The sequence below is a fragment of the Quercus robur genome, chromosome 5, assembly GCF_932294415.1.
Source record: "Quercus robur chromosome 5, dhQueRobu3.1, whole genome shotgun sequence".
NCBI lineage: Eukaryota > Viridiplantae > Streptophyta > Magnoliopsida > Fagales > Fagaceae > Quercus > Quercus robur.
Genome location: NC_065538.1, coordinates 3,768,856 through 3,840,944, shown reverse-complemented (window position 1 = coordinate 3,840,944; position 72,089 = coordinate 3,768,856). Strand labels below are relative to the sequence as shown.

Sequence of the window (72,089 nt, the reverse complement as noted above, 5' to 3'; positions counted from 1 at the left end):
TTGTCACTCGTGACCAAAAGGGAGAATAGTTTTGGATATAAGAGTAGTCTTTCTTAGGGGGAGAGTTAGTATAGGACATCTTTGTTAGGGGGAGTGTTGATATTTTTGAGGGATGTAATGAGGATTACATGTATCTTTTTATTTTCTCTATTTTAGATACATTTATTCTTGTAGATGGGTCTTGTGACCATTATTGACATACATTGTACTTATTTTCTTTATATATGTTGATGTATGTTTCTTTCACCTACCCTTGCATGTGTTGTTTCTCTTCTTTCTTTATACACATGGTTCTTACTACTTGTATGCAATCTATTATTTCTGTTTCACACAAAGATGCCTTGATGAGTTTTGTTTAAAATGTTTAAGAAATACAGTTTGTCAAAGTCTACTTGTCATAAACTCTCTTCTTGCAAAGTTTTTCAAGAGTTTGTGTTAAGATAGATTTTATTGTATTCAACAAATGAATATGAGTTGAGTGATTTATGACTTCTCTCATATCTCATTTGTTTGTTGTGGTTTTGTCACAGATTGCTAAAGGAGGAGATTGTTAGGATATATGTGATTCACTTGTTAGGAACATATGTCACTATTTTATGTAATTGGCTAATCCTTTGACAAAATGTACTTTACTTTTAATTGGGTAGATCTAGGATGTGTTTAATACTTCAAGAAACTGTGTTTCAAGATCAAGTGTTAAAACCATGCAAGTCTGTCCAAGAAACAAGCTAAAGAAGTGCTGTTCATTAAAGCTTGATAGTTAGCTATCTATCGAGACCTGTAGAGCTATTGAAACCCGTGGCTCGACAGTAGCTCAACAGATAGGGTATCTGTTGAGGTTTATGAAAAACAAAAATTCAATTCTGTTTTAACTCCAATCTGTGATTATGTGTTTGAGTTTTCTTTTCTCATAATCCTAGACATATAAAATGATTATTTTAAGGGTTGTCAAGTGTTCACAAGTTACACAAGTGTTACGCAAAGTTTGTTCAAGCAAATTGTGACCGGAGACAGAATTTGCCCTAATTCATCATTCTTGTGAAGAAATTGCTGTGTTTGTGTACTGTAGGGTTTTGTGACCAAACATCATCTTGATCTTCATCGTTGGGAAGAACTGAAAAACTTTGCAGCCAACAACTTTCTCTAGTTGGTGATTGAAGTCGCGTACTAGGATCCATACAACTGGTTAGTCATGATAGGCCAAAAATGAATTAACCCCTTATAATAAATTAACCAATTAATTTAGTCAAGTGAATTAATTAAGTTAATTAACATGCAAACACGTGGTAGCATAAACAAATCACCAATAAATTAAGTATGCAGTGGAAAATAAATTTAACACAGTGAATTGTTTACGAATGGGGAAAACCAACACGGCAAAAACCCCACCGGGTGATTTTAAGGTTACCACTCTCGAAATTTCACTATTATCACAACAAGTGGTAACAAGTAAAGGAATTCCAGTACCTTATACCAACCTACAGTTGAACCCTTACCCCAATACTCAATTGGACTTGTTCTGTAGTGACAATTTCTCCTTTTGATGCATGGCTCTCAGTACGTGACTAACCAATTGCGCGGATCTCAATACGCGACTTCAATCACCAACTAGAAAAAGTTGTTGGCTGCAAAGTTCTTCAGTTCATCCCAATGATGAAGATCAAGAAGATGCTTGATCACAAAACCTTACGGTGCACAAACACAGCAACTTCTTCACAAGAATGATGAACTAGGGCAAATTCTGTCTCCGGTCACAATTTCCTTGAACAAACTTTGCTTAATACTTGTGCAACTTGTGAACACTTGACGGCCCTTAAAATAATCCTTTTATATGTCTAGGATTGTGAGAAAAGAAAGCCTAAACACATAATCACAGATTGGAGTTAAAACAAAACTGAATTTTTGTTTTTCATAAACCTCATCTGTCGAGCTGCTGTCGAGCCACGGGCTTCAACAGCTCTACAAGTCTCGATAGATAGCTAGCTGTCGAGTTTTAATGAACAACACTTCTTTAACTTATTTCTTGGACAGACTTGCATAGTTTTAACATTTGATCTTGAAACACAATTTCTTGAAGTATTAAACACATCCTAGATCTACCCAATTAAAAGTAAAGTGCGTTTTGTTAAAGGATTAGCTAATTACATGAAATAGTGACATATGTTCCTTACAAGTGAATCACATATGTCCTAACATTAGGCACAATTGTATTTTTGTCAACTTTCAACAAATAAGAAAATAAACTTATCAAGAAAAAAAAAAAAAAAAAACTAATCCAAACGCACAGTAAATATCATTCATTTTTTAATATATGTTTTTAATCCAACATGGGCTCGACCAAAACCGTCCAATCCAAACTACTTGTTTGAAAATGATTGGTTTTGTGAGGACATTTGGTTAGCAATAGGTTATTAGGTATCAAAACTATAAACATCTATCTCATTATTTGATTGGTTATTCAAATTTCCTCACCTCCTAGTTGTTCTGTCTCCATCGTCTTTATACTATCTAGAAATCTATATATGTTCTCTCTCTATCTCTCTCTCTTGTGGAATAGGAAGGATCATGAGTAACTCATATTCTCTTTATGGTGAGGAAAACCTGTGTGAGGTGAGAGTAGGGCAAGTCAATGACGGGGCATGTAAGGAGTATTTTGCCATCCTATTTAGGTTTTCTTATACATTGATGAGATAAAAATAAGATGAAAAGAAAGGACGAAATCAGGGGCAGAGCCAAAGATTTTTGTTTGGGGGGGGGGGGGGCGATTTGTATTACTAATTTATTAGTTTATACAAACTTCCATACACATACACAGAAATTAGTATATTTCATATTAAAATCCTTAAAATTAAATGTTTCATAGAATTAAATTAATCTTTTACCATATTCCATAGTGAAATCCTTACAATTTTCATTTTTAATATAAGTTACGAAATTGTCTACCATAATGAATAAAAAAATTTCAATTGAATTAACGATGTGTTCAAAGACATAAATAATCCAAAACTTTAAGAGATATGAGAACAAATTTTACAATAAAAAATGAAACTGAGAAACAATACATTCTCTATAACTACTAGACCAATTGGACAATTTTTTTAAAGAACATTATTGGACCAACTCAAATATTTTGGGGGGAGGGGGGGGGGGGTCCCATTTTTGGGGGCTAATTATTAAAAAAATTAAATATTTCAATATAGTAAAAAGAAATTTTCAAAAATTTTGCCCACTCTAACATGTAGTTTCGCCCTTGTACAAAAGTGAAAGTTATGAGAGAGAGTGTTTTGGGGGATAGTAATAGAATATGTATAAAAAAAATGAATTATAAAAAAGATATTATAATACATATAAAAAATGTGAGTGTGTCTATGTTTGGGGGGGGGGGGGGGACGAGGCAAGAGGGGGCATTTTTGCCATCTCTCTCTCTCTCTCTCTCTAACATTTACATAAATATTTATTTACTTATCTATAGCTTTTTAATTTGTTTGTTAGCTACAATTGTATTTTGATCAACTTTCAACAAATAAGAAAATAAACTTATAAAAAAATAAAAAAATAAAAAACTAATCCAAATGCACAATAAATATCATTCATTTTTTAATATATGTTTTTAATCCAACTTGGCCTTGACCAAAACCGTCCAATCCAAACTACTTGTTTGAAAATGATTGGTTTTGTGAGGATATTTGATTAGCAATGGGTTGAAATTAAAGAAATAAAATCAAATAAAATCAAGTGTAAAGTCTGTAAGGTTGAATTTATCAACCATCTTGTTGGCTTTATTCCGTGCCAAATTTGCTTGTATTTTAGCAATTAGTAACCCTATATTTAGGTGGGAATTATGTAACGGTAGTGTGTGAGAGAGTGTGAAGAAATGCTCAAGATTGTGCAAAGAAGCAGGAGCTCGCGACTGGATCTCGCGGGTGGCTCGCGGTTTGCAAGCCGCCAGAAAGTTGCACACGTGCCAAGCATGCTAGAAGCTGAAGAGTCGCGCCAGCTGTTGCACTACAGGACAAAAGTCTCAAGCTGGCCAGGCCGTTAGCTCGCGACTTGAACTCGCGACTCAACCCAGTCGCGAGGTCAAGTCACCAGAACACCCTGTTTGGGAAAAACTGACTTTTCACATTCCTTTTCACCCTACTATATATATACCCTTATACCCACGATATTGTGAGAGCTTCTAGAGAGAATTTTGAGGGAGAAACTCTAGAGAAAAAAAAGATTGATTCATCCACAATCTTTACATAGAGACTCTTTAAATTTTTCTACCCACTTCCTCTCCATTGTCAAATTCTTGAGAGGTTCATTACCCAAATCCTTTTCTCACCATACCCATGTTTGTGAGAAGGCTATTTGGTGCTTCGGAAGCAGTTAGGAAGGGACCAACGGTTATTGGTTGATGCTATGGGTTATAGCGGAATCTGGTAAGTTAGAAAAGAAAAAAGTTCGGTGCAACTTCGTTAGAGCAAGAAGCTTGGAGGGCTTAGGTACATTGGGTAGATTAGGCTTGGAGGGTCTATTGCTGTTCATGTATCCCAATTACATTTTCTAGTGGATTATTGACCGCTTGAAGGGCGGCGGAGAGGTTTTACGCTAAGGGCTTCGATTTCCTCTTCGATAACACATCGTGTGTTGTCCTTGTGTTTGCATCTCTCTTCCCTTAATCTTTTCCATTTAATTTCTGTTGTGGATGTGATTTTATTTGATTTAGATTGTTTATCAATTCTATTTTAAGCTTAAGTTCATATTCCGCACATTAATTATTTGACATTAAGCTTGAATTGTTTGACAATGTGACACGCTCAAATATATTTATTAGGTATCAAAACTATAAACGTCTATCTCATTATTTGATTGGTTATTCAAATTTCCTCACCTCCTAGTTGTCCTGCCTCCATCTTTTCTATCTAGAAATCTGTATATATTCTATCTCCTAGTTGTCATCTCATTATTAGAAATGACAACAAGGTGGAATAGGAAGGATCATGACTAACTCATATCCTCTTTATGGCGAGGAAAACTTGTGTAGCTTCCTTCGTGATCATCATGCAAACATGAGCGCTAGCTCTGTCAAAGCTTGAATTGAAGTGTAAATGAAAGTATATCAAGATGAGATATCAGAATAGGCAGAGAGGCAGAGCATTGGGGCAGAGTATTCTTGTGTTTTGTCATTAAACGACAATTGCCTCAGCTACAAATACGACCTGTAGCTTTCTGCATCAGTTTACATGTAGCTTTTCTGTTGTAGTGCAGTTAGTCTATTTTGTATTAACACGTGTAAGGTGATGATCAATGGTTTGTTGTAATGATCAGATGGCGTGAAGCTGATCCGTGTAATTAGGAAGTGGTTTAGAGGTGGTTAGATTATTTTCTTAATTCTTTAGGCTATATATATAGTCTTTCTGTTACTGTTTTGTAAACAATTCAATTCTTCAGAAATATTCAGAGCTTCTAAACTTGATTCTCTTCCTTTCTCTCTCTCTCTATTTCTCTCTAGCTTCACTGTGTTTGTTACGTTCTGTTTTCTGTTATGGTATCAGAGCTCTTTTGCTTCCATTAATGGCGAATCAAGATCAAGCTCCTTCTTCCAATGCTTCTCAACCTAATGCTCATCATGAGCTTTCTCCGATGGAGGATCCGAGAAGTCCTTTCTTTTTGCACCATGGAGAGTCACCAGGTGCTATTCTTGTTACTCAGCTCTTGACTGAGGACAATTATCCTAATTGGGCTAGGGCTATGCTTATGGCACTAGATGCGAAAAGCAAGCTGTGTTTTATTGATGGCTCTAGCATGATTTCTATGGCTGTCACACCTCTGGAGAAAATTGCTTGGTCGAAGAACAATTCCATGATTTCCTCATGGATTCTGAATTCCGTTTCACCTCACATCACTGCAAGTGTGATCTACAGAACCACTGCAATGGAGGTTTGGAATTCACTCAGAAACCCTTTTTCACAAGCAAATGGTCCACGGATTTCACAGCTTCAGAAGATGATCTCAACAATTATGCAAGGAGATTCAACCGTGACTACCTACTTCACTAATCTTCAAGCATCATGGGATCAGTTACTCAATCTCAGGCCTTCACCATCTTGTTCATGTGGCCGATGCATTTGTGGAGTGAATGATAAAATCATGCTCTTCAATCATCAAGATGCATTGATGCAATTCCTCAATGGCTTGAATGAAGCTTTCTCACAAGTCAGAACTTAGATTCTGATGATGGAGCCAAGTCCTTCAATTGACAAGGCCTTCTCTTTGGTGATACAAGAAGAGAGACAGATGGCTTTAGGCTTCAATGGAGGTGGTGTGTTAGTTGATTCAACAGCTTTGGTAGTCAAGGCTCAAGGGTTCAATCAAGGAGGAAAGAATAAAGGCAAGGGCAGACCTGTATGCAGTCATTGTGGAAAACTTGGCCATTTCATGGAAAAATGCTACAAACTAGTAGGATTTCCACCAGAATACAAGCAAAAAGGCAAAAATTTTGTGGCAAATCAAGTGATTTTTGATGGTGAAAATGGTCAATCCGAGGCTGCTTCAAGCTCATTTCCATTCACACCTGAGCAATGCCAGCAATTACTATCAATGCTGAGCTCTCATGCTTCTTCCTCTACCAGTCAAGATGTTGTTCATGCAGCCAATTCTGCTCTTTCAGGTATTTCTTGTGCCTCTTTCCAGGATTCTATTTGCCTTAATTTGAAGAATTCAATTTTTTCTCAAAATCCTTCAAATAAAATAGCTCATAATGCTGAAACTTGGGTTCTAGACATAGGAGCCACTGATCACATCATTCATTCTACATCCCTTTTCACCAGCATAACTAGTTCCTTGTCATCCTTTGTACATTTGCCTAATGGTGAAAGGGTTCTTGTCACACACATAGGCACAGTCCAACTTACCCCAACATTGATTCTTGAAAATGTGATTTGTGTCCCAGCTTTTTCATTTAATCTAATATCAGTGAGCAAATTAACCAAATCATTATCATGCTGTTTGGTTTTTCTTTCAAACTACTGTTTTATACAGGACCTTACTTGTTGGAGAGTGATTGGATTGGGTAAGCTTCACAACAATCTTTATCTGCTGCAAACCTCAGAAAATTGCAAGACTGCTTCAGAAGCAACTACTGTCCTAGAGTCAGTTTTCAACTCTTTTGTTCATTCTGTTTCTAATGATTCTACTGTCAATAAGTCATACTTATGGCATCTTAGATTAGGACATGTGTCAGATGACAAACTTCCTTACTGTGTATCAGATGTACATTCTTTTCATTCAAATAAAGAATGTGTTGTTTGTCCCATTGCCAAATTTAAAAGATTACCCTTTCCTAATTCTAATCATATATCTGAGCATGCCTTTGATTTAATACATTGTGATGTATGGGGACCTTTTGCTAAAGCCACTCATGATGGTTTTAGATACTTTCTTACAATTGTGGATGATGCTACAAGATCCACTTGGGTGTATCTAATGAAATCCAAAACAGAAACTAGGCCATTATTAATCTCCTTCTACAACATGATCTTTACTCAATTTCAATCTCATATCAAAGTAATTAGGACTGACAATGCTCAAGAATTTTTTCTCAAAGATTTTTATGCTCAACATGGGATTGTACATCAACACTCCTGTGTTGCTACTCCACAACAAAATTCAGTTGTGGAGAGAAAGCATCAACACATTTTAAACATTGCTAGAGCATTGAAATTTCAATCAAATATACCACTTTGCTATTGGGGGGATTGTGTTTTGACAGCTGTTCACATTATTAACAGGCTGCCTAGTACTGTTTTGGATCATAAAACTCCATTTGAGAAACTTTATTGCAAAACTCCTTCTTATAATCACTTAAAAGTATTTGGATGTCTATGTTTTGCATCTACCTTAACTCACAATAGATCAAAATTTGCTCCTAGATCTATTCCTTGTGTATTTCTTGGATACCCTTTTGGTGTCAAGGGTTACAAATTGTTGAATTTGATAACCAAACAAATTTTCATTTCAAGGGATGTATCTTTTCATGAACATATTTTTCCTTTCATCTCTTCTATCACTTCACCACAAGCCTCTATATCTTTTCCTCATATCTGTCCTAATGTGGCAACCCCAGTTGATGCCATATTTCTTGATCCTATCCTTCCACCTACCCAAGTTTCACATCAAGCGGTAGATTCTATCCATAATGTCATTCCTAATTCTGTTGTACCCGAACCTGCCATATCAGATTCTGGTCATTCCGCTTCTGCAGAATCTGTCACTATCCCTTTAGTTGCTCAAAATCCTATAACTGATCCACCTGCATCTATTCCCCCCTTAAGAAGATCTTCTAGACCTTCTAAGGCTCCTACATACTTGAAGGATTACAAATGCAGCACTATTACTTCAAATGAACTTACACAGTCCACTCATCTCAGCAACAACAAGTCAGGTTCTATTCACCCATCAGGTACTAAATATCCTCTCTCTAATTACATTGATTCTTCCCAACTCTCTCCTTCCTATGCCCATTTTTGTTCCCTTATTACCTCCATCCCTGAACCAAGATTCTATCATGAGGCTATTAAGGATCCTAAGTGGAAAGATGCCATGAATGCTGAGATTGCAGCTTTGGTTTCTAACAATACTTGGACACTTACTCCCTTGCCTTCCAACAAAAGGGCAATTGGATGCAAGTGGGTCTATAGGGTTAAATACAAGGCAGATGGATCTGTGGAGAGGTATAAAGCAAGACTAGTTGCTAAGGGATTTACTCAACAAGAGGGATTAGATTTTACTGACACCTTTTCCCCTGTTGCCAAGTTAACTACTGTTAAAACTCTTCTTGCTATATCTGCTGTGAAAGGGTGGCACTTGGTATAGTTAGATGTCAACAATGCGTTTTTGAATGGGGATTTACATGAGGAGGTGTATATGCAACTCCCTCAAGGCTTTCACAGCAAAGAGGAGAATGTTGTTTGCAAGTTAAATAAGTCTTTATATGGACTCAAGCAGGCCTCAAGGCAATGGAATGCAAAATTTTGTTATGTTGTCAAACAGCTTGGTTTTAAGCAATCCAAGGCTGATTACTCACTCTTTACAAAGAGGCTTGGTGGTTCTTTCATAGCATTGGTGGTTTATGTTGATGACATTCTCATAGCTAGCAACAATGTTCAAGAGGTTGAAGCACTCAAAGTTTCCTTAGATCAACACTTCAAGCTTAAAGACCTTGGAGGTTTGAAGTACTTTCTTGGTCTTGAAATAGCCAGATCAGCCAAAGGGATCAGCTTATGCCAAAGAAAATATGCTTTGGAGATTCTAAAGGATGCTGGTATGTCAGCTTGTAGGCCGAGTAAAGTACCAATGGAGCAGAATTTAAGGTTGAGCAAGCTGCAAGGTACTTTGTTACCTGATCCTGGAGTCTATAGAAGGTTAGTTGGTAGATTGATATACCTAACAATCACCAGACCAGATATAGCCTACCCGGTTCACAAGTTGAGTCAATTCATGTCCAAACCAAGGAAGCCTTACTTAGATACAGCTTACAAGATTTTACAGTACATAAAGGGATGTCCAGGTCAAGGAATTTTCTTGTCTGCATCTTCAGATTTTCATTTGAAGGCTTACACAGATGCTGATTGGGCAACTTGTATAGACACCAGAAGATCAACCATAGGCTATTGTATATTTTTAGGTGATTCCTTAATTTCTTGGAAGTTTAAGAAACAATCTATAGTGTCTAGATCTTCTACTGAGGCAGAATACAGAGCTATGGCTGTCACTGTGTATGAGCTGACTTGGCTGCTGTCATTGTTGAAGGATTTAGAGATTTGGCATCCCCAACCTGCTCTTCTGTTTTGTGACAATCAAGCGGCCATTTATATTGGAGAAAACCCTGTGTTTCATGAGAGAACCAAGCACATAGAGGTTGATTGTCATGTTGTTAGAGACAAGGTACAAGACAATGTAATTAGGCTGTTTTTCACTCCCACACACACTCAGTTGGCAGATTTACTCACTAAGGCCCTTAACAGCTCACAGTTGCGACATTTGTTAAGTAAAATGAATGTTATGAACATTCATGTTTCAGCTTCTCTTCCTAAGGGGGAATGTACACTCTTAGATGATGATAGATTAATTACAAAGAAGACAGCTGCAGATGCAAGCAACAGACCCGATTCTCATCTTGAGGGGGAATGTCAAAGCTTGAATTGAAGTGTAAATGAAAGTATATCAAGATGAGATATCAGAATAGGCAGAGAGGCAGAGCATTGGGGCAGAATATTCTTGTGTTTTGTCATTAAACGACAATTGCCTCAGCTACAAATACGACCTATAGCTTTCTGCATCAGTTTACATGTAGCTTTTCTGTTGTAGTGCAGTTAGTCTATTTTGTATTAACACGTGTAAGGTGATGATCAATGGTTTGTTGTAATGATCAGATGGTGTGAAGCTGATCTGTGTAATTAGGAAGTGGTTTAGAGGTGGTTAGATTATTTTCTTAATTCTTTAGGCTATATATATAATCTTTCTGTTACTGTTTTGTAAACAATTCAATTCTTCAGAAATATTCAAAGCTTCTAAACTTGATTCTCTTCCTTTCTCTCTCTCTCTATTTCTCTCTAGCTTCACTGTGTTTGTTACGTTCTGTTTTCTGTTAAGCTCTTTAGCTGTTTTTTACCCCTATATGTAATTGCCTCCTTTCATAAAATGTTTTTTTTTTCCCCTTTTTGTCTTTAGTCTTAAATACACAGATAGTTCCATTTGTTGGCTAGGCACTAATTAACCAATGTCACCAACTTCCAAATCTCATCAGAATAGAATTTATATTTTGAGACAATTCCCAAAGCTAGGAACTACTAGCCTACTAGGCACTATATGTTCTTCTTCTTCTATTTTATAGAAACTTTTTTTTTGAGAAAAATTATTGAAACTATAAGTTCGGCTTCTTTGCTTTAGGAATATTGCACAATGTTACTGCCAAATTTAAAGTCTGCCTAAGGCTAACATCACTCAGATTATGTGCAAAAGTTCATAAGCACTACTTACCTACTTCCACAAATTATTGTTCTTTTACAACGCGTCAGTGGTTCTCTCTGTACTTTTTTTTTCGTACACTTGGACATTGTTTACCTCTCTACTCCATGATAGAACCCCAGCATAGAAACAATCATGAAAGTTAGACTCAATTGAATTGCATTTTTGGGAGTTGCAATATTCAATATTTAAGTATCAAATAATCAATATGTTTCCAATTTTCTATTTCAAATATCAAATTATTAGCTTTGAGAAATTTTCAATAAAGCCAAATAATTTGATGGAGAGAAATCTTGAAATTCCCAACTTTAGTTTTTTCTTTGCCATTTTTTGGTAGGGAAAAAAGAAGAAGAATTTACCAAGCATAATAATGTGATGCTTTTTCTTCTCATATTTATGGTAAGATTTAATTAGTAGGATCTACCATAAATGTAAGAAGAAGAAGTATCACATCATCATGCTTCGAGAAAGCAACTAATAAATTCAAGAAATATTATATTAGTATTGACATAACAAATTTCAAATTAACAAATTGTGTCGTTTCAATTTTATCTGATGTCTACAAAGTGAATTGATTGTAGCATGTGATTCATGTTAAAGCAAATCATATACATCTTGTACCCCGCATCATCTTATTTTGTAGCCAAAAGTTTTGTGGTGCTTCTAACAACAAAGTGAATGGCTAATTTTGAGAATTTTGGTGTGATGTTATAATTTATAGGGTAAATTACAATAAACTACACTGAGTTTGAGGAAATAACAAGCACATCAACAACTTGTTAAAAATGAGAAATTTAATCCTTTAACACAAACGGTGTTCAACTGCAGTTAATAACAAAGTTATCTAACTCTCTCTCCCCTCTCTCTCTCTCTTCTCTTCTTTTTCCTAATTATCTCACCATATTCTCTCTTTCTCTCTTAATTTTATTTTTTCTAAATCTCTCTCTCTCTCTCTCAATTTTCTTTGCCTTTGGTTGTCTGAATTTTGCCAATGATGGATTTGCTTTCTCTCTCATCTCTCTATTTCAATGTGGAGATGGTGGGACTGGATTTGGGTTTGGCTGACACAGGTATTAGGAGTTTGATGCTTGCTTGGTGGTAATTTTGTGGTGGAGTTAGGACTTTGGCTAGTGTTTTTTGTTGATTTTAAGAAGAAAAAGGGAGGAAATTTCAGAGAATGAATCTTTTAGTCCATAAACAGACTATTCAAAATTTAAAGATTTGGATAAGCAAAGAAAAAGAAAGTTGAGAGAGAGGGAGACAGTGAGATTAGGAAAAAGAAAAGAAGAGAGAGAGAGAGAGAATTAGATTTGAGTTTCAATTTTTTTTTTTTTTTTTAAAGAAAACTTCGTTATTAATGGCAAACATTAACACCGTTTGTGTTGAAGGATAAAATTGACTATTTTTAACAAGTTGTGGTTGTGCTTGATATTTTCTCAAACCTCAGGGTAATTTACTATAAGTTACCCTAATTTATAAATGCATGTGTGCAAAGCAAAATTTAGAAGTACAGTGAGCAATCCCTTTCATTGCATAAAAACAACAATTTCGATGATAATATTGGCCCACATAGCTTTACATGCTGAATTTGCTCCATCATTCGAATAAAGATCTGCTATTCTCTCGGAGCAAGAAGCATAGCTTGCTTTAATTTTGATTAAGTGCTATTTCTCAGATATCCAGCTATTATAGTTGTTTTATGACTGTTATCCTCTAATGTAATGGTCACTTCCTTTTCTCATTCATTTTTATTTTCCTTTTAACTTTTATATTTTTTTAGCAAAAAAAAAAAAACACACACACACACACAGTTTCATTTGATGGCTAGGGACAAACTAAATGAATGCTATCAACATTCTAAAATACTTAGAATATATTGATTTGATACTATTTGTATTAGGGGTGTGCATCTAACCCACCAACTTACTTATACTTAATATATGTTTAAAATATATATTATATGTTTTTTTTTTGGGTTAATTACTCTTTTATCCCACTCCTGGTATAAAATAGAAACTCTAACCTAGTTTCTTATTTCAGCTCTCAGTCTTTCACTTGTTTCTCTCCTTATATAGAATTTTTGTATGGTGGTGCTACTACTTAAAACTTTCAAAAGATGGTAGGGGGCAGCAAACAGTTGTAATACTGCTGCTATTCTATTTTTGTTTCTAAATTGGGTTGGGATAAAACTATTTGGTATCTTACTATCTAAATGTCATTTTGTTTTACTTTTGTGTTGATTTGATCATTTGTGTATGGTGTTGTACTTAGAATTTTTTGGAAGATGGCAGGGGCACTTGTAATACTGCTAGCTGTTGTTGTTTTAATGTCCAAATTTTTTTTTTAAATGTCTAACCCATGGGTTCGACCAAACCCATGTGGGTCAGGTTGGATTGGACCCTTGTGATGAATTGGATTAAGTTTTTTTAATCCAACCATGATGGGTTGGACTAAAAAAACCATTCAACCCGACTCATGCACATCTCTAATTTGTACATACAAAAAGAAAATCTTAATGTCTGTTGTATCTTAAAATAATAGTTACGTTATAATTGGAATTCATCATAATCTCTTAAATAGCCTAAATCAATCTAGTATATATTTAATGTGAGATTTAATATATGTTCATTCAACACACTCATCTAATTCAATCCATTAATATCCAATGATATCACATTCAACACACTCATCTCTCTCTCTCTCTCTCACAGACACAATAGTCTTAACAAAGGGTATGGTGCAGGGGTGGAAACAAGATTTTTAGTTTTGGGGGGCCGAGACTAAACTATCACATTGATTCACAATTCAAAAAAAAAAAAAACTCAAAGTACCACACCGTACATGCCACACAACTACACACATATAAGTCTTAGATTTTTAAAGGGAGAAACAGTGGATGAACTGGTGCACTTCCAAAGGAAGCCAATGCTAAAAGAGTAAAATTCAAAGCCAAAAAAAAAAATGAATAGTGTGATTTGGTAAAGGAGGAAAGAGACCAAACATATGTAGCACGGGCCAATTATTTTCTTGTGGCTGTGGGGGCCAAGTCTTCATAAAATCCCATGGGAGATGCCCCACCTGCACTTGATGCACTCATTCATGCCACATGCTAACAGAGCTAACCCATACATTATAACTGGGAATACACAAATTAAACTATTACAACATAGTTTTTATACATACCCCATTTTTGAACTAACATCTTGACTTGAAGTTACGATTTTGAATTTAAAAATTGAGATTTTACGTCATGAATTCAGTTCAAAATAAGTCGGGTATAAAACTATACGTAACAACTTGTGTTCAACAATAATTACCTTAACTTAAAAATCACTAAATCAGTCAATTTATGTGCAATCATTCAAGTACTGTACAATAGTGTTCTAGATCTGTACAATGTCTTTATGAATTTGTTTTCTTTTATAATTATTGTACATTGTGTACCTCTCTACAGTCTACATCAAGAAAAGAAAGTTTGATTTTGGTACATTGAAATTTCATTTGCAAGTTCCAATAATCAATGGCTGAAATTTTAGGTATAAAATAATGGGCATGTCTCTATTTCCATTATGGAATGATTATCTTTGAGTAATTTTCAATACAGCAACAACGAATGTTAAAATCAGATTTCATCATGGTTAGAAATCATGAAATTCCCCAATTTGTTTATTTCTTAATTTTATTTAATTTTTTGGTGAGAACTAATACTATATCCAAAATTTCCAAATTAACATATTGAAGTCATGATTCATGTTAAAGCTAAATCTTTTACATATATTCTTTTTTGGATGTTATTAGTTCTTTTAACATTTTAGCCTATTCTTTAGTTGCTTGGGTTCCCTTTTGTAATTGTCTTGGTGCCATCTCCATCTTCACTCTTCCTGCCATTATTTTATAGACGGAGAAGGCCGATGAGTTACGTCCTAGTTTTCCTCTTAATAAATTAGTATTATTCAGCCAAAAAAAAAAAAAAGAAATCATGTACCCCATATGCTTTAAAAAATGGACAAATTACATAGACCCCTAGCAACTTTCACTTTTTAAGTTGCTTCAAAATAAATCTCAACATTTAAAAAATATCAATTAAAATCTTGGACGTTTTTAAATTATTTCAATTCACTCATCATAGACTTTTTTTTTTTTTTTTTTGCTAAATTAAATTTACAAAAAAATTATGTCATTTTAAAACACTTAAATGGCACATTATAACAAAAGGGGATGGAAGAACTACATTGAAGTAAGGAATAAATAAAATTAAAAGTAACATGATTGAATTGAATATTGGGCAGAATTAGGAATATAAATTGTAATTTAACAATTTTTTTTTTTTTTTTGGGTGGTAGGTAGACAATGGGGAGTAGGGATTGTGTGGTTCGAACTACAGACATGTGACACCATAAATAATGTCATTACTATTAAACTATCACTTGAACCCCATAGAGTTATAGTTAAAGGAAACTACATAGGATAGTTATTTGGGCACTTAATATAAACATTATGTAATATTTTATTGCAAAATTAAATTATAAAAAATAACTCATAGATTAATCACATATTTAATAAACTTTGTTTATTTGTTAGGAATTTTTTAAGTTATCATGTAAACTTTTTTGGTGTCAAAAATATACATGTGATTCACATAGAAACATTTTTGGATTTTAGATGAGTTATAATTAGTAATTACAATTTGTATGAATTTCTTTTATATTTTGTTAATAACAACTCACTGAGGGAAGAAATTGAACTGCTTTAAGAAGTTAATAATTTTAATTTATTTTAAAATCTAGAATTTTTAAGTTAAAATTATCCTTAAACTATAAGGGAAATCATGTAATATATATAAATATATATATATATATATATTATTGTGGTGGTGCTTCTCCCAACAAAGTGAATAATTAATGGTCAGCCTTGAGACTTTGGGTGTGGTATTATAAACGGCTTTTGCATCATATTCCAACAATGGTTGTTGAATCTGAGTAACCCTTTCATTGCCATAATTTCTCAGATAAAGACATTAATTTTGAATATAATATTAGCACCCATAGATTTAATCCAACTTATGCTGAATTTGCTACATCATGTGGATTAAGAAGTGTTATTCTGTGAGAGCAAGAAGGAGCTGCAACTATCATTTGGAATAATATTAGTATGACTTGCATTCATTGGGCTATTCCCAATTGGAAACAGAAAGTCACTGTTTTTGTTTCTTTTGATTGGAAACAGAAAATCATAGAGAAGTAAAAAAAGCATTGGACCCTACATGTCATGTTTTTAAATGACTGAATAGGAAATATGACCTACAATGATCATTATACTTTTGACGGCATCAGTTGAAGAATTTTGGGCGACTATTATGTAATCAAACACTATGTGTGTGTTTTTATGATGTTTTCAACCATTAATAATACACTATGTATATAATGTTGTCCACATTTGTAAAAAAGTATAAATTAAGAATTTGTTTACTCTACAATGTAAGATTTACATAGCTAATTCAATATAAACTAAGAATTTTCCATAAAATTTATCTTTTAGATTTGCTATAAACAAACTCACAGCTTATTTCAGGTATAACTGTAATCTTGTCTGACTTATTTTTTAAACAATAAATTAATAAAAATAAGTTATACCAACAAATATTTGTCTAGACGTACCAACCAATATATTAATATCTTGCTGCTCAAATTTATTGAATTCTAAAAGTATGTGTTAAAAATATCAAAATGTGCCAATTGAGTTAAGAGTTTAGACTCTAGCCAATTGGCTCCACTTGAGACAACGTAAACAGGATGACGAGATCTTAGATTGTGGTGGTGAGATCAACTTATCCAATTCTAACACGTGACACACGTTACCATATAATCAAATAAAGATTGAAAATTTTGTCAGTCTTTGTTTATGTAGGTTCAAGTCACCAAGGATTTATTTAATTGAAGCATGATGCATGCTTGGACCAACTGGGGGTGGGGGGCAAGCTCATCTATTTTCACATTAAGAAATAGATTAGAGTATACAAAGGCCAAGTGGGAAAGCCCATCTATTCACATTGAAATTTGACATCAAAGCTACCTAATCCTCAACTTGAAATTGGACTAAACTATTTTCAAAATAGCTCATCAAGACTATTCACATTGAAAAAAGTTCTTGATGAACCTTTACTATGTAGCTTTTCACTGATAATTGTACACAGAGAAGAGAGCACTGAACATTTGCATGTGGTTGCTGAAGAATAATAGAGCCCAAATTATGAAAGGCTGAGGCAGAAGGTGAGACCCATTCCTGATAAATAAGGCTGACCATGGACAGTGAGTCATTTCATCGAACACTTCCCGCGCAAAAAAACAAGAAGAATACATAAATAAATAAATAAATAAATATATATATATATATTTATATATATTTACAGAATCTTTTCATGGGCCAAAATAACAATCAATCAACACCTTTTAGATGTGAAGTTGCAGCAGAGAGCCCAAACAATATTTGGCAGCACTTCACGTGAAAGATGTCACTATGATTGTTAGACAGACTGTTGTTTCATTAATAAAAAAAATTTGAATTGAATAAGAGACTTTACTTTTATACCAAAAATCAATTGCTAAACTGATATAATAATAAAAAAATAATTATCATATAATGAATGATATAAATTTAAATATATAAATTTAATTAGCTTGTACTCTCTCATATATATGCATGAGATACATTTACAAATAATTATAATTAAATGCATATTAAAATTTTACTAAGTTTATGTAGGGACACGATTTTTAACGACCTAAGGTTGATGTTGGGCTCGTGTGTAAAGGGTCCGAACAATATGATTTGTAGAGAGTGGGTTTGGAAAGGCTTGCCTTTGGACGCTGGGTTTCGATCTGGTCCCGGTTTCATGAGCGGTCATACAAAGATGAGTTTGGACTGCATAGCTGAGCCTTGCATCAATGTAGTTTGGAAAGTTTGACTCCTCGGAATTGGTCCGAGGAGCATCACATTCTCACCATTCCTCCTCCTTCTTTCTTCTTTTTCCGGGGCCTCTTCCCCCCCCCCCCTCTCCTTTTTCCTCCTTTTTTCCCTTTTATACTAATATTCGATTTCCCTTCTTCATCTACGTGTCAGTTTCTCCTTGTTTGGGGCAGTTACTCGTCCTATCAATCTTCACGTCAAAATGGTTGGGAAAAGCTGGATAGCATGGTATGGGGTATGGGCTTGTCAGGTGCTGGGCTCCACGTTATGGTGTTGGCAGCTTTCTAGCTTGTACTGAGTTTGTCCTTTTCTTCAGGCGTTTTTATGAGGTGTTGAGCGTGAGATTGTCCTCAACCACATCCTTCAGCCTTCAAGGAGCTTTCATCACGCGTCCTCGGCAGTAGAGCTCCTCGGCCTGGGCTTTGGGCCCTTAATACAAAGTGGGCTGAGACCTCAGACTTCGGGCCCCACAATAGCCCCTCAAAATCCTGCTGCCCGACTTTTTAGTTGGGAAGTAGGGTTTTGGTGACGTTGGGCCCACATCATGGCTCGTTCAAATTTATGTACTCCACTAATACTTATGTTTTTACATTTACATGGGAGACGTGCCCAGTCAGGAGTCTTTCCTTCATTTTTCCACTCACGTGGAGTCCTCTGACGTTTCAACAATCGAAGCGCGCCTTCTCGAGGATCTTCAGATCCTACGGTTGCAGATGGCGTGGGAAATTGAGCCCAGACCTGCCTTGTCCGTAGCGCTCTTTGGAAAGCTGCACGAATTAAATGCCACCTCCCTATCCTTTATATAAGTAGGATAGGAGGTTATTCTCCTTGCATACAAACCCTTTGGCTTTCTTCAGAGTCACAAACCCTTTATCCATAGCTAGTTCCCATCTCCAGTGTCGTCTCCTCTCAGTGCAACATGTCTGAGGCTGGGGTGGAGGTGGAGGAACTTCACCCACCGCAGAGGCACCGGACCCTTCCAAGACTTAAGGTGATGTGGTCTAGGCAGGGGAGGCACAGGTTTAAGGTGTCCTCCCGCTTGGATATGGTGGGAAAGGTACCCTCCCCTCTTTCAGTCAAAATCCGAAACAGGTTCTGGTCACACCAGATTTTTGGTGTGTCAGAAGAAAGAATTTCCGCCATCAGCGCCATCTGCCTTGTCGCAGGAAAATTTTTGTGTAGGCTCCTCAACTTCCAGTTCCCGGCACCTTTTCTTCAACGGTGCGGGCCTCAAGTTGGGTTCTCTACACCTTTTCTTCAGCTGCGCTAGCCCGAAGACGGGCTCTCTGCACCTCTTCTTCAATGGTGCAGGCCCCACGTTGGGTTCTTTGGCTGCCTAAGTTATAGACATGTAAAAGTGTTGAGGAATGATTTTCCTTGAACAACGTCTTGAAACAGCAGCCAACCTCTCCTCTGTACTACTTCCTCGGCTTTATCTTTACTCTCTTGTATCTTTCTTTTCGCTTATGTAGTTAGCTTTAATATAAGCTTATTCCAGTTTTTCATTGTACGCTGTACTATTTCTTTGTCTTAATAAAAGAGGAATTTATTTACTTGTTTTGAATATTTTTCTTTTTTGCAACAACTACTTTGTGAATGTGTGTGCTCCATGTGTGTTTTTCTTCAATGATACTTAGAGCAGGGAACCTTGAAACATAATCCGACTAACTCTAATTTACCGACATTACCAGGCATAATAACGATAATTCACAGTAAATTAAACTTAGGAAACTAACCAAGATAACAGCTGAATATTCCGTAACACGTGCAAGGAGACCGTCCGAGAACAATAAACTCCAAATAATTCATCCGAGAGGGTAACCGAACAGTAAGGGACTCTGATTGTGTTTTTGGTAACATATTGCTCTATATTGCATCAATCCCTTTGGTACCGAGGATCCGAGCGCAGACTTGTGAATCCCTGCAGTTTAGGGATTAACCCAATCGTTAATGGAGAGTTCTCTTCTGATAGTTCTCTTCGGATAGAGTTTCCCCATAGGCTTGAGTTCGAGGACCATGCAAGGTCTTGGTTCTGTCTAAAACTTATGACTTTTCTTTTGAGTACTTGGTTTCCCCATAGGCTTGAGTCCGAGGACCATACAAGGCCTTGGTTCTGTCCAAAACTTATAATTTTTATTTTGAATACTTGGTTTCCCCATAGGCTTGAGTCCGAGGACCATGCAAGGCCTTGGTTCTGTCCAAAACTTATGATTTTTCTTTTGAGTACTTGGTTTCCCCATAGGCTTGAGTCCGAGGACCATGCAAGGCCTTGGTTCTGTCCAAAACTTATGATTTTTCTTTGTATTTATTTGTTTTTCGAAGGTTAGCCCCTAGAGCTGCCCGTGCTGTTGGCACTGCAGGGCGTAGCCCCTAGCAGAAGTTTATGTCGGAGCAACAACTGCATGTCACTGGAGATGGAGGAAACCCCGCGAACCTCTGCTTGCTAGAGAGTTGACTCAACCGCCACTTGCGCCAACACGCAAGCCTTCCCACAGACGGCGCCAATTGTAGGGACACGATTTTTAACGACCCAATGTTAACGTTGGGCTCGTGTGTAAAGGCCCCGAACAATATAATTTGTAGAGAGTGGGTTTGGAAAGGCCTGCCTTTGGGCGTTGGGTTTCGATCTAGTCCTGGTTTCATGAGCGGTCATACAAAGATGAGTTTGGACTGCATAGCTGAGCCTTGCATCAATGTAGTTTGGAAGGTTTGACTCTTCAGAATTAGTCCGAGGAGCATCACATTCTCACCATTCCTCCTCCTTCTTTCTTCTTTTTCCGGGGCCTCTTCCCCCCCCCCCCCTCTCCTTTTTCCTCCTTTTTTCCCTTTTATACTAATATTCGATTTCCCTTCTTCATCTACGTGTCAGTTTCTCCTTGTTTGGGGCAGTTACTCGTCCTATCAATCTTCACGTCAGAATGGTTGGGAAAAGCTGGATAGCATGGTATGGGGTATGGGCTTGTCAGGTGTTGGGCTCCACGTTATGGTGTTGGCAACTTTCTAGCTTGTACTGCTCTTGTACTGAGTTTGTCCTTTTCTTCAGGCGTTTTTATGAGGTGTTGAGCGTGAGATTGTCCTCAGCCACATCCTTCGGCCTTCAAGGAGCTTTCATCGCGCATCCTCGGCAATAGAGCTCCTCGGCCTGGGCTTTGGGCCCTTAATACAAAGTGGGCTGGGACCTCAGACTTCGGGCCCCATAGGTTATATATAATATTTGTATATTTGAAAATATAAAATAGCTACTAATAAAATAAATATAAGTTATTTGAAAAAAAATCATTTTAAATTGATATCTATGAAATTCTCAGTTTTAGTTTATCCAACCACTATTTGTATAATAATAGTAATAATAATAAATAATGAATCAATGATAGTCTTTTTTTAAGCTTTATTAATTTTGATTTATAATTTTCTTACTTAATAACTCATGTATAACAAAAAAATTAAGAAAATTAGAGTCATTGATTTTTGTAGTATAGTAAATACTAAATAGTTGCACCAAAATTAAGAAAATTGGATTGGATCGGATACATGTGACATATAATTAATCTCCAAGTTGAGATCTAATTTATATATATATATATATATATATATATATATAAAAGGAAAGGCACCTATACAGGGATTTCCTCAGAAAATGCATGAAGGTGCTTCTTCTAGAATAGAATCCAGAAAAGCAACATCCCTTCAAAACTCTATAACATTCTCCAGTGGTTATATGGCTATCACTTTACAAGGAGTTTTATCCAAGGCTTTACAATTTAACAATGGAGTGTACACAAACCTCCCACCCTCCATTAAATTCATCCTTGATAACCTTCAGAGAGCCTTTATCAAAAATAACTACAATCTTTTCCAAAGAACCCTCAGAGCACTAGAACTACACCTAGTTAACCTTGAGGCAGGAAATCAAGTTAATGAGAATCTCATTAGTCAACTCCTTGGCCAGGAGGATATCCATTCAATGGATAAAATGACAATCATGGGTACCGATTATGCTAGGTTGAGTCTTAAGACTCAAAACCAACTAAGAAGTGCTGTTGCCAACTTGCCTACCGACATACAAGTTCGTATCTTGGGAAGCAAGGCTATGTTTGAATCACATGATCGATGGTTCGAGCATTTCAAAATATTGGTCACCACCCATTTCCCAGTTTATGGTGAGGACGTCAATCATATAAATATAAATATATATATATATATATATATATATACCCCCACAAATAGTGTATTTGGGTCCAATGATTCCTAGAAAGCACAATAACACAGCCAATAATTTCAACAAATGAGCTTTTTAAATCGATTTTAAATGCTTGTTTGACATGTAAGTTGAACAATGTTGTTTTTATTTTCTTTACAACAGGGATACAAATTCTTTTTACAACTTTCTAATGTTATTAGTGCAATGTTATATTGATATAGATCCACTACCTAGACTACTTTTATTATGTACTAATCAAAATAAATTATTTTCAAGATTGTTTGGGTGACATTTTGAACAAATTAAGCAATATTGGTTAGGCCTAAGGGGTGAAAATTTGGGCTGCAAAATAATGCTCATTTCTCAGGGCTTTTCTCAAGAGAACTTGAAAGTTGAGTCCAATTTGACCCATCGGCCAATCGTAGTTGAAATGCTAACATTGGACCATCAAACAACTAATTAGCTGAACTTATGGCCCAGGCCCCAGATGATGTGTGGACTTCTTAGTCTGACCATTATCTTGGACGTGCAAAAGCTACTTTCAAATACTGTCCAATAATGGACCAAAAGAGTAAAAACCGACAAACTTTCCAATCCTTAAGATCAATTTTATTTGTTTAACCAAAGTTATGCTATGAGCTTTATTGCATACAAGTTAATCAGAGACTACAAAATGCATATGAGAAGCTATATGCAAATTCTTTTATCTAGACAGAGTCATGTGCAACTCAAAAATCTAATAGACTATATACCTAAGCTGATAAATGTGACCAATTAAAGTGAGTCTCAATCCCTTTCATATTGACACACTATTTGGTATCCCTCTACATGTTACACCAGGTCCTGAGCTAGGTGCAAGTAGCTCATATGGTAACACACCAGCCCCACATCGATTCCTCAAGCTAGTATCAAGGTTCTTCCTATCAATCTCCTTCTCTATCCGTCTCAATTCAGCAGAGAATTCATAAAATGCATCGATGATTTCAGCATCACTGGTCCAAACAGATGGTTGTTGTCTCTCCCCTAGGTACTCCTCATCAGGGGAGTGTGTTGAAAGTGTATCAACCATAGCCATGAACTTTGTAGCTTGTAGTACACTAGGCATTGCATAGAGGAAATACTTTTGAGGATCAGCTAGGAAAATAGCATACTCAGGTTCATTTTCTTCAGGTATCAATCTTCTCATTAGGGGTGGACGGCTTGGTACATATCCACCATATGGGTATTGACCAAAATTAAGTGCAGCATGTTGTGCTGAAGCTAGCCAAATAAGGGTTGTGAGGACTGAGACTAGATTATCAGCATTGTCCAATGTAGGCCACCAGCTTTCCTGGCTTAGATCACCATGGCCCACATTGACAGACTCAAAGTACCAAGCTTGTAGCTCTTTGTCATTGCAAATTAGGCTTGAATTTGGGTAGTAGTGGTTCACATAGGTGCGAACCCAGTTCTCGATTGCAGACCATATTTGGAGCCCATCAGTGGCATATGGGTAGTCTTCAATTAGGAGTTTTAGACCATGTGGTTGTGTTGGGTCAGGTACTGCCATACCCCTATATATAATGAATACAAGAGTCCCCATTATATTCATATACATCAAATGAAAGCAAACATAAATAGAAGCACATATAGCATAACATAGGGGTAAAAGTTAGTTATAGTTCCATAAGTAGTGTACCTTAGCTTCTTCAATTAAATTCAATCATGTAGCTATATTGACCAATGTAGGATAAAATATTGTATCTTTTCTAGACAATTAAATTCAACTGTGTGGCTCATTAGCCAATATATTGTATGATTGAATTAATTAGGAAACTTAAGGTACAACACATTGGGAATTGTGTCTAAATTTTTCCTATCACTCACATAAAGTAACTCATGAATACCTGCGGATGAGATCAGCAGGAAGGCTTTCCATGTCAAAGCGCCAAGAGCTTTTATATGCAGCAGCACTAATCTCCATAGCATATTGACCAGGTGTAAAGCAAGACTCAATAACACCATCAGCATTGACTAGAGTTTGCCGGGCCAAGGCATTGATTTCCATTGTATATCTCATGTGAGGGTCTAAAAGCTTGAATATAGGGTGCAATGCACTCATTTGCCTATGTGTAGCTAGTATAAACGGTTCCAAGCTTGCATGTGTACGCAACCTATACAAAATTGGCACACAATTGCATTACTTTTAGTCACACAAAAACTTAAATATGATGACTCTAAAACAAATTTAGACAAATTGGTATGTCTAGTATAATTATAGTCTCAAAAACTCATACTTACCAATGGTTAACAAGTTGGTGTACCCCTACATCATTGGAGCTCACATGAGCCTTGGCAAGCTGCCATATCCAATTGGAAGTAGCATCAACAGCTGGTCTGACAACGCGTTTAGAGCAAGAACTTGAACCTGACGGTGGAAGGCTAAGTTCTATAGCAATGGGCATAAGAGTCCCAGGAGAGGTCAAGAAAAATACGGCACGAGTTGCATAAGCTTTTCGGCCATCAAGGGCATTAATACGTTCAAGAAATGGAAGGTAAGCATCATGGTGATCCAATATAAACAGCTTGTTGTCCTCCAATGCCTGTCAAGAAAGAATGAAAAATATCAGCAATTTAAGAACAGAAATAAAGTCATGTGCATTTATGACCTTGCATACATATACCATGATTAAAAACATGTACATTACTTAACAACAATATGATGTGGTTACCTGTTGTACAGTCATGCCATTGAGATAGCCCATAATGTGTTCTTCTTTGAGTGCAGACTCCTGAGGACCATAGATTTCAGGATCAAGCTTGCTCACAGGAGGGAACACTGTAAGCCTTTCAATACTAACTGGATTTATTCCTGCAATTGCTTGTCGGGCAAATTCATCATCTCGCAACCATGCAAACTTGTCCTCTGCACATGGGAAGTAAATGTAAGAAAAATACTAAAGTTACTATCAATTTTAATACAGAGGTTTAAAAACTAACGTGACAATTAATGTGATTGGTGTCGCTTCAACAACATAATAAATAAATGTATGAAGGGAAATGCTCACGAGTGCCTTTAGGGCACTGGTTAAGAATCCAGTTAAAGAAAGTTTTTATGGAGAAAGAAAAAAAAAACAATTAATGTTTTGACAGCTTTTTTCATTTCCCATAAAAGTGATGTCAAAACTTTCCTAAAATGGATTCTTAACCAATGCCCTTAGGGCATTCATTAGCATGACCCATGTATGAATTACCTTTTAATTGGTTTTCTGAACATAATAATAATGGATTTTGATTAACACATTTTAGCCATTATGATGTAATGCACTTTGCAAGTGAAAAAGATTCTTCTTGTTGGTGCCAAGGACAAATAATAAAGACTTAGTAGGCTAGTTGCATTTAAATATACAACAGCTAGCTCTAGAGGAGCCAGAATATTTCTATTCATAATTCATTAGTCTGGCTTCCAACAGACAAGCCATTGAAGGAAAAACGACATGGTATGGGAGGTATAAAACTGAATAACCACTCCAACTTTTTTGGGTATCCAAAAAGGTTCAAATTATTAACAAATCTAGAAAATTATAGATAGTGTACTCACTGGAAACTATCTTGGGGGTGTCAAATTTGGTAATTCCCCTATTGGATTCTTGGATATTGCTGACCACCTTTGGCAGTGGGAGCTGCTTTACGAGTTCATCTTTCAACCCCAGTTCATGGAGGACACCTTCACTATAGAGGTTGTCAATGTCCAAAAATCCTTTGAACTCGTGGTTATTAGCCGAAATGCTGGCTTTCAAGGATGGGATTAAGTTGTGAAGCACTGCTTTAAGCCTCCCAGCAGAAACTGTGTCTTGCTTTGACTCCTCAAATTGGTCATCTCTAGGCACATACATTGGTAATGGCTTCTCAACCCTGCTTTCTGCATGCATATCTGTGGCACATGCAACATAAAGGTATTTAAGACCATTACAAAGAGTAGATAGAGAGGTTAATGAAATTACAATCTGACTTGAATTTAAAATGAGAGTAAATTTCATTTGACATAATTTGGTTTTGAAAATGATGTTTAGTTTTTATTTTTGTGTTTATATGTAATGTAAGCACCAAGCCTGTTCAATTCAGCTCTATTGTATTGTCAAAAAAAATATATAGAAAGCTTTAACTTTAATGTAGCACATTAGGCACTTACAGAAGCTATAAGTCTGGCTCCACACAAAAATTCACAACTTTGTTGTCAACTGTTGAGGTAGTATATTATGAATTGTATACTATAGAAGTGATGTTACACCAATCAAAACTTGCTAACTCAAGAAGTCTATAACATTGCTCAATTAAGAAAAGAAGATATAACACTCACCAGTATCAGTAGGAAGACGACCAGTGCGACACCGTCTAGGATATGGAATTTTTTCACCTCCAAGTGTTGGCCTAGCAAGGTCAATTCCCTTGTCTGGATTTCCCAAATCATTGTACACATCAAAATCATATACCCTGTCAGATAATTTTCTGACTCCTTTGCCATCACCCCTTATATCTCTAAGCTCTTTCTCTCTTAATGATCTAAGCCCACCAGGCGTTTCATTTGGTAGATATGGCTGTTCAAATAATATAATCACAAAAGGGTGTTAAAGTCGAACTTACAAAAAAAATATATATATATCATACAAAGAAAAAAAAAATCAGAGAGGAAAAGGGATGGTTATTTCATATTTGTTCTTAATTGTCACACATGTTCAACTTCCATCATATCTGGCTTATGAGTTATGATGGGCTTTTTATTCCCAAAAATAAAAAACAAACAAATTTAATGCTCTCTCGGTAGTTAGTAGGCTCAGTTTTTAGACCCATAGCCCATTCCAGGAGTGGCCCATTAGCTACATACTGAATATTTTTTATTTGATCTACCAAACCCAAAAATAAATAAATAAATAAATAATTCTTCTTCATACTCTATAGTTGGCATAGATCTTAAAACCAAATAAGGGCCCAAATCAACTATACCATGCGATACTTTCAAATTAAAATATATATATTATTAGGTTGAACAGGGAAAAATATATTTTGATGGTAAGTAAAATTCAATAACAGCACGCTAGAGACTATTCTCTATTCAACTTCTTGGACCAAAGAAATTAGAGAAATATTCAACTTCTTACTTGGAGGACCATGTCACCTACATCTAAACACTATAATTTTTACTTATTGGCAAAGATTCAAAAGTTAAATATGGTATCACTAAGGGTGATGTTCCCGCGGCCATTGGGTTTACTCTTAAGTAGTTTGTAGTGGAAATTCTAAATTCAAATATCTAGCAAGTAAGATGCTACTATAGTAACACTCAAATAAGAAAATCGCTAGGTCAGCCCACCCTTTTTTTTTCTTTTTTTAAGCTATTTGTGATTTTGACCTTTGTTGTTTTAAACAGTTGACTTGCTTTGTCAGATATTCAAAGAATCAACCAAAGAAAAAAAGAGACATTTTTTTAACCTTATTTGAGAAGAATATCCTCTTTTCTGGATGATCTTTCCTGGATTGCACCCATGAGTTACAAGGGAAGTGGACTGGACTAAATGCAAATCCTTCAATGGTAATAGTCTCCAAAAAAAACTCCATCTGATGGTTGTTGCTCACTGTGATTGCTCCAGGCACACCAAAATTAGAGTTCAACATAAACTCAGCTGTGTAATTAACCCTCTCAGCTTTGACATTCGATTTCTTTGACCAGTCTTTTAGCACAGCCTCATTGCTTTTCCTTGGAGCCTTGGTTTCTTCAATACACAAAAATATAAACCAATTCAGTACTAAAATCGAAAAGAATATAGTACTAACACACATAATAACATCAACCCAATAAAGAACAAAGATTAAATTAATATGATTGTCAAATTGATCTCAACTTTGAGAACCTAAAAGAGGAAAACAATTGAAAATCCCATTAGAGAATTAGATCCTTTATTCCAAAATTTGAGACAAAAGACAGAAATTTGAATTACCCAGAAGAAAAAATTTGAAGTGACAAAAAAAGTACTAGTCTTTTTAGGCAGTAATATATATATTGTCTGACACAACCAGAATAAGAAATAGGCTTACTTGGATCAATTTCACTGCTGACTAGTTGCAGAACAATATTCCTCCCAATATTATCAGTCAAACAATCCAAATGCTTCACAATTTTATCTTTGAAGTCCTGCTTGTTCTTATTCTTCACTGTCACAACAGCTCTCACCTTAAACTTCTCTGCAGGCACAGACACAACAGGCACAGACTTCACCAAATCTTCACTCACAGCAGCCACCACAGGACCCTTCACAACCTTCCTCAAAGGCACTACTGCCCTCCTTTTCTCCAAATGTTTAACCAAAAACATGTTCGTCTTCTTACCATGATTCAGAAACACTTTTGTTGATGAAACAAATGAAGACCTCTCAATCATAGAACCACCCATGATTTCTTTTCCCATCGCCATCTTGTTTTTTCACTCCAAAAACAGTCTATATGTGATTCTTTATCTCTCAAAAAAGCTCACTTTCCACTGTTTTTGATCTGCCTTTCTGTTTTTTGCAACACAAAAGAAAGTTGGTTTGTGGTGTTGGCTTTGAACAACGAAGTGTATCTCTTGCTTTTTATTGCTTTATATGTATGGTCAAAGAAAGTGAGATATATATAAATGATGAAAAAATTAAAAAGTGGGTGTTATGGATGTCACTGTCCTCGTACGTTTTTTCAAAAAACGTGCTTCTGAATCTCCTTCCTTTTTTTTTTTTTTTTTTATTATTTTTTTTTGCGTGAGTAATAATACATACACACAACCAAAAAAAATGATGAGATGTTAAGCTTGTATTGGTTTTTGTGGCGGTTATTAACATCAATTTTTTACCAACTACCAAATATTAATAATTTTTGTCTTTCAAATAAAATATTAATAATTTACAATATTAGTAAGTGTCAAATTTTTTGTGTCTTACAAACGGTCTCTTTTTAAAAAATATATATATTTTAGAGTTCGGACCAATGACAATAATTTTAGAATCATACATTTTTATACACATTCTCCTAACTCTCTTACGTGGTTAATTGTAAATTAATGATGGATAAAAAGTTATGGAAAATGGTATAGTCAAAGTTTGTGGTCTTAGAATCACTTGACCAACTATGGCTGCTGAGAATCAAGTGAATTTCGGATTTCCAAGTAAAAGACGCGGTGTAGGGAAGCCAAGGAGAAGGTGGGCTTGATAAGGTGAAAGGACAAGTGTCTTCTCCATCTTTTGCATAAATTACAACTCACTTTTTCTCTTCAATTCAAAGTTTCAGTCTTGAAATTGCTTATCTCCCATAATTTATTTGCATAATGGTTATTAAAAGATATAATTTTTAAAATCTTTTATATTAAATATGTTATAAAAAGCAGCAATAACAAAATTTATTTCAACAAAATTTAAAACTAGATTACTTGCAAAAAAAATAAAAAATAAATAATGAGACAAAAAGAAAAATGCTAAGAAATAAACGTACACAAAGCCAAATAGGATTAAGAAACAATACTTTTGATCTTTTGTAATTAATGGATAATAAAAGTGATGTTAATAGTGAATGCTTGTAAAAGTGGAGATCAATTAGATAAAAGTGATTATGTTTCAATCATAATAGGTTAATAATTGTGATTGTAGGGATACGATTCTTAAACGGCCCAACAATGACGTTGGGCTCGCACGTGAAGGATCCCTCACAATAAGATTTGTAGAGAGTGGGCTTGAAAGGCTAGCGTTTGGTCACAGGGCGTTGGTCCAAACCGGACTTTAGGGAAACTCAGATAAGAAAAGACTTCAGCCTGGATATCCAAGCCCTACAGCTTTATAACTTGAGGGATTGGACTCCTCGGATCATGTCCGAGGAGCACTAATGTCTTTCTCCGGTTACCCGGCGGTGGGTTTTTCATGGTGGTGTACATATGTTGTCCGGGCATTCTCATCCCTGGAGTTTTTCCTAGGAAGTGAGATGGGGATCTCCTTCTGATTAGTTTATCTTCTCTTTTATACTAGCCTACGTTCGCTGTCCCTCGTCCACGTGTAGGGTCAACTTTTTTAGGACTGCTATTTGTCCCGTCAGTCTAATCCTGGAATTGTTGGGGATGGTTAATAAAGCCTAAGAATCAGGTTCTGTTAGGTGTAGAGTCTTATCAGTGAAGGGTATTAAGGACAACTTCCCTGAGATATTTTCTAATCTTTAAAGTTTACTCGTATACTACTTTCATCAATGAGACTTTGGGTCTGCCGAGGACTAAGCTGTCCTCGGCTGTATCTCCGGGTCATTTTGTGCTTCTTATTTTGAGCTTGGGCCATGACCTTCTTCGGCTTGGGCCTGTGGACTCCCCATGAGCAAGCGGGCTGGGCCCATAAATTATTGGGCCCCACAATAGCCCCTCAAAACCTTGCTGTCCAACATCTTGGTTGGAAAGGTGGGTTTTGGTAATACCGAGCCTTTATTGTGGCTAATTTATTTCAGCCCTTGACTGACGTTGGCGACTCTTCACCTGCCCAGGGAGTGTACCGGTCCACGAGATGTTCCCCTTAATTTGCGCACGATGCCCTTGTGCCGTTTGGTTATCCAAAGCGCGTCTTTAATATCTTCCCTTTACGAGACCTCCCAGATCTAACGGTTATTGATAGCGTGGGGAAACGAAACGGATGTATATTTATTTGCAGATTTCCCTGGAGATCTGAATGTATTATGACCCCTTTTCCTCGTCCCCTATATAAAGAGAGAAGACAAAAACTGATTTTATCATACTTGAATCCCTCATATTCCTCCCAGAGTTCACTTCTTCCCTCTGGTTATACCTTATCGGATAATACGTTCAGCACAGTTGTCAGCCATGAATAAACCATTCCATTCCCAAAAACACCATGTCTTAATAAAGTTCGAGATGGCTCAGTCAGGGCAAGGATGGCGGAGACTCAAGATTTGTCTCCCCTTCCTTTTAGCCAAAATCCGAAGCAGGGACTCGTCACATCTCACTTTCGGTGTGACTGAGTCAAAAACATCCATTATCACCACCACCCGCTCTCTCATGAGCATATCTAACATGGCACCAGTGTGTTAGGAGTCAGGACTGTGGCAGGGACTAAATGCCCCTGCTTCTTCCTCTCTTCGTTCATTGGCGCCGCCCTTTGCCTCTCTTTCTTTCTTCTCACCTTTTCCCTCTTCTTCTCCTCCTTCTTACTCATGTCCTCCATCTTCTTCATTCATCTCCTCCATCTTCCTCATTCATCTCCTCCATCCTCTTCTTCCTTCTCCTTCAAATTCTTTTTCCTTCTCCTTCATCTTTTTCTAAAGAAGGTTCTTCTCCCGATATGACCAGTACTGAGGCAGAGATTGGAAAGACTTTGAAGACAAGTTTGAAAGACACCTGACTGTTCACTTATCTGTATTGCGGAGGTTATTGTTGCTTCGACAATTCACTTTTTATATAGGCTTGTTTAAGCCCCTTTTTGTACGTTGTAATAATTTTTCATATTAATAAAAGTTGCTGTTACTTTACTTCGCATGTTCTGTTTTTATGTTTTTACAAGTTTACAAGCGCTGCTCGGCACAATAATATAGCATTTGAATCAATGACAACTAAGGCTAAAATATTTGCTAATAAAAAGATGTCATCATAACTTTAATAAAATTATTCGACATAACAATGCCGACCAGTGAGGGACTAAACTCACCTTAAAATTAGCCGAGATGAGGATTAAGTGCTCGATACGGTATAGGAAGTAACTATCCGAGGACATGTCACCCGCCAAATGAACAGTTTCCTTAAGCTAATGAACATTGGGTCATTTCGCCATCTTCTTAACACATTGGCCTTAACCTTTTACAGTATTTGAGCCGAGAACCTTCCCCATCCGAGTAGTTGGTTTCCCCATAGGCTTGAGTCCGAGGACCATGCAAGTCTTAGGTTCTGTCCAAAACTCATGTTTTTTCTTTTGTGTACTTGGTTTCCCCATAGGCTTGAGTCCGAGGACCATGCAAGTCCTAGGTTCTGTCCAAAACTTTTTGAGTTCAGATTCTCCCTTTCTTCAGATATTTCACGAGGCGCCGAGCAGGGGTTGTCCTCGGCAACGGCTATTTCTCGGCGTGAGCCACAGTCCCTGGGCCCTCATGCAGAGCGGGCCTGGGCCGCGAAGTCACTAAGTCCACGAATTAAGAGGTATCTCTACAGCCTTTGGCCACGCGGTACTCTCTGTCGTCCCAATGTTCGAGGTGCGCCTTTACGAGGCTTCTTTAATCTTGTGGTTGCAGTTGACGTTGGAAGTTGAGCCAGAGTCATTTTGTCTGTAGCGTTCCTTAGGACGCTGCGAGAATTAAATGCCACCACCTTACCTTTTAAATAAATAGGAGAGAAAGGTGTTTTACCTTTGCACAAGTCCCTCAGTTTCCTCCCTTAGTATATCATGTCTGAGGCGAGGGTTGAGGAAAAAGAACTCTTTCCGCCACGGAGGCGCCGTGTCCTCCTGAGACTCAAAGTAGTGAGGTACGGGCACAAGAAGCATAAATTCAAGAGAATACTCCGCTCCGACAGAGGGGAAAGGGTGTTTCTCCCCCTTTTAGTCAAAATCCGAAGTAAGTTCTGTTTATGCCAGAATTTTGGCGTGTCAGAAGAAAGATTCTCCGCCATCAGCGCCTCTGCCCTGTCGCAGGCAAAATTTTGGTGAAAGCTCCTCAACTTCCAGCTCCCTGCACCTTTCCTTCAGCGGTGTGAGGCTCAAGTTGGGTTTTTTTTGCTGCCTGAGTTATGGGCACGTAAAAGCATTAAGGAAGAACAAGGTCTTGGAGCAGTAGCCAACCTCTCCTCTGATCCACTTCCTCGGCTTTGTTTTATTTTCTTGTATCTTTCCTTTTGATTATGTGGTTAGCTTTAGTAGCCAACCTCTCGTCTGTACTGCTCCTCGGCTTTATTTTATATATTTTTTCTTGTATCTTCCTACTCAATTATGTAGTGAGCTCTGACATAAGCTGATTCCAGCTTTTCATTGTACGCTGTACTATTTCTTTGTTTTAGTAAAAATAGAAATTTATTTACATGTTTTGAGTACTGATCTTTTGGCAATACTACTTTGCGAATGGGTGTGCTCCATGTGTGTGTTTCTTCAAGAATATTTAGAGCAAGATACCTTGAAACATAATCTAACTAACTCTAATTTACCAATACTACCAGGCATTATACCGATAATTCATAGTAAATCAAACTTAGGAAACTAACCGGGGTAACAGTTGAATATTCTGTGATAAGCGCGTGAATACCGTCCAAGGCTGAATCTCTAAATAATCCATCCGAGCAGTCGACTGGGAAGTAGGGAATTCCGATTGTGCTTTTGTGTACTTGGTTTCCCCATAGGCTTGAGTCCGAGGACCATGCAAGGCCTTGGTTCTGTCCAAAACTTATGGTTTTTCTTTTGTGTACTTGGTTTCCCCATAGGCTTGAGTCCGAGGACCATGCAAGGCCTTGGTTCTGTCCAAAACTTATGGTTTTTCTTTTGTGTACTTAGTTTCCCCATAGGCTTAAGTCCGAGGACCATGCAAGGCCTTGGTTCTGTCCAAAACTTTTTGGGTACTTATTTGCTCTTTTCGCAGGTCAGCCCCTCGTCCATGACTGGGAGAGCTGACTTGAGGTCGGAAGCCCCTAGAGCTGCCCGTGCCGTTGGCACTACAGGATGTAAGCCCTGGCACCAGTTTATATCGGAGCGACAACTGCAGATCACCGGAGATGGGAAAAACTCGCGAATCTCTGCTTGCTAGAGAGTTGACTCATGCGCCACCCGTGCCAACGCGTAAGCCTCCCCACAGACGGCGCCAATTGTAGGGACACGATTCTCAAACGGCCCAACAATGACGTTGGGCTCGCACGTGAAGGATCCCTCACAATAAGATTTGTAGAGAGTGGACTTGAAAGGCTAGCGTTTGGTCACAGGGCGTTGGTCCAAACCGGACTTTAGGGAAACTCAGATAAGAAAAGGCTTCAGCCTGGATATCCAAGCCCTACAGCTTTATAACTTGAGGGATTGGACTCCTCGGATCATGTCCGAGGAGCACTAATGTCTTTCTCCGGTTACCCGACGGTGGGTTTTTCATGGTGGTGTACATATGTTGTCCGGGCATTCTCATCCCTGGAGTTTTTCCCAGGAAGTGAGATGGGGATCTCCTTCTGATTAGTTTATCTTCTCTTTTATACTAGCCTACGTTCGCTGTCCCTCGTCCACGTGTAGGGTCAACTTTTTTAGGACTGCTATTTGTCCCGTCAGTCTAATCCTGGAATTGTTGGGGATGGTTAATAAAGCCTAAGAATCAGGTTCTGTTAGGTGTAGAGTCTTATCAGTGAAGGGTATTAAGGACAACTTCCCTGAGATATTTTCTGATCTTTAAAGTTTACTCGTATACTACTTTCATCAATGAGACTTTGGGTCTGCCGAGGACTAAGCTGTCCTCGGCTGTATCTCCGGGCCATTTTGTGCTTCTTATTTTGAGCTTGGGCCATGGCCTTCTTCGGCTTGGGCCTGTGGACTCCCCATGAGCAAGCGGGTCGGGCCCATAAATTATTGGGCCCCACAGTGATATTAAGATCTTTTTATTTTTTATTTTTAAGAAAGCTTCATTAGATTTCATTGAAATTTTAAAAAGAAATGGATAAATATGAGTGTAGGAGATATAAGATCTTTGATTTAGTTGAAGTGATTATTATTCACCAAGGTAGATAAAATATACAACATATATAGTTTATTGTATTTCACACTAATTAGCATAACTGTATATGAAATATGGAAATAGACTTACGTTATAATTATAAAGTAAAATGATAGCAAATATAATCTTAAAATTTCTGTGACCTCAAACCTTAAAGGTGTGAGACAAAAACACTTAATCATATAACATAAAATTGTCTGTCTTATCTTGCTATAATAATCCATTATATCTTTAACAAACATTATTAGTTTAAATCTTATAATATCTTATAAAAAAGAGAAAAGAAAAATCAAATATATATCTAATGTTAAGTGATGAAAAGATGAGTAGTGATTGATGACTCTAGATGAAATTACTATTATCATTGCTTTTCAAAACTGAAGGTCCAAATCTAATACATTTATCTAGGATGACATAGTATCAAAATTCAAATATGCTGACAAATGAATAATTTTGATTCTAAGATTCGTCATTCCCATTTCCAATTAAAGGGTTTTATATATTTTCTAAACTAAATTACATTGTACACTAATCTTATAATTGTTTACCACAACGCCATGATCAATTTCATGCATTTTATTTTGTAAAGATTAGATAATTAATTTAAAATAACCCAAATGTTTTGTGGTTCAATGGTATATCTTAGTTTATCTTTATGAGAGAAAAAAGTACGTTTAAATTTCCTATCCCCACTCAAACAAAAAAACAAAAACAACAACAAAAACTAGAAAGTACCCTTTAATCTTAAATGCAATCTTTGGCCATACTAATGACCATCCATGGCAATATCAAGTGTAGCATTGGAGCACTTTGATCAGTTGTCACTTCCATGCATTTACATACAGTTGAAGCTATTCAAAGGCAGCATAAAATCCACAGAACATTGAGCAGGCATTGAAAGTTCAACAAGTGTATAAAACACTATGAACGTTTAGACCCCAATTAACAAATTACCAATTCAAGTTTAATATCAAACAATTTATGTGCGGAATAAGAACATAAGCTTAATACAGAATTGATAAACAATCTAAACCAAATAAAATCACATCTACAGCAGAAATTAAATGGCAAAGATTAAGGGAAGAGAGATACAAACACAAGGACAACACAACAATGTCTTATCGAAGAGGAAATTGAAGCTCTCGACGTAAAACCTCTCCGCCACCCTCCAAGTGGTAAATAATTCACTAAAGAATGTAGTTGGGATATATGAACAGCAGAAGACCCTTCAAGCCTAATCTACTCAGTGTACCTAAGCCCTCCAAGCTCCTACTCTAACGAGGTTACGCTGAACCTATTTCTTCTTTAGCTTACTGGATTCCGCTACTTGACCATAGCATCAACTAATATGAAATTGGTCCCTTCTTAACTGCTTCCCAAAGCACCAAATGGTCTTCTCATAGATATGGGTATGGTGAGAAAAGGTTTTGGTAATGTACCTCTCAGGGATGTAACAATGGAGAGGAAGAGAGTAGAGGAATTTGAAGAGTCTCTATGTGAAGATTGTGGATGTATCAATCTTGTTTTTCTCTAGGGTTTCTCTCTCAAAATTCTCTCTAGAAGCTCTCTATATTTCGTGGGTATAAGGGTCTATATATAGTGGAGTGAGAAAGGAATGCAAAGAGTCAATTTTTCCCAAACAGGGTGGTCTGGCGACTTGGCCTCGCAACTGAACTGAGTCGAGAGCTAATGGCCTGGCCAGCCTGGGACTTTTGTCTTGTAGTGCAACAGCTGGCATGACTCTTTAGCTCCCCTGCATGCTTCACACATGTGCCAGCTTTGGCGGCTTGCCAGTCGCGAGTTAGCCGCGAGTCTCTGCATCCTTACACAATCTTAAGCATTTCTTCACTCTCTCACTCACTACCCTTACATGATTCCCACCTAAATACAGGGTTACTAATTGTTAAAATACAAGCAAATTTGGTACGGAATAAAGCCAACAAGATGGTTGATAAAATTCAACCTTGCAGGCATGAAGCATCTAGATCTTCCAATTAGACTTACAATGATATAGGTAGATGGTAGTTTGATAGATATGAATATTTAGTCCCAAATGGATTTGATTCCTGAGATACAACTTCAAAAAATTTAGAGGCGCCAAAATTTTCACATTTTTAAAGGTTAAAATGTAAATTGCACCATCAAGTTTAACTTAAATTTATTTTAGTCCTCTAACTTTACTTTCGTTCAATTGAGTCATATAAGTTTCATACTTATTTAAATTAGGTCTTTCATCCAATTTTGTTAAAAAATATTCCACTAAAAAATATTTTTCTCACATGAAAGAAATTTATAAAATTAGTAAAAATATTTTATAGATTTTTTATATAATTTTTTTCATTAGTTAATTTTATACTTAATGGCAAATTTTCAAATGAAATTGGGCGAAATGCCTAAAAATTGAATAAATTTGAAACTTAAAGAACTCAATTAAATGAAAATAAAGTTAGAGAGTGCAATTTGCATTTTAGACTCTTTTTTTTTTTTTTTAACAATTGTCGACATAATTTGTTTTAATTGATGCATAATAAAATAGGTCATTTGTGAACCATGTAAGAGTGATATTACTCCAAACACAATTTACCAACTTCACAAAATGTGAAACTGTTGTAAGAAATGCTATTTGGCTAGCAGGGCTCTACCACTTAGCAATAAGACCCTCAAAATTGTGTCATAATTAGAATAATTCTTGTTTTAACCTTATATTTAAGATGTTTTTTTTTTTTAAATTGCTATTAATAGAATACGCAGGAAAATTGATTATTCTAATGAAAAAATATAAAATATTTATGTGTAAGTAGTGTGATTGGTTAAGTGATCAAGTCTTATGGCAAAAATATATGGTTGGTATAATTGCATTTTCACACACTTTCTGATATCAACAAACCACTAAAAAGTTAATTTAGACTTAGATCAGGTTATTATCAAATCCTCCTATTTGTTTATAAGCAAAGATTTTAACGTGGGAAATTAGTGTTACCCCAATTTTATGTATTTCAAGTATAATTATAGAATACTTCAAGAGTACCATAAATGCGTACTTTCTTATCTCACATAATAATAAATCACAATAATTAAATTCATGATGGACTCATAATTCATATGATACAAGAGACTATATATGTTAGTCCCAAAGGTCCATACATAGACATAAAAACATTATAAAAATAAAATAAAATAAAAAATTTAAAGGTGAATAGGAATGTAATTGGCATAATAGTAATTGGAGGACAAGTTTTGTCGCATTTTTGGTAGTGGAAACTGGAAAGGTAAAAATATGGACCAAATTTTAAGCGTGCTGGAATTCATTTTGTAAGCCACCAGTTTGGTCATTGGTGGCCAAAAAAGTTCCATAAACAAGGACATTCCTCTTTGCTTTTTCCAAAATGGACTACTATAAAGTTTAAAATGATAGAAGTGTCAAACTATTGCCTAAACTCAATTTTGTAAAGTAATCATCTATATATCTTTCCAACCAATTACAATTATTCTTTTTTTTCTTTCTTTCTTTTTTAGAATCAATTATTCGATCATTTCAAGTAACATTTTGGCTGCATTTGTCTATTAATGGGTTCTAATCCATGCAATGAGGCAAGATGTGCGGTGAAATAAAATGACTTCTACATCTAACCAAATTGTGGGTTGCATCAAATTCAATTAGTGGCAAAGACTTAGTCCCACATAGTTTGATTAGGATGTACGTTTGAATGTTTTCAAGTGTAACGCAAAACCGATTAATAAGGAATATATTTTCTTTTAAGTCAAGAGAACCTAAATCAAGTCAAATTAGAAATTTGGACAATTTTTAACAAGATCAAGCTATAGATGAACTCACCTCTTCCTCATGTTGTATAAGCCTTTTAGGCATTGATCCCTTAGCAAGTAATGATTATTATAGTCACCCTCAAATAGGATTTCCACAACTAGTCTTTTCCATACCATTTTTGCTTAACAAATAATAGGGGCAATTGGGAAGGAAATCAATGGCAAAGATATAAGAAAATGAACTCCGATATATGTTCCAAGTCAATGACAAAAGTAAAACCTAAGAATACAGCTTAATGGAATTCAAAAACCATTGTAATACTGCCGTGAGAAATATGTCTTTTCATTTTGAGTTTCCATGCAACTTCATATCTTTTGCCAGATTTTATTTCTTAGGCCTTTTGAAGGTTCATGCTCTACCTACAGCTAACTACTGTTTGATTCTTACATTTTAGTGTCCCTGTGTCCTACCAAATGAATTGTCTTGGATTTTTCCCCTTTACAACCATAGGGGATGAACCTAATAGACTTTATGATTGATAATTACTTTCTTTATTATCTAATTAAGACACTAACAAATATTTTTTTTATTGGAATTTTAGTATAAACAAAGTTCTTTATTTGATAACAAAAATCTTTACCATTGAGATTTACTTAAAAAAACGAATTTAATTTGCAAGGTTTATGTAATAAAATTTGTAGTATTCTAATATAGCGTGCGGGTCAAAATTTTATACTTTTTAAAGTCTTTCTTACAAAACTCAAATGTGAAAAGTTGTCATGAGAGGAAGATGCATGGTTGGCATATAGCACCAGACACGCCTTGACTTCCTCTCATTTGTTAGAATAAAGAAATTGGCCCTTTTGATTAGGTAAGAGTAAGACATTAATCTCTCAGTCAATTTAAAAACAAAAACGTGTAAATAATATACAAAGACTCAAAATGTCACAAATTGACCTTTGAGGTCGTATGCCATGTTGAATATTCAATTATTCAACATCTTAAATCTTCTTCTTCCTTCTTCTTCTTCTCTTATCTTCACCTATATAAAAAATATAGTAAATGTTCTCCCAAACAGAGACAGGGCCTTTGTCGAACAACATGTTTTGCTGTTGCTGAGCTTCGGCCTTTTTTTTTTTTTTTTTTTTTTTTTTGGGCTAAAATTTTTTCTTATTGACCAAAAGCTCACCGTTTTACCTGCTCCTAAATGAAGTATTTATTAAGTGAGCCAAAAACTCACCTTTTTTATAGATTAATAGTTTTAAAGCTCGTGCATGGCACGTATAAGTCACTATTAGAAAAATATTTATTACAAACAATATTATGATCGTATCACATCTTCCTTTAATTCAAAACTAATTTTTTCTATGTAATTTAGAATGGAGATGGATTTTTTTTTAAAAGACCAATAATTTATTAATAACAAAATCACTTTTAAAGAATTTGTCCCAAGTGGATGCTAAAAGTAAAATCAATAGTCTATAATCTAGATTTTTAAATAAATGAATATCATAATTTCTCTACCAAAACAAATTGAGTTGTCACTACAATTAGAATGAAGAAGAAGGAAATCAACCTTATATGTCAAAATCACCAAGCAAAAAGCCATACAAATCTTCATCTTATACATAGATTTAGAGGTAAGGGTGTAATTACAACCCCTATTAGTTTTGTTAGTGTATAATATATTTTCCATATAAATTTATTCATCTCTTACTAAGCTGAACTCAATGACCATTATTGTGTCTTTGATTTTAGCCTAATCAAGGATATTTGCCTCTAAAACTACTACCTTCAAAACACTAATATATATATATATATATATATATATATAAACTTTTCTATCTGATTCTCTGTAATCTTGGAAAGTAAAAGAAACTAACTTACGTTCTTCACGTAAGATTTAAACCTCTTTGGTTTAGCTCCGCTGATCGTAGTAGGGGATTTCTTTCTATCTTTCTTTCTCACATATCTCTTATTTTATTTTATTAGACCTACAAAGGTTCTGTATTATGGATGTGGTTATGAAGGAACTGTGGAGGAAGTTCCATCTTTCGGAAGAAGAAAAAGGGGTTTTGGCGGTGAGTTCTCAGGAGGTGGCTCTTTCTAAAGATCATGCTCAATTTAGTATCTTGTTCAAACTCCAATCTACTAAAGATTTTAACAAGGAAGCATTTAAATCTACCATCCAAAAACTTTGTCGTGGTCTGCATGGAGTTACCATTAAAGAAGTGGGAAATAATCTTTTTCTAGCTATCTTTGTAAGAGAGGAAGATATGAAGGAGGTTCTTGACAAAAGCCCTTGGTCCTTTGATAGTAAGCTAATTCTTTTGAAACATTTCCATGAGGACCTTAGCCTTGGTAATGTTTCTTTCCAATATTCCCCTTTTCTAGATTCGGGTTTTCAGCATCCCTATTAAAAGTATGAATAAGGTTGTTGGCACTCGTATTGCGAAGGAGATTGGTATTCCACTTTTGGTTGATGCTCCGAAGAGTGGCCTTGCTTGGGGTCCTTTTCTTCTGATTCAAGTCGATATTGACATCACAAAACCTCTGATGAGGGGATGATGTCGCAGAAGCTACAAAAAAATAAACATGTTGATTCCTAAATGAAAAAAAGAAAAGAAAAGAAACTAAACACGTTAGCTTCTAAATGAAAACCTCGAATCCATAATTGGGTCCCTTGAATCCACAATGTGATAAGGTCCTGGAATCCACTAGAGAGAAATAGACAAAGTTTGTATTTTTATAAATCTCAAAAAAAAAAAAAAAAAAAAATGAATTGCCTTGGAGGCTATAATATGTTTAAATAGTAATAGAAACCCTAGGATGGCTAGGGCAATGCTCAGAAACCCATATTCGCGCTAATCACGTAATTAGGTGACAAAATAGTGATTTTTGCCAAAAATAGCAAAATTGAGATAATTATAGAAATTGAAAATACTGTCTCTAAGGGACGTCTCAAAATAGACGGAATCTTATTTTGACTTTTAAACTAAAAGTTATTAAGAAAAAACAAATATTACTATAAATAGCAAAAAAACTATTTTTGATCTGGATTTGAATGTCGTTTCCCTTCAACTTGCCAAAATTTCATGCAATTCTGACTTGTCACCCTGATGGCCTCTACTAGCACCCCCCGTCCCCCCCCCCCCCCCCCCCCAAAAAAATTGATCTTATGTTGTGACTTCCAACACCCCTACTATTCCAGGAAAGCATGTGCTGTTTGTTATGCAACAGGGGAAAAACGATTCATATTGAAGATATAGAGGAAGGTTGAGTCTTTTTTAAGTATGGCAAGTTACCAACATTTTGCTATTGGTGTGGTATACTGGATCATCAAGATTGGGAATGTTAGCAGATAAATAAAGGATGCCTCCACACGGATAAGGATGAGTTTCAATTTGGTCTATGGTTGCGCACTATAGCTCCAAAAATCAATAATAAAAAAGGAAATCCTAGCCAACAAAGGTCTAGTGATGATGAAGAACAGGTCAGTTCGGCCATTGAGGGGGGAGAGAATACTGATGGACCTTCTAAACTCCATCAATAGCAGCTTCATATTCCGATGGCCGGTGAATCTATTGTGAAGATATGCAAACAATAGCTGGATGACTCAAGACATTCAAAGCATAAAATTTTCAATTTTCCTAATCTTGTTGAAATTTCAAATTTTGAATGTGATAGAGTTGCATCCAAATCCACATCTTCAAAAAACCATATTCTCACGTTAGTTCAAGTTTCAAAATCTCAAGAAAATCTATCAGCTAGTAGTTTGGTGGATTGCAATGACTCTAGGCGACAACTTGATAAGCCTGATCCTATTTTTAAGGAGTGTATTTTAAATATGACTCTTTTAGCAGTTGATAAGTTAGATAGGTGTCAATTTCTAAATACTAATCAACGACTAGTAGGTGGGAAGGATAAGGCACTGGATAACAAAAATTTAAATGAGGGATATTCAAAGGTGGATATGGAGATGGAGATGGAGATAATTCTCATGAGGATTTGCCAGGTCAGAAAAAATCATTTCTTTGATCATGGAAACGCATCTTACGAAGCTCCAAAAATCACGCTTCACCTGATGACTCATCTTGTCTTCAACACTCGGCTAATTAAACGTACATCTTCAGAGTATTTTTCTCTAGAGTCTCACGTTCATAAGAAACATATTCTTAGTACTGATAGTCTGAGTGTATCTCAATCTTTTGTTGGGGGTACTCCTCCACCCCCTCCTCCTCCTCCATGAAGATTTTAAGTCTTAACTACCAAGGGCTTGGGATCCCAAAGATTGTATAAGAATCTTGTTGTTTGGTGAGTGAAAAAAGGTCCCAAAGTTTCTTTGTCTTCTAAAACCCAACTAGACATAATAGGCTTTGCCAGATTAAAGACTCTTCCCCATATGATATTGATGCTTTGGTAAATCAAGAGGTTGTCATTTGGCGCTTTACTGGTTTTCTATGTGTGTTATCTATCAAATTCAATACACAAGTAAAGGAGAATTTGAACCCACTTTGTACTGCAGCTTCAGTGATGAGGATAACCTTGTAATTTTGTAAAAACACTTGTTTTCCTAAAGTCATTGTGGAAAGTAATTTTCTGAACTCGTTGATTTTCTAAATAATGATAGAATCTGCTCTCTTGAGGTTGCTTGGATCTTTGAAGACATTAAACTTATTAGTGATATTTTTTCTCTCTCTCTTTCTTTTATTAGCATTCATTTACAATTTAATTGTGCTGCTCTAACCTTGCCTAGTGTCGCAAAAGAAAAGGAAGAGGTCATTGTTTGATTAGAAGAATGCCATTCTTTTCTCTTCCCCATTGTACAACATGATCCTGTATAAATAATAAAGTCTGTTATCATTTTTGCCTATGTAATTAGTCAACTATAAGGTCATTATAATACATTGTTAAACACTGATATTTGTTTTCTCTTAACATGATATTCTACAATCTCTCCTTTGCCAATAGCTCTGCCTCTCTCTACCATGCCACCGGCATTTGTAGCAAAACTCTCACGCTTTCTCATCATCATTGATCTCGTTTCCTCCACAACTAATCTCATAGGTTAGTTTGTCCCTCAAGATCAATCTGTAGACTCAAAACTGGTAGATTCCGAGCACCCACGTGCTCTCACATGACATTTATAGGTTCTGCGATTCATCATCTACACACCCACATGCTGTCAAATCTATTCAAGTGCTGGTACTGGCTCTCTATGTTCCAAACACGCTTTTCACATGCCAGCCCATCATTGTCTGCCACATGCCACCCTACCAAAGTGCCATGTGAACCTTAATCTGAAGGCATTGTCAGGACAACTCTATATCATCCGCAACGTCAATCGACGCCATGTCAATTATCTATGCCATGTGTTAGCTAACACCAATCGATTCCATAAGTGGTGCTGATTCATGTTATTTGTAATTTTCAGCTGCAATCAATTTGCCACAACTCAGCTCTCTCTCTCTCAACCAATCATTATGCCATGAACGCATCTCAATTTCCAATAGGGTGTCAATGACATATTTTTGTACAACAAAAGAATTGCTTTTGCTTATGTGCACCTGATCACCATTGGGTCAAAAAAAATTTTGACGAGGCAAACTTCGCTGAAGACAACACCGCTGGACTTGGAGTGGTCATCCAAAATGATAAAGGCCTTGTCATCGCTTCTTTATCCCAGCAAATCCCCATGCGATCCACGGTTATTAAGGTGGAAGTCTTGGCAGCAAGGAGAGCATTGGAACTAGTTTTGGAACTTGGTTTTGATCGCATTGTCCTGGAGGGAGACTCGAAGATTCTTTTCAAAGCACTAAAGAATGGTAGCAGTAGCCTAGCACATTATGGTCATCTTACAACAGATATACATTTCCTAATTTCAAACTTCTCAACTTTTAAATTATCTATTGTTCGCAGACACTATAATAAGCTAGTTCATTCCCTAGTGAGAAGAGGGTATATCCCCTCTCATATGTCCGTCTGGATGGAAGAAATACCACTAATTTCACTGACCTACCTTAATAATACGCATTGAACTTTTTCTATAAAAAAAAAAAAAAAAAAAAAAAAATGTCTTCCAATAAACTAAGCATGTGACTTGGACATGCCACCAACATTAGTTTTTAATAATGATATATTCCATGTTGAATATGTTTATATAAATGCGGAAGAGGAAAGCATAAAATAGGAATATAAGAACACGAGAGTTACGTGATTCAGTTTAATGACCTACGTCCACAGATGAAACCCTAAAGGGTTACATTTTTAATATATTAGAGTGTAATACAAATCATGTGTTACAATGAACCATAATATGGGTATATATAGTAGACTAAACCCTAAACTAATAGACTTCTAGTACAAGTAAGAGACTTAGCTTGCACACAAAGTAGTATCAAGTTTGAGCCTATGCTAATGGGCTTATATATCTCTAACAAAAAAAAAAAAAAAAAAAAAAAAAACTTCTCTTACATGAAGTAGAAGAAACAAATTTGCCTAAATGCAAGCAAACTTTGTTCGTTAGGACCATAGAAATCGAGGAAAACCATGGAATATTTTTAATATCTTATATTTGACCACCAAATACTAGAATTCGAGGGAAAACCATGGAAATGTTCTTATGTTTTTCCGCCAGCTATTAACTTTTGAGTGTCGTAGCTATTTACAAATCCCACTAGTCTTGACCCCAAAAAAAAAGGTACAAAAGAAACTAATATAAGTGAAGGGTTCACATAGTTTGACAAAATTTTTTGATTAGGTCAAACTCAAAAAGAACATGAAAGTTAAAGCTCAAAAAAAAAAAAAGAATATGAAAGTTAATTCTTGATTTATTATATGTTTTTGTTCAACCTTTTACTGAAGTTGTGTATTTGAATAGGAATTTTGTTCCATACGTAGCTAGCTATGGAATAGGTGCTATGGCTATTCTTAGTTTAAAGGAGGGAATGGAAAAAAGATCTTTAAAATAATAATAATAATATTTTTTTTTTCTTTTGGATAAAGGAATTATGATTTGAATGCAATAATGCTCATTTATCAGGGATTTTCTTAGAAAATTTGAAAATTGAGTCTACTTTGGCCCATAGGTCTATCCTTGTTGAATTTCTATCCAAGGACCATCAAAAACTTATGGACCAAGCCCCAGATGGTGAGTGCAATTCTTAGTGTACGTGGACCTTACCTTGGACTTGCAAAAGCTACATTCAAATACTCAAGTCTAATAATGGACCAAAAGAATAAAAACACAACAAACTTTCCAATCCTTAAAATAAAATGAACTTTATTTATTTAACCAATGAGCTTTATAGCATATAAGTTATCAGAGACTACAAAGTGCACATGAGATGGTACGTGCAAAGACTTGTATCTAGACACAGTCATGTGCAACTCAAAGATCTAACACACTATTATATACCTATGTTGAAAAATGTGACCAACTAAAGTGAGTCTAAATTTCCTTCATATTGACACACTATTTGGTACCCCTCTACATGTTACACCAGGTCCTGAGCTAGGTGCAAGTAGCTCATATGGTAACACACCAGCCCCACATCGATTCCTCAAGCTTGTATCGAGGTTTTTCCTATCAATCTCCTTCTCTATCCGTCTAATCTCGGCGGAGAACTCGTAAAATGCATCGACAATTTCAGTGTCACCAGTCCAAATTGATGGCTGTGTTCTCTCCCCTAGGTACTCCTCATCAGGGGAGTGTGTTGAAAGTGTATCAACCACAGCCATGAACTTTGTAGATTGTAATACACCAGGCAATGCTGAGAGGAAATACTTTTGTGGGTCAGCTAGGAAAATAGCATACTCAGGGTCATTTTCATCAGGTATCAATCTTCTCATTAGGGGTGGACGGTTTGGTACATATCCACCATATGGGTACTGACCAAAATTAAGTGCAGCATGTTGTGCTGAAGCTAGCCAAATAAGGGTTGCGAGGACTGAGACTAGATTATCAACATTATCCAATGTGGGCCACCAGCTTTCCTGGCTTAGATCACTGTGACCCACATTAACGGACTCATCGTACCAAGCTTGTAGCTCTCTGTCATTGCAAATTTGGCTTGAATTTGGGTAGTAGCGGTTCACATAGGTCCGGACCCAGTTCTCAATTGCAGCCCAGATTTGGAGCCCATCAGTGGCATATGGGTAGTCTTCAATTAGGAGCTTTAGACCATGAGGTTGTGTTGGGTCAGGTACTGCCATACCCCTATACAATCAATACAAGAGTTTCCCATTAGATTCATACACATCAAATGAAGCAAACATTTAATTGGGGAGCCTAAAGTTTAACATATAAGGAACTGTGTTTAAATTTTCTCCAAACTATCACATAAACTCAGTAACTCAACTATACCTGCGAATGAGATCAGCAGGAAGGCTTTCCATGTCAAATCTCCAAGAGCTTTTATATGCAGCAGCACTAATCTCCATGGCATAGCGACCAGGAGTGAAGCAAGACTCAATAACACCATCAGCATTGATTAGACTTTGGCGGGCCAAGGCATTGATCTCCAACGTGTATCTCATGTGAGGGTCTAAAAGCTTGAATATAGGGTGCATTGCACTCATTCGCCTATGTGCAGCTAGTATAAATGGTTCCAAGCTCGCATGTGTACGCAACCTATATATAATTAGCACACCGTTGCATTAATTTTAGTCACCCAAAAACAAATATAATGATTCTAAAACATTATTACACAAATTGATTTCTAGTATAATCATAATCATAAAGTCAAGCTTACCAATGGTTAACAAGTTGGTGCACCCCTGCATCATTGGAGCACACATGAGCCTTGGCAAGCTGCCACATCCAATTGGTAGTAGCATCAACAGCTGGTGTGACTACGCGTTTGGACCGAGAACTTGGTCCTGATGGTGGAAGGGAAAGTTCTATAGCCACAGGCTTAAGAGTCCCAAGACAGGTCAAGAAAAATATGGTACGAGTTGCATAAGCTTTTCTGCCATCAAGGGCATTAATCCGATCGAGAAATGGAAGGTAAGCATCATGGTGATCCAATATAAACAGTTTATTTTCCTCCAATGCCTATCAAAGAAAGAAAGAATGAAACATATCAGCATTTTAAGAATAGAAACTGATTAAGTCATGTAGATTTAGGACCTTGTATACATAAATACCATGATTAAAAACAAGTAAATTACCTGTTGTACAGTCATGCCATTGAGATAGCCCAAAATGTGTTCTTCTTTGAGTGCAGACTCCTGGGGACCATAGATTTCAGGATCAAGCTTGCTCACTGGAGGGAACACCGTCAGCCTCTCAATACTAACTGGATTTATTCCTGCAATTGCTTGACGGGCAAATTCATCATCTCGCAACCATGCAAACCTGTCCTCTGCACAAGGGAATTAAATGTAAGAAAAATACTAAAGTTATTACCAGTTTTAATATAAAGGTTTACAAATTAACATAACAATGAATGCGATTGGTATCACTTAAACAGCATAATTTTATGAATTACTTTGTAATTAGTTTTCTATACATAATAATAATGGCTTGTGATAAACTCATTATGGCTATTGTTCCCAACGTGTGAAATGTCTATAATTATAATGCACTTTACAATAGAAAAAGATTCTTCTTGTTGGTGACAAGTACAAGTAATAAAGACTCAGTTGGCTCGTTGCATTTAAACATACAATAGCTAGAGCTGGAAGAGCCAGAATATTTCATTTCATAATTCAATAGTCAGGCTTCCAACAGACAAGTTATTGAAGGAAAAATGACATGGTATGGGAGGTATAAAATAATAAAATTGAATAAAAACTCCTATATTTTTGGGTATCCAAAAAATTTCAAATTAATACGAAACATAGAAAGTTATAGATAATATACTCACTTGAAAGTATTTTAGGGGTGTCATATTTAATAATTCCCCGATTGGATTCGTGGATATTGCTGACAACCTTTGGCAATGGAAGCTTCTTTAGGAGTTCATCTCGCAACCCTAATTTAAGGAGGACACCTTCACTATAGAGGTTTTCGATGTCTGAAAATCCTTTGAACTCATGGTTATTAGCTGAAATGCTGGCCTTCAAGGATGGGATTAAGTTGTGAAGCACTCCTTTAAGCCTCCCTGCAGAAAATGTGTCCTGCTTTGACTCCTCAAAATGTTCATCTCTAGGCACGTACATTGGCAATGGCTTCTCAACCCTACTCTCTGCATGCAAATCTGTGGCACATTCAACATAAAGGTATTTTAGACCATTACCAAAAAAAAAAAAAAAAAAAAAAAAACCTTAGTATCAAGCTAATCAATACAGTTCTATTGTATTGTCAATATGATAAAACCAATCACAACTTCCTACCTCGTGAAAAAAGTGGAATTTGTTGTGTCTCTAACATTGCTTAATTAAGAAAAAGACAATAGAATATACTCACCAGTATCAGTAGGAAGGCGGCCAGTGCGACACCGTCTAGGATATGGAATTTTTTCACCTCCAAGTTTTGGCCTAGCAAGATCAATTCCCTTATCTGGATTGCCCAAATCATTGTACACATCAAAGTCATATATGCGGTCAGATAATTTTCTGACTCCTGTGCCATCTCCCCTTATTTCTTTAAGTTCTTTCTCTCTTAATGATCTAAGCCCAACAGGCGTTTCATTTGGTAGATATGGCTGTTCAAATAAAATAGTCACAAAAGAATGTTAATCTTGAACTAAAAACAAAAACAAAAACAAAAAACAAAAAAATCATACTAAGTAAAAAATATCAGAGGGAAAAGGGATGGTAAGTTCATATTTGTTGTTGTCACACAGGTTCCACTTATATCACTTATGTCATATGAATTATGATGGGCTTTTTATGCCCAAAAAAACAAATAAATCTAACGCTCTCTTGGTAGTTAGGCTCAAATTTTGGATCCATGGCCCATTCCAGGTGTGGCCCATCAATTACACAAACAGACTGAATATTTTGGATTTAATCCACCAAAACAAAAATTATAGAATCCCAATTTAGACCTTTCATTTAAAAAAATTAAAAAATAAAAACAAAATAATAATAATAAAATAAGGGCCCAATCAACTCTACCATGCAATAATCTTTTGAAAATTAGTTTCTTTTTTTGGAGGAGGAGCAAGTAAAAATGTATTTTAATGGTAAGTGAAATTCAGCAACAGCCAGCTATAAAGCATAGAATATTCTTTATTCAACTTCCTGGACCAAAGAAAATTAGAGAAAAATATTCAACATTTTATTCCAAGCAAAGATTCAAGTTAATATGGTTTTGACATTCTTTGTTTTAACCAGTTGACTTGCATGGTCAGAGATTTGAAGAATCAATCAAAGAAAAAAAGATAACTTTTTTTTTTTACCTTATTTGTGAAGAATATCCTCTTTCCTGAATGGTCTTTGCTGGATTGCACCCATGAATTGCAGGGGAAGTGGACTGGACCACATGCAAATCCTTCAATGGTTATAGTCTCCAAAAAAAACTCCATCTGATGCTTGTTGCTCACTGTGATTGCTCCAGGCACACCAAAATTAGAGTTCACCATAAACTCAGCTATGTAATTGACCCTTTCAGCTTTGACATTTGATTTCTTTGACCAGTCTTTTAACACAGCCTCATTGCTTTTCTTTGGAGCCTTAGTTTCTATATCACATTAAAATATAAACCGATTCAGTAAGACACACAATGACATCAACCAAAGAAAGAAGAAAGGTTAAATTAATATGATTGTCAGATTGATCTCAACTTTAAGGAACCAAAAGAGGAAAAATATTGAAACCCCATTAGAGAATTAGAGCCTTCATTCCAAAATTAGAGATAAAAGACTGAAATTGAAGAATGAATTGTAAGTGAAAAAAATTTAATGGTCTGACACACCCAGAAGAAGAAATACTGAAATAGGCTTACTTGGATCAATTTCCGTGCTGACAAGTTGCAGAACAATATTCCTTCCAATCTTGTCCGTGAAAGCATCGAAATGCTTCGCAATTTTATCTTTAAACTCCTCCTTGTTCTTATTCTTCACTGTGACCACAGCTCTCACCTTGAACTTCTCTGCTTTCTCTACAGGCACAGACACAATAGGCACAGCTTTGACCAAATTTTCACTCACAGCAGCCACCACAGGATGCTTCACAACCTTCCTCAAAGGCACCAATACCCTCCTTTTCTGCAAAGGTTTAACCAAGAACATATTGTTGTTGTTGTTCTTACCATGATTCAAAAACACTTTTGTTGATGAAACAAATGAAGACCTCTCAATTATAGAACAACCCATGATTTCTTTTCCCATTGCCATCTTGTTTTCTTCACAACAAAAACACAGTAGTTTTTTTATGTGACTCTCTCTCTCTCTCTCTCAAAAATAAAAAAGCTCTCTTTCTACAATCTACAGTTTGCTTTGCCTTTCAGCTTTTTTTGTTGCAACAGTGAGAGAAAGTTGGTTTGTGTTGTTGTTGGCTATGAACAGCAAAGGGAATCTCTTGCCTTTATATAAAAATAATGGAAGAAAGTGTGTGATTTATATCAATGATGAGAAAAGCAAAAAGTGGGTGTTTATGGATCTCACCGTCCACTAACACGTTTTTCAAAATTTGAGCTTGTGAAACTCACTTTGTTTTTAGTTTTGCCTTGTGTTTCTTTTCTTTTCTTTTCTTTTATGAGCTTTTGCTTTCGATATTTATAGGGAAAAGGCAAAGTTTCTATATATAAGGGTACTGACCAATTATGGGAGCTGAGAGTCAAAACGAGTTTGGGATTTTCCGAGTAAAAGACGCGGTGCAGGGAAGCCAAGGAGAAAGTGGGATGGAGGACTAGTTTAAAGGACAATTTTCTCCTTTATCTCTCTTGCGTAAATTACATGGAAAACCTTATCCCTATGTACTCCAAACTTGGATAGGATTAGGAAACAATATATCAATTTATGGATAATAAAAAGGACTGGATGCATGTAATAAAAGTGAAGATAAAAAAGTAAAAGTAATCTTTCTATTAAAAAAAAAAAAAAAAAATTGTGATGTTGTTCTAATTAGAGCAGATCAATATTTGTAATATTAGGATATTTATTTAAGGAATAATAAAAAGATCATTCGATCAATTTATGTGTTTATGTTTAGTCAGATGATTTATCTTTGGATACCTCCGACCGGGTGTAGTCTGGTTTCTCAAAAAATAAAAAATAAAAATCTTTGGATAATAGTAAATTGAATCCTGAAATTTCGATGACCTCAAAAAGTTAAAGTGTGAGATAAAAATTAAAATGCAATTAACAATATACCATGTTGTATGTCATATCTTAGTTTTACTGCAATAATCTATCATATTTCTAAGAATGTCATAGGTTCAAATCTCATCCTATCTTGGATTCAAAAAAAAAAAAAAATTCTCATCCTATCCTAAAAAAAAAAAAAAATATATATATATATATATATATATATGTTTGTGTAAAAATCAATCAAGCCTCTAATGTTAATGTTAGGTGATGAAGAGATGAATAGTGCTTGACGGCTCTAGGTTAAATTACTATTATCATTGCTTTTCAAAACTCAAGGTCCCATCTAATACATTTATCTAGGATGATGAAATACTAAAGGAATTCGAATTTGCTGACAGATGAATAATTTTGATTCCAAGATTCGTCATTCCAATTAAAGGGTTTTTTTTTTTTTTTTTTAAATCTGTTTTCTAAAGTAAATTACATAGTACAATACTCTTATAATTGTTTACCACAACCCAATGATCAATTTCATGCATTTATCTAAAGATTAAGTAATTTGGACTTTATGAAAAAAATATATAATAAAATAACCAAATGCTTTGTGATTCAAATCCAATAGCATTTCTCAATTTATTTTTATACGAAGAATTTAGGTTTAAATTTCCTATCCTCATTTATTATAAACACAAAATTAAAAATAAATAAACATAATCTACAAAGTACCTATTCCTATCATTGTTTCCCAAAGCCCTGTAGTCAATCTATGCATTTAACTAGAATCCTACACATACAATAATCTATAATTTTAGGAAAATCTTCATAATCTAATCCCTATGTGCTGTAGAATGAGTAATTTAATGGACAATTAGTGCGTATGTATACATTAAACATTGGTGAAACCCAAGTTATTTGGTTGGGTACAGGTATTTAAATGAAGGAATAATAAATTTTGCAATCAAGCCACGGACTTTCATAACCCACTTGCATAGAAAAAAAAAAAAAAAGCTATGCAAGTGGGTTATGAAAGTCCTTCTCATTCTTATAAAGAAAAAATATCTTGTAATTTAGTGTTGGTGTCTGTGTCCTTTAATCTTAAATGCAAACTTCGCCATAGTAATGAATACATATCAAGTGCAGTATTGCTGTATTGGAGCAGTTTGAGCAAATTGTCACTTTCATTTACATACAGTTGAAGTTATTTAAATACTTCATAAAATCCTCACAAAACTGATTGGGCATTAAGCTTCTACATCTTCCAATTTGGCCCACAATGATCAAGCTAAGGCAGACGGTAGTTTGGTAGATATGAATATTTAATTTCAAATAGATTTGATTACATCTTGATCTTGAGCACAAAATTTTCCACAGCAGCCTCTTTTCTAACTTTTTCCTCAGTTTGATATATCATAAAGGAAAATGCTAACGAGTGCCCTTAGGACACTGGTTAATAATCCATTTAAAGAAAGTTTTTATGGGAAATGAAAAAAGTAATTAATATTTTGACAGTTTTTTTCATTTCCCATAAAAGTGGTATTAATACTTTCCTAAAATAGATTATTAATGAGTGTCCTAAAAGCACTCGTTAGCATGATCCTATAATAAAATAGTACCAATAATAAATTCATAAAAAGTAACGTTACTTGAATCACATTTACAATCTTTACAAATTAGAAATAATATTGAAAAATATGTTCCGTACCTAACATTGCTCAAAAACCTTACCAAGAGGGCCCTCCAAACTCTATCTATTCATTAGGGCTTGTAAAATAATTGACTCATTCTTTTCTTAACCTCATTTTAAAGGTGTTTTGAAAAAATTGCTATTAATAAAATATGCAAAAAAATTTATTACACTAATAAAAAAAATATTTATGTGTTGATAATGTAATTAATTTAATATATTCATGTGTAGATAATGCAAAAAAAAAAAAAAAAAAAAAATCATGTGTTCATCCTATATGCTTTTTTTGGCAAGAGTTTTAGTTTGTGAAATTAGTGTTAATGTTAAACTCTAATTTTATGTATTCCAATTTTCAAAAAGTATACCTGGTGGGTTATAGAAAATGGCAAAATAGAGAGGTACACATATATTACATCAATAAAAAAAAGGTTTGGATGTGGATGTAATTGGCATAATCTAGTAAGTGGAGGACACGTTTTCTCACATCTCGTAGTGGAAAGGTAAAAATATTATGCAAATTTAAAGCGTGCTGAATTCTTTTTGCAAGCAAAAAAAAAAAAAAAAAAAAAAATTGACACAAATAATTTCAAAATTTTTTGTCACAATTTTAATTTAGTAAATTATGAATTGTTGCATACTACTTATACATAAACTCATAATTTTTTCTTATTATGACACAATCACAATTGTGATATAGAAATTGTAAAATTATTTACAGTCTTATATTTAAAAAATAAAAAGTCCCTAAAGCTTACATCATATTACGTTATCATAGCTCAAATGCCGCCAATTTGATGGCCATAAAAAGTTCCTTAGACAAGGGCATCCATCTTTGCTTTTTCAAAAGTGGACTACTTTAAAATAATACATACAAGTTAAACCATTGCCTAAACTCAACTTTATAAAGAAGTTTGATTTACATCAAAAAGCCATCATCTATATATCTTTCCAACCAATTACAACAATTCTATCTTTTTTTCCTTTTTTAATATCAATTATTGGATCATTTCAAGTAACACTTTGGGTGCATTTGGCTATTAATGGGTTCTAATCCATGCAATGAGGCAATGAAGTGAAACAAGAGACATACAGAACTACAAAATGACTTCAACAACTTTACCAATTTTGTGGGTTGTGTATTTATTTGGGACCGACCTTACTTAATATCTTGCTTTCATACTGATATATTAGATAAACTCAATTAGGTCCTTAGTTTGTTAACTTAGCATATTGGATAGTGACCACCAAAATTTTCTTGAATAGAGGCAATTAGGACCACCTAAAATGAGTAGTTTCTGTGGCAAATACTTATTCCCACATGGTTTGATTATAGGGTCTAATGTACTATATTTGAACTTTAATTTGCAGTGTGTAATGTTGGTTCACTTTAAGATACCAACTAATTGACGCTGTTGAAACTAGCTAGTTAGGTGGAGATCTCTGTTGTGAAACTAAAAAAAAAAAACCCTAACCAAGTCAAATTAAGAATTTGAAACAATTTCAGAATTTCTAACAAGATCAAATTATAGATGAACCCACCCAAGAGAGAGACGACTGTCCCTCATATTGTATAGGCCTTTTAATCATTGATCTCTTAGCGAGTACGGATTATTAGAGTCACCGTCAAATGGGTTTCCACAACTAGCCATCTCCTTACCCATCTTTGATTGACAAAAAAAAGGGACAATTGGGAAGGAAACCAATGGCATTAATATAAGAAAATGAATTCAGACAAAGGGTCCCCATGCTTGCCTAGGACTAGTTGGCCAAATCCTGACCACACCCAAAAAAAAATAAAAAATAAAAAGTTTGAACTTAGGGGCAGTCTAGAAAAGCCGGAGAAATAGTCAATAGCAGATTTTTAGTATTATCAGTATTACTTTACTTTTGGATATATAAGTCTATAGTAAAAAGTTTGATTAAATGACAAAGTAAAGAAAACCAATCTTAACAAATTTTTCAGAGATTTGTTATTAAAAAAAAAATGGAATCACATAAATTCTTGCAAATTTGGACAATCCATATTTCCCAGACAATTTGACACTTGAAGAAGATCATAATGCACCATTGAAACAAGAGTTCATATGCTTAATTGGCTATATTATAATATAAAGTATGAACAAAAGTTTTGCAAAGTCAATAATAAGAGTAAAACTTTTAAGTATAATCAAATTTCCTCTTCATTGCATGTCTGTTTGTCTCTAAAAAACTAATAAATTAATGAAATTAATTCATGGAATTCAAAAATCATCCTAATACTGCCATGAGAAAATGCCTTCATTTTAAGTTTCCAATTTCATATCTTGTCAAGTTTCATTAAGTGCTTGTTTGTTTCAACTTTTTATGCCCAAAAAGCACTTTTGAAAAAAGCTAGCTCAAAAAGTCCGTTTGGTTAGTATAAAACGCAACTTTTTGGAAAAAGTTGTGTGTTTATACTCGTGAAGAGAATGCGCAAGGAATAAAAGGAGCTCTTCAAGTCCATTTTGCCAAAAGTCCGTGCGCGTTTTGATATATCCGTTGGGGTGAGTTGGGCAATTACCAAATTACCCTTCATCAGTTCTCGGTTCTTATGCCTGTTCCTCATTCCTCTCATCTCTTCTCTTTGCTTTGCCCTCACCGTGCTGCTACAAACACAGCACCACCCAACTATCACCGGTCTACCACCACAATCAACAAAATCAACAAAACTCATTTCAACATTTGATAATCCAAACACAAAATCAACAAAACCAAGCCAAAAATAACTCAAAATCAACACAAAACAACTTAAAATCAACTCAAACCCCATTGGAAAACCCATCCCAAACCCAACTCAAAATCAACCCAAAACAAAATCAACTCAAAATCAAACCCAAAATCCACAAAAAATCAACTCAAAATTAAACCATCAACTAAAAACCCATAACCCAAACCCAAAATCAAAATCAAATATAAACCCAGTGGTGGCAGAGACTTAACGGATCTTCTCTCTTCCTTGTAGCTTTCGAACTGTCAAAAAAGAGAGAGAGAGAGAGAGAGAGAGAGAGAGAGAGAGAGAGAGAGAGAGAGAGAGAGAGAGAGAGAGAGAGAGAGGGAGAGAGAGCTCTGCGGCAACTAGAATTTTCTGGAGGAAGTGGTAGGGAAAAGGGGGAAATAAGGGAAAAAAAAAAGTGGGAACATTCTGGAGGTGGTAGGAAAAAAAAGAAAAAAAAGAGAAAGGGGAACGTCTTGGAGGAAAAAGTGGTAAGGGAAAAAGGGAAAGAAGGAAAAAGGAAAAAAAAAAAAAAAGTGGAATGTTCTGGAGTGTCCGAGTAGGGAAAAAGGGGAAAGAAAGGAAAAAAAAATAATAATTAGAAGGGTATGTGTGTGGAGGAGAAAAAAAGAGGGAAAAATAAGAAGGAAATATGGATGAAAAAAAAAGTAAAGAAATAAGGGGAAAATAAAATAAAGAATGAGAAATTAAAATTGAGAAATGCAATCACAATATTTTCACAATAAATATTAAGTGATAGGTTATTATTAGTTAATATTGGTGAAAAAAAAAATTAGAAACTTTGAAAGTTTTTTTTAAAAAAAATTAGAAAGTATTTTCACAATACTTTACATATACATTGTCCTTTTTGGTAATTTACCACTCAAACCGTCACTTTTATAAGTGCTAGTCAAACACTTAGCTTTTTCAAAAAACATTTTTCAACAGTTTCTACCAAACACTCAGTTTTTTTAAAAAACATTTTTTCATTATGCATTTTTTGAAAACTCCACTTTTTGAAAAAAGTCCAATTTTAAAAAGTTGAACCAAACTCACCCTAAATAGGCCATGTCAAGGTAATTGCACTACCTATTAATAAGTATTGTGTTCTTTCCTGCATGTTAGTGTCCTACCAAATGCCTTGTTTAGGATTTTTTTTTTTTTTTTTTTTTTCCTCTTACAACCATAGGGAATGAACTTACTTAGACTCTTTTCACAATGGTTATTCTTTATCATCCGATATTCATGACACTGATGAGTTTCTTTTTGATGTAGTTGAACTCAAGTTTTTTACTAGACAACAAAACAAACTCTACCCGCTAAGATTTATCAATTGAGATTAATATTAATTTGTATTGGCGGCTCCAGGAATTTTGTTTAGGAGACTCATTAAAAAAATTTTATAAAAAAAGAACTTGAATATATTGAGTTACCAACAAAAAAAAATTAATACATGAAGTTTTACAATTTCCTTCTATAAGTATTCAAATTTTGAATTATGAGTATCTATTGTCAATGTGGGTAGGTATGAAAGTACGATCATTTTATTTTGTTAAGTTTATCTAACATTTTTATTTTTATGCAGTTTTTTATTATCTATTTGTTATTGTTTTTATAAAAATATTTTAAAGTAAATGACTAAACTAAACTCATTGGTTTTGTATTAATTATTGACGCACACAACCACACTCATTTATACATAAAATTATATACTATTGTCTACTTAACCAATCAAATGCTTGGACAATCACTAACTTTACAATTTTTTTTCTTAAATTTTACTAACTTTATAACAAAAAGTTATTATAACATGATAACAATACACACACATGTAACAAACCATCTTTATTTCCTAATTATTAAATTATATAAATTTATATTGTACACACAAACATCCACACACATCATAATTCACACAAATAACATTATAACAAAAAGTAATGCACACAATCAATATTAGACACACTCACACACATAATATAAATTTATAAAAAATAATGACACTTACAATTCACAAACACTTACTCTTTATTCTTAGAGTTGGAAATGCTTATAATAAAGGTGTGCAAAATTTAAGTCAAGATGTGTAAAAAAAATATATATATATATATAATATATAATTTTTTTTTTTTTTTTTTGAAGTCAGGGGGTTCATTTGAACCCCCTGAGAATAATGTAGAGCCGCCCCTCAAATTCGTAAGATCTATGTAGTATAATTTATTTGTATCTCTTCAGCCATATATATATATATATATATATATTAAATGTGCTCATGTGATGGCGATGCCTGTACCAACCAGCAACAACGCCAGACATGCCTTGACTTCTTCTCATTCGTAAGAATAAGGAAATTGGCCTTTTTGATTAGGTAAAACATTAAGTCATTAATCACTTAGTCAACCTCCAGTATTCAATAGAATTTTACAAACAAAAATGCGAAAAATACTCAAAGACTACTCAAAAAATGTCACTGATTACTCAATATTGGTCTTTGAGGTCATTTACTCTTTTGCCATGTTGAATATTCAACTATCTTGCACATCAAAATTTGAATAAAATAAAGCTTCCCCACCTTGAAGAAGAAGAAACAAATTTGCCTAAATACAAGCAAATTAAAATTAGTACATTAGGGCCATAGAAATTGAGGGAAACCGTGGAACTTTTCTAATTAATATCTTATATTTGACTACCTAACTATTAATATTTTGAGTGTCGTATCTAGCTATTGACCATGCCCATTAGTCTTGACCCCAAATAAAAAGTTACAAAAGAAAATAATGTAATTGGAGAGTTCACATGGTTTGACAAATATTTCTTGATTAGGTCAAACACAAAAACAATATGAAAGTGAATTTCTTTATATTCTTAATTGATTATATGTTTTTTTTTTTTCCAACCTTTAAGGCTTTAACTGAGGTTGAGTATTTGATTTATTCTTGATTTCTCTCTTTAATTTCTGTCGATCTTTTTCAATCCATCATTTTAAATTAAACACACCAAAAGATTGTTGATCTATTAATAAATGAGTGTCGGGAAAGCTCCCCTGCATTTATTTACTATAACACTATTGTTTAGCTCCGCATATTTGATTTTATAAGGTCATCAAAGTCCAAAAGGAAATTATAAAAAACCAATTTCCAAAAAAGAAGATTGTCTATCAACCAGAAAAAAATGGAGTTTATATAATTAAATTACTTTTAGACTAGGTAGAGACTTAATGGTCTAAAGTTTAAAATTTTCCATTATGTCAAAAAGTTTCCAAATTCACACGCAGAACTTTGAATATAGAATAGGTCCATCTATCTTTCAGCAACCGAAAAACGAATAAGTCCATCTATCTTTTGCAATGTAAAGACAACTTAATCCTTCGTACAACTTAATCCTTCGTATTAGATACTTCATATGAAAAATGAAAAGTGCAAAGCAAACATTATTACCATACACCTCTTTAGAGCAACTACATTAGCTCTTCCAAAGTCTTGCAAAATACAAAAAGTAACTCATTTTACACATTTTGATAAAAAAAAACACCCACATCAATGGGTGTAAAATTATTCATAATTGCACAAGTGTTACAGTAACCATGCATATATGCACGTTTACTGTAACTCTTCTATACATTATTTTAGTATTATTTCTCTCCCCTCACTAAGGGTGTGCAGCCAACCCGCCAACCTGCTAAAACCAATCCGACCTAACCCAACCTGCCGAGTTGGGTCGGTTTTTAGGGCTTGGTGGGTTGGGTTGGGTTACAAAAATTTTTTTATAGTGGGTCGGGTTGGATTTGTGTCATAAAATTCCAAACCCAACCCAACCCACCCATATATTTAATATATATTTAAAATATATTATATAATTAATAAATTTTTTAAAATAACTAGCTCTTCCTATCTTATATAAAAGTCAATTAGTTCACACAAACCCTAGTAAATTACTATTGTTGTTTAGTCATTAGTGTTATTTGCCTTTAAGGAGTTATATTGATACTAATCTTTGGGTTTTTTTAATATATTTATAATTATATTTATATTTTTTTACTCAATTTAATAATAATAATAATAATAATAATAATAATTTGTCCAACCCATGGGTTCAACCCGACCCATGTGGGTTGGGTTAGGTTGGATTTTTTTTGACCCACCATGGTGGGTTAGGTCAAAAAACCCAATTAACCCGACCCATGCACACCCCTACCCCTCACATTCTCTCTTCTCCTTACTCTTTCTCTCTCCCTTCAACTCATAAAAATATTATTTATATAAAATATAATATATAATAAATGGACTGATATGGGTGTTCTGTAAAAATAATGGTATAAAATAGAAAAAGTAGGTTTTTTGTGTAAAATAGACGGAATCTTTTAGAAGAGCTAATGCGGTTGGTCTTAGTCTTTCCTCACTTTTAATAGAGATGTTATTTGCAGGAGAAATAAAAAGCGAAGAGAAAAGAGAAGGAAATGAAAGTGAAGAGAATGCCTTTTTGAACTGATGTTAGGATATTAGTAAAAAAAAAAAGGAGCAATAATTCATTTTTCACTTTTTTGCTTTACAAATAGAAGAAAAATAAAAATATGTTATGTACTTATTTGACCTTTACGATTTTATAGATATATTTAATAAATTGCAATATTAGTTGTTTGGTTTATGATGGAAATCAAAAGGAAGCGGAAAACAATGATTTGCCTTATCTATATTAAATCTTGATATATTTGTCAATGGTTTTATAGTTCAACTAACACTCTTGAATTTTGACCTTTGGACAAAGTTTTTCTCTAAATCAGTTTGGAGAATCTCTTTCAATCCATTATGTTGCAAATCATAAAAGCATCAACATGAATTTTGTAAACAAGTCAAATAAGTTATTAAATAGGTCATGTAATTAAAAGTTTTCTAAAAAAAACAGGTCATATAACTAAAACTTAAAAATATACATGAATAGCTTTTCACATAGCAAGTTGAAGGAATTTTTAGGCAAGCTTTTTTTTATTATTTTATCATATTTGGGTTTAATCAAAGCTATAACAAAATGGAAATCACAATATCAACTAATTTGTGGCTATAGATGAGGGGCATAGTGTAGGAGTAATGATAAAGCAAATGAATCGTAATTCTCCTGATTTCTCCTATTTTTTGCTGAATTATTTGATTCACTCCATGCCAAGCTCACTGTCTTTTTCCCATTATTAAGGTTCGTGACTTGGTGTAAATGTCAATTTTATTTTTATCACGTAAAAAAAGAAAAAGAAAAATAATGTGTCAATTTTATGGCTAAATAATGTGGTCCCTTTTGCCCAAACTGACGTTAGACTCTTTCAAAAATATAAAACATTGACCCACAAACGAAGAAAAGTCAAAGCACTTTACCGAACACAACCACCGGCCGCGAATAAAAGTACACACGTGTAATTGACAAATAATTTTCATTACCGAAAATACCCTTTGCCGCCACAAAAAATACATGGTGTGGGACCGTCCACAGCAGATGATCCACCGGCCTATATGTGTTTAGGGTTTATGTTGTCTACAAGTGAGCTGGTTTTTTGAGATGGAGACCTACATGGATTTGGTGGGACCCACTTGACATTGACAAAATTTAACACAAGCCACACGTGGTGTCAAAATTTTGATCACTTGTTGATATCGTATTTTGTCTTATGAAGTAGAGTATCGACGAAAGACTTACCTCCACTTATACTGAATATTGCTTTCGCTCATAATGAGAAAATAACAAGTCTGATACAAATTTACGATTATTAATATGTTAAGTCATGATTGATGCATCATGCGTAATAAAAGTGACGTGCATGAAAGATATGTTAGTGTAATAGAGTTGTATTAATTCAATTACAAGTTGTGCCCGAAGAGAACTCATGGGTAGGGGCCTATATTAGGGTGATGAATCATTTGGACGGTAGAATCACATTTTGGATCATATAAGATGTATTCAAGCACACAAATCATGTTGATTTTTTTTTTTTCTTTTTGTTCTTTTAGGAATTAAGATTCTTTTCAAAGTTTATGGCTTTTAATGCAAGAGGAATTAAACATGTGAACAAGAATCGCCAACATCATGGATCAATTCCTCTTGCATGAGTTTAGTGCTTGAGTTAAACAGTAGTGATGAGAATGACAGTGGAGTTTGGAGTTTAGTAACATTTCTTAAAACTTATTATTGAATGGGAGATGCTAAGGAGGTTGCAGACCCATTTGTAAAGAGTTCTTAAAAATGTGAGTTGAGAGATAAGGCAAATGGTTGACATATATATATATATATATATATATATATATATATAGAAGCTCATACAAATACAATCCCATCCTTTCATTCAGTTCAACTTCACTTGGATCAATATGGCGTTGCCCATCTGATAGCAAAATGGATTAATGTTACCAATGTAAATGGCTTAATTTGGCCAAGGTCCTTTTGTTTCTCTTACATTAATGGATTTCCTTTTAACAAAAGAGTCACCAATAATGATGAAATGCTGTTATACTATTTGCCTCGTAAACTTGAGATTTATGGTTATTCTATTGTTACAGAACCACCTAAATATATCATAAAAAGTGTTTAAAAACAAAGAAAATAAATGATAAATTTTAATGTGTTATTTATATGATTGTTCAATCATGATCAAGGATTTTAGAATATCTCTCTTCATTTGAAGAATATCCAAATCGGGTTGTGTAAAAATCATTTTCTTCCTCCCAACTACGTGCAAGTGCTGTTTTTTTCTGGATCACAAATCTTCACTTGAATGTGACCTCATATTACTGCGATTTTTTGGACATTAAAGTCCCAATCAGTTCACATTATAATAATTTTTTTTTCTTATTCGTCAAAGGAATCAAAAGAACAAATCCCAAAAAACATTGAATTCTTCCAGTTCCATTAAAATTTGAATAGGACACTATTTTGTTAACCCTACGACACTTCGATCGAGCAGCTATGTCCAACCTAGGATGGCTACAACTTGACTTGCACTACAATGCCAAAACTCCCAAAAGCATGGATTATTTCATCCTTGAAGTCCACATACTAACTTAATTCCTAGATGCTCGCCAGTGATGGAGCAACATGCCATTGGAGATCACTTTCAACCAAAACTCACACTATAAGTTATTTTCTTATGTTTCCAAGACTTTCAAATAGCATGTTTCACGAAAACCATTCAAAAATTATTAATCTTGCTTCAGTATTGATCTAGAAATTTGGATTTATCAAAATAATAGTTAAATGATAAAATTTATTATTTCCTAACAATTTAAACTTTTGAAAAAAAAATGATAATTTATCATGGTATAATAAGAAGTAATCTGATTTCGAATCTTATATTTACTTAACTGAAAATTTTCACATGTCAAAACCCTAACGTGAAAGGTAAAAAATTTAAACTTGTGGGAGAAACATAATTTCCATATATCTTCAGTTTCCTCCTACCACTATTCTATATATATAATAATAAATCTATATATATAATAATAAGTGAAGGTGAGAGAAATTCAAATTAAAATTCCAAATTAGAGTTCCAATTTTGTACCATGTGTCCTGAATTATTTATTCTCAAAGAATTTCATTTCTTAATTTTAAAATCAAATATGGGATCACATCATAAATATTCATCCAAGTGAATTATTAAGTACAAAAATCAAAAGTTTAGAATAAATGAATTGTAAAAAAAAAAAAAATGCTTCAAAATAATTATAAAAAAAAATGAACAATTTACATTTTATACTTAATAATATCCTTACAAAATTTTTTAAAGAGTTAACAAAATATAAAAATGACTATCAATAGTATTTCAATTATACATATAAGAATTATATTATATATTTTATTGTACATATTCAAATGTATCCATACATATGTATGAAATTACAAACTATTCTACTATAGTGAAAGAGTAATAAGCAATAGTTTATTAATACTACTGTCAATCAAATTCCTCAATATATATCCATAGTGATACTACAGTTTGAACTTTGAACACCTCCAAATAACATGTTTCACGTTATAAACCAAACAGGAATGATTAGTTATTGCTTTAAGCAATGACAGAGAAATTTCGGAGCACAAAATTTCTTCTCCTTTTCTGTTTTTGAGAGGAACTTTCATTCTTTCTTCTCCTGATTCAGGAAAACCAGCTGCAGCAAATACTACCAGCTGAAGACTTTTAAAATATCATGATTCACGCATGAACTATACAAGAATAATTTTTGTCTTTGTTTAAGATTATATGACATGGAAATTTGGACCCGAATCTTTCTCCTTGATTTAGGAGGGAGACATGATGGTACCCCATAGCGGGACAATTTCAAATGAGAGAGTAATGTCAAGAGATTAAACAATAAAAAAATCGAATTCACTTTTTACAACATTATGAGATGGTTAATTTTTGTTACTATAGACACCATGATAATTGTTCATCAATCGCAATATATTCAATAGTTGTAAAAAATAAAATAAAAAATAAAAAAAATGTTTTGGAATCCGGACCGAACTAGGTAGACCGATTAAGTGTGCGTTTGAATATAGCTTATTTTGCTGAAAACTAAAAACAATAAAAAAATAATTTTTTTTATTGTTTATTACTGTTCAGCACTGTTCATTGGCCTAAAATCACTGTTCATGGCCAATGAACAGTGCATAACGCGTTGGACTTAAAAAAAAAAAAAAAAAAAAGAAGGCCCAAAACACGGACGCAGCCGCACTACCCAAACAAATCTTAAGTTAACAAGGAATCGGTCCAAAGGCCAGTTTTCAATCTCCTATTTGTTCAATTAAAAATAGTTAAAATTTTGTTGTTGTCAAGACTAGAGGTTACATAACATGTCCTAGTTGATATCTATTGGGCTACACAATATCAATTGTCAAAGATAAACAATTAATATATATTTTGTGGGGCCCGATAATTTGTGGTCCTGGCCAATTTTTACATTGGGGCCCAAGGCCCGAGCCGAGGAAGGGTATGGCAGAGGATGTGTAATAAAAGTCCAAATAATTTTGAGACATAGCCGAGGATGATTCTGTCCTCGGCATATCCGAGATCCTCCTGGAAGAAAGGGTAAAAACGGTATAGGAACTGTTTGAGAAAAAAATCTAAAATATCTATGACAATAGAGAAGGAGACGCTGGATAGTATAATGACCAAGGACAAAAGGAAAGCTACTATTATTGTCATTCAATACTCTGCACCTGGCAGAGTCATGCTCTTCAGCTTTTACAACCACCCCCAACCACTTTAGGTATGGGCTGACAAGACAAGTCTTAAGTCCTAGGAAATTGAGCTTACACGTGGACGCTGGTAAGAAGATAAATGCCCGTATAAAAGGCTAAGAGAGGCAGTGAGAGAAAAGGGGGGGACAACCCGTCCTCCCAGCCATGGTGTCCTAGAAACGAGGAGAATAATATGAGCATAGAGCTTCCCAGACTCCTCGGACGAGATTCACTGATCGAAACCAACTCGAACCACCGTCCGGTGACCAAGGTCTATCCTTTCAAACCCACGCTCTACAAATGATATTGTTTGGGCATTTTTTATGTGCGAACCCAATATCATATTGGGTCATTACAAATTGAGTCCTTACAATTGCGCCGTCTGTGGGAAAGGCTTGTGTGTTGGCACAGGCGGTAGGTTGAGACAGTCCCCTTGTCATTTCCAACAGCCGGTCGTAGTGTTCTAGCATAAAGTTCCATTAGGGGCTACGTTTCTTCACTAGGGGCTGCGCTTCTTAGCGTCAACAGCACGGATGGTTCTAGGGGCTTGGCCAAGGAGCTAATCCCCCTAAACCAAGGTCCCACGCCATAGCCGAGGGGTTAATTCCCCCAACTACTTAAAAATCAAGTTTTTGACAGAACCAAGGTATTGCATGGTCCTCGGACTCAAACCTATGGGGAAACCAACTACTTAAAAATCAAGTTTTGAACAGAACCAAGGTATTGCATGGTCCTCGGACTCAAACCTATGGGGAAACCAACTACTTAAAAATCAAGTTTTGGACAGAACCAAGGTATTGCATGGTCCTCGGACTCAAACCTGTGGAAAAGTCAGTTACTTAAGAAGAATTCTAAGTCGCTCAATCCTCGGACCAAATACCAGAAAAGGCTAAGGCTATGAAGGTCGTTAGGAAGATGGCGAAACGCCTTATCATTCAGCGACCTACAGGGGCTGTTCATTTTGGGTTATATATCCTCGGATGATTATTTCCTACACGACGCCGAGCATTCAGCCATCATCTCGTTCAAGTTTGGGGTATACAACCCATTTTCAGGTTAGTTCTATTGTACACGATAGCTCCAATAAGTTCATAATAACATCTTTTTTCTTGGTAAGGGATTTCGGCCCTAAGTATTGTTTTCTCAAATCGGCGTTATTATGTCAGACAGCTCTAATAAGCTCATCATAATATCTTTTTCTTTTTTCTTAGTAAGGGTTTCTGCCCTAAGTATCATTTGTTCAAATCGGCATTATTATGCCGGATAGTTTCAATAAGCACAGAACGAGGTCTTTTTATTAACTGGGATTTCGGCCCTAAGCATCGTTCAGAATATAAAAATAAAAAATAAAAAAAGAGTCATATGGTAGTACGTTTATTCACGGCATAACTATTTCAGAAAGAAGAGGTAAAATATACAAAATAAAGCAATGTTGACTTTTATTAATATAAAGAGATATTACAGCGTACAATGAAGGGCTTAAACAAGCCTATATAGAAAACGAATTACAAAAACAATAAAAAAATAAAAAATAAAAAACAAAACAAACAAACAACTAGAAGTCTTTTTAAGCTCTGCTCTGAAGTCTTTCCAAATTCTGCCCCAGTAGCACCCATATTGAGAGGAGGGCCTCCCTAAGTGGAAGAGGAGAAGAAGAAGAAGAAGGAAAAGCACCATTATGGATCTGGTGATGGGAAAGAAGAAGAAAGGGAGGCAAAAGGAGGTATCAGTGAAGGAAGAGAGGAAGAAGCAGGGATACTTTGTCCCTGCGTCAGTCCTGACTCCTAACACGCTGGTGCCATGTTAGCTATGCTCATGAGAGAGCGGCTGGAACTGATAATGGGTGACCCCAGCTCAATCGCACAAAAGTTTGACTCGACGAGCCTCTGCTTCGGATTTTAGCTGAAGGGAGGATGAGAGGTATCTTGAGTCTCTGCCATCCCTACCCTGACTGAACCATCTTAAGTTTCAGAGGGACAGAACACTTCTGAGAGGGATGTGATCTTTTCATCGCCACTTCTATTTCAAATGTGTCACACTATAAGTTTTGGCTATGCTGATAAGGAAAACTTTGAGCACAGTTTAAGGGTTGAGGTTTTAGGAAGGTTAAAGAGTCTTTACGCGAAGGGAATACCCTCTCGTTTGGATTCTTATATGGAAGGAGAATTCAGTGGCATTTAATCCGTACATATCTCCAGGAGAATCTGCAAGTAAGGTAGCGTATGTTCAACTCCCCAATGTCATCTGTAACTGTCAGATTTGATTGGCCTCGTAAAGGAAATTTATTAAAGATGCGCCTCGTACACTGAAACGATAGGAGCGCATCATGTGTAAATTTAGAAGAATATCTCGTAACCCGGCGCATTTCCTAAGTAGATGAAGAGACACCAACATTAATGAAGGGCAAAGCTAAACGAACCATAATAAAGGCTTGGCATCACCAAAACCCTCCTCTCCGACCAAGAGGTCGGACAGCAGGATTTTGAGGGGCTATTGTGGAGCCCGATAATTTGTGGTCCTGGCCCATTTTTACATTGGGGCCCAAGGCCCGAGCTGAGGAAGGGTATGGCTGAGGATGTGTAATAAAAGTCCAAATAATTTTGAGATATAGCCGAGGATAATTATGTCCTCGTCATATCCGAGATCCTCCTGGAAGAAAGGGCAAAAATGGTATAGGAACAGTTTGAGAAAAAAATCTAAAATATCTATGACAATAGAGAAGGAGACGCTGGATAGTATAACGACCAAGGACAAAGGGAAAGCTGCTATTACTGCCATTCAATACTCTGCACCTGGCAGAGCCATGCTCTTCAACTTTTACAACCACCCCCAACCACTTTAGGTATGGGCTGACAGGACAAGTCTTAAGTCTTAGGAAATTGAGCTTACATGTGGACGCTGGTAAGAGGATAAATGCCCATATAAAAGGCTAAGAGAGGCAGTGAGAGAAAAGGGGAGGACAACCCGTCCTCCCAACCATGGTGTCCTAGAAACGAGGAGAATAATATGAGCATAGAGCTTCCCAGACTCCTCGGACAAGATTCACTGACCAGAGCCAACCCGAACCACCGTCCGGTGACTAAGGTCTAGCCTTTCAAACTCACGCTCTACAAATGATATTGTTTGGACATTTTTTACGTGCGAACCCAATATCATATTAGGTCGTTACAAATTGAGTCCTTACATATTTATATACCAGTAAGACTAGTGTTATTAAAAATTATTTGTAATATCATCACGATTTGACCTCAATTAAACTCTCTAGGTCAAATCTATTAATAAGGAATAATCAATTAATATATTATTATAATAATAAAGAGTAATCATTATAAAGCACATAAAATGCATTCAAATCTATATTATCTAAAAATAATAAATAAATAAAAACTAAGATCAAACCCACCCAGAATTATCATAGCAAAACCCAACAGGTATGGACATGATCTTGAGAATGAGTACAACACTATTCTATTGTCATTTTAAATGCAATGTTAAAGAAAAGGCACATTAAAGCAATGTGTATTCTATGAAATCCACTAAGGGATTTCTTCCCATCTAGCCAACCGCAAAGACGCTAAAATTCTTTGGTCCTTGATGAATGCACCTTAATCAAACGTTTTTACACATCAGATTAGTTGAATTAGAAGAATTCTAGAGTCCTATTGTTCCTCTTTTGCCAAACCAAAAAGCAGTCTCACCCATTTTAGAAATGTAATTTCTTGCTGGCTTAGCCATTTTTATTTAGGTCAAGTGGTGAATCTACATTAGCCTATGACTAAAAATAAATTGAGACCAATGATAAAAGACACAACCTTTTTAAAAATATTCACTACTTTTTGGGGTAAATGGTAAGTTACAACATCATTTTTACATAGTTTCACCACTAATATTAGTGTAAATACACTAATCATAACAGTTCAAGTAGTAGATTTGTAAAAAAATAAAAAAAAATAAAAATTATGAATTTTTTCATGTAATATATATATAATTAATTAAAGTCAAAATTGAAAGAAAATCCAATTAGATTCTAAATTGAATTCCAATTTATGTCTAATTTTGCATCATGTGTCCTATTTAAATTTTTTCAATTTTTTTATAAGTGAGCTAATGTTGTGTAAAAAACAAAGAGTTTAATATAATTAAACCATAAAAAACCCAATTAAAAAAAAAAAGTAAAATCATGTGTATATCATAAAAAACTAAAGTAAAAAAATAAAAGAAAAAAGAGAGTAAAACTCATTTATAACTTTAAAAATGTGTTAACTCTTATTCTAAGTATAGTTTAAACCTATATATATATATATATATATTTAATTATAATTATTTTTAATTGTACTGTTGATATCCGCACGAGTTAGATCGAATGAGAGAGAAAAAAATATACCCATAGCCATTAAAGTAAAGTCATTGTTTTCTCAACAGAGCACTCGTGAACTTAAAAAAAATTGTTTCCTTTTCTTCGGCCAAAAAAGAAAAACTTTAAAATACTTTCTAGTTTCCAACAGAGAATGATTACTTTTTGGTTTTCTTATATACTATTTTTTTTTTAATGAATTTTCTTATATACTATTGAGCTCAGAACATGTGTGCCAATTAATTATTCTAGTCATTTTGTTTTCATTTTGTCTGTTTAACTTTAGTGTGGCAATGTCCAAGTAAGCACTTAATTACCATTATTAATTTAAGGAACCACGTTTTCCTCATTAAAATATTTTTTTATATTGTTTAAAATAAAGCTCAAACTTCTTTATTGAATAATCCGCATGCAATTTTTATAATGTTTCAATTAGACAATCACGAGGAATTTAAAAAAAATAAAAGGTATAAAATATGTAACATGTATATAAGTGGACACGTATTACACTTCCAAATAAAATTTTCTCTATTTATTTTAAGTTAATGTTACACACTAGGCTACTACTCAAACAAGATTGTTTAAAGCAGATTTCAGTTAACTCAAATTCACTACAACAAATTTGACTTTTTTTAAGGGTCAAAACCCTTAAAAAAAAAGTATTAAAAAACCTTGAAAAAAATTATTTTAAGGGTCCAATTGACTCTTAATAACCTTCAAAACATATACCGTCGAAAAGGAAATTTTGAAAGCCTTTGTGACCCTCAAAACAAGTGCTCTAATCTTATTTTGAGGGTCAAGAGACCCTTAAATAACCTTTTACCAAGGTTTAAAAGATTTATATTTACAACCCTTGATAAATAAGGTTATTTAATGGGTCTCTTGACCCACAAAATAAGATTTTTTTTATAAAAAAAAAAAAAAAAAAACCACAATCATGCACAAAATATATATGTATATATATATATATATATATATATACATATATTACTTCAATTACACACAAAAATTCACAATTTTTGAGATGATATGCTATGATATTGATGTATAGCAAAAGTGGTATATTGCTACAATTACACTTTTTTTGATCTCTAAACTCAAACTTACAAATTAACAAATTAGGGGCCGCATACAAACTGCCAATATGTTAATTATTGTTTAAGAGAAAAGATATCGACAACCACAATTTGTACAAAGACCAAATCTGTCCAAGAGTTAAAAGTTTTGATACATTTTATTCTTCATCATCATCTCCAAAGTAAGAAGTTATCAACTAGTACAATTGAACATTTCAGTCATTATGGGTGCCCTCAAGTTTCTAAAAAAGAGAGAATGATACCAAAAGTTTGTTAATTTCACAGCAAATATATCTACACACCTTTCTACAATATCAAATTCAAGATACCCACAATTTTAAAAAGAACAAAAAAGGCACAACAGAGTTCATATATCTAAATAAAACATGCTGATCATTCATCAACAAAGTCTTACGAAATTACTTTCTTTCATAAAAATCCATTTATCCATAAAAAATAAAAATAAAATTTAAGAAGAACACTTGGAAAGAACATAGGTCCATAAAATACGTGGGTACCTGTCTATTATTTCTTATTTTATTTTTAATATCACAAATAATCACACCAAGCAAACACAGCAATTTATTTTCCAAAGCAATCAAATTACAGCACATCAATATAAAACCAAAAAGGAAAAAATTACCAGCGGCAATTGCCAAGCACTGGGTATATCCAACCTTGAAGCAGAAAAAATCTGCCACAACCAAAAAGAAAAAAAAAAAATTGAAAGTTAAGTCAACACATACATATGAAAATCCATGTACAGAATAGAGAGATGGATATATGAAAATCTGCCACAACCAAAAAGAAAAATACCAACGTTTCTCCTATAATTCTTTTTAATTTCAAAAAGAATTAAATAAATGTCTTGGTTTAAGGTTTTGGATTTATGGTTTAAGAGACATTCACCAATTTCTAAGGTAATGAATAGAGTCTAAAAATAACTTACATCATCCAAATTATTCTCTACCGTACTCCACTTATTTGTTCTAATGTCACTACTCACTACTTTCATCAGCTACCAAAAAAACGAACATCCACAATAAATTTTCAAGATAAGGATTGCAAAAGCAAACCAATACCTATCTATTCTATCCACATAAACAGCTCAACAAGTCATTCCAAATTTTGTTGAAATTTTGTTTTTATGTGGTTTTATTGAGAGAGTGATATTG

The 72,089-nt window shown here is 34.8% G+C and overlaps 4 protein-coding genes and 1 long non-coding RNA gene across 5 annotated transcripts in view; 2 read left to right on the top strand and 3 right to left on the bottom strand.

The window, feature by feature from the left end:
* Positions 1 to 6,213, top strand: part of LOC126727689 (uncharacterized) — a 6,462-nt gene extending 249 nt beyond the window's left edge. The window contains exon 2 of the mRNA XM_050433616.1: positions 5,543 to 6,213. Coding sequence (XP_050289573.1) covers positions 5,543 to 6,213 — 671 coding nt within the window. The remainder of the gene's footprint in view (positions 1 to 5,542) is intronic.
* A 2,697-nt stretch (positions 6,214 to 8,910) lies between these two features.
* LOC126727688 (uncharacterized mitochondrial protein AtMg00810-like) lies at positions 8,911 to 10,191 on the top strand. The gene has a single exon (XM_050433615.1). It carries the CDS (start codon positions 8,911 to 8,913, stop codon positions 10,189 to 10,191), a length of 1,281 nt encoding a protein of 426 aa, XP_050289572.1.
* Positions 10,192 to 22,767: 12,576 nt separating this feature from the next.
* LOC126724875 (linoleate 13S-lipoxygenase 3-1, chloroplastic-like) lies at positions 22,768 to 28,793 on the bottom strand. Its single transcript, XM_050429305.1, has 8 exons — positions 28,253 to 28,793; positions 27,650 to 27,930; positions 26,520 to 26,757; positions 25,761 to 26,093; positions 24,892 to 25,085; positions 24,461 to 24,762; positions 24,067 to 24,333; positions 22,768 to 23,733 (listed from the first exon to the last, which is right to left on the bottom strand). The coding sequence occupies exons 1-8, from the start codon at positions 28,626 to 28,628 to the stop codon at positions 22,977 to 22,979; spliced, it is 2,748 nt and encodes a 915-aa protein (XP_050285262.1). The 5' UTR covers positions 28,629 to 28,793; the 3' UTR covers positions 22,768 to 22,976.
* A 17,129-nt stretch (positions 28,794 to 45,922) lies between these two features.
* LOC126724874 (linoleate 13S-lipoxygenase 3-1, chloroplastic-like) lies at positions 45,923 to 51,330 on the bottom strand. The gene is made up of 8 exons (XM_050429304.1): positions 50,551 to 51,330; positions 50,006 to 50,286; positions 49,069 to 49,306; positions 48,527 to 48,859; positions 47,829 to 48,022; positions 47,411 to 47,712; positions 47,023 to 47,289; positions 45,923 to 46,875 (listed from the first exon to the last, which is right to left on the bottom strand). Exons 1-8 carry the CDS (start codon positions 50,939 to 50,941, stop codon positions 46,119 to 46,121), a joined length of 2,763 nt encoding a protein of 920 aa, XP_050285261.1. The 5' UTR covers positions 50,942 to 51,330; the 3' UTR covers positions 45,923 to 46,118.
* Positions 51,331 to 70,854: 19,524 nt separating this feature from the next.
* LOC126728990 (uncharacterized) lies at positions 70,855 to 71,632 on the bottom strand. The gene is made up of 2 exons (XR_007656446.1): positions 71,558 to 71,632; positions 70,855 to 71,156 (listed from the first exon to the last, which is right to left on the bottom strand). It is a non-coding gene; the product is annotated as an uncharacterized LOC126728990 (long non-coding RNA).
* Between the last annotated feature and the right edge of the window lie 457 nt (positions 71,633 to 72,089).

Excerpts from the sequence above, each read along its gene's own strand:
- LOC126724874 (XM_050429304.1), bottom strand. The coding sequence starts at position 50,941 with ATGGCAATGGGAAAAGAAATCATGGGTTGTTCTATAATTGAGAGGTCT. Across the intron at positions 49,307-50,005 it reads GGATATTCTTCACAAATAAG|CCATATCTACCAAATGAAAC; the intron begins GTAAAAAAAAAA and ends TTATTTGAACAG. Across the intron at positions 48,023-48,526 it reads CACCCCTAAAATACTTTCAA|AGGACAGGTTTGCATGGTTG; the intron begins GTGAGTATATTA and ends TCCCTTGTGCAG.
- LOC126727688 (XM_050433615.1), top strand. The coding sequence starts at position 8,911 with ATGCAACTCCCTCAAGGCTTTCACAGCAAAGAGGAGAATGTTGTTTGC.
- LOC126724875 (XM_050429305.1), bottom strand. The coding sequence starts at position 28,628 with ATGGCGATGGGAAAAGAAATCATGGGTGGTTCTATGATTGAGAGGTCT. Across the intron at positions 26,094-26,519 it reads TCGTCTTCCTACTGATACTG|ATATGCATGCAGAAAGCAGG; the intron begins GTGAGTGTTATA and ends CATGTGCCACAG. Across the intron at positions 24,763-24,891 it reads ATGGCATGACTGTACAACAG|GCATTGGAGGACAACAAGCT; the intron begins GTAACCACATCA and ends CTTTCTTGACAG.